Here is a 60948-nt window from a genome sequence, read left to right as displayed (position 1 = left end):
TATGAGGTTTAGTTTAGGGGTATACCCAATACATTAATAGATTTGGAGGGTTTTGAAGTTTTTAATTTTTGTGTTTTAAATGGGATACAGATAGCTTGTCATGTAATTTCGAATAAAGTGAGGAAAAATGCGATCACACTCATGATTTTTCGCTTCGCCTTCAAGTTCCACACATAACATATTTTTCGAAAGACTTTTTAAGTCTTTAAAAGATATTATTATTAACACAGATTTTGAAGAGAACGTTCCGTGTAAAAATTAGTCTTAATTGCTGGAAATTTATGAATAGTGTTCCAATGCTGTCATGTGGGAATGCGAAAATTTTATTTGCATTGCAGATAAATCATTGATTATTCATTTTTCGCCCGCACCTTCACTGTGGAGAAGGCGAAGGCGGCTGAAAGAGTTCAAAAACAAACGTGGCGGATAATTTCCCCCTAAGCATGTCTTTAACCGTGATTTACGCCAGTAGTATTGTGTAAAATGGCGAATATGGCCTACTGATTCAGTTTCCAGGCTGAAATAGCATCTCTGGTGGGGAAAATTGCTAACATGCGGCGAACGATTAATGCTGACAGTGTACAAGTGTCTTCTACAACACTCAGGTAAATGCCTAAGATTAATGGAGTTATGTTATATAGCTTTCCGTCGTTTATTTTCAACTGTAGCATTAACGTTTAAAGTCAACGAAATTGTACCAATTTTTGATGCGATTTTGGGGGTTAGTAGTTCTTACGTTTGGGGGTTAGTTTTCTTACGTTTGGAGGTTACGGATTCTTACGTTTGGGGTTCAGTTTTCTTACGTTTAAGGGTTAGTAATTCTTACGTTTGGGGGTTAATTTTCTTACGTTTGGGGGTTACGGATTCTTACGTTTGGGGGTTAGTTTTCTTACGTTTGGGGGTTAGTGATTCTTACGTTTGGGGGTTAGTAATTCTTACGTTTGGGGGTTAGTTTTCTTACGTTTGGAGGTTACGGATTCTTACGTTTGAGGCTTAGTTTTGTTACGTTTAAAAGATAGTAATTCTTACGTTTGGGGGTTAATTTTCTTACGTTTGGGGTTAGGGATTCTTACGTTTAAGGGTTAGTTTTCTTACGTTTAGGGGTTAGTTTTCTTACGTTTGGGGATTAGGGATTCTTACGTTTGGAGGTTAGTAATTCTTACGTTTGGAAGTTAATAATTCTTTCGTTTCGGGGTTAGTTTTCTTACGTTTGGGGGTTGATAATTCTTATGTTTGGGGGTTAGTTTTCTTACGTTTGGGGGTTAGGGATTCTCACATTTGGGGGTTAGTTTTCTTACGTTTGGGGGTTAATAATTCTTACGTTGGGGGTTAGTTTTCTTACGTTTGGGGGTTAGTAATTCTTACGTTTGGGGGTTAGTTTTCTTACGTTTGGAGGTTAGGGATTCTTACGTTTGGGGCTTAGTTTTCTTACGTTTGGGGGTTAGGGATTCTTACGTTTGGTGGTTAGTTTTCTTACGTTTGGGAGTTAGTAATTCTAACGTTTGGGGGTTAATTTTCTTACGTTTGGGGGTTAGTTTTCTTACGTTTGGGGGTTAATAATTCTTACGTTTGGGGGTTAGTTTTCTTACGTTTGGGGGTTAAAGATTCTTACGTTTGGGGGTTAGTTTTCTTTCGTTTAAAGGTTAGGGATTTTTACGTTTAAGGGATAGTTTTCTTACGTTTGGGGGTTAGGGATTCTTACGTTTGGGGGTTAATAATTCTTACGTTTGGGGGTTAGTTTTCTTTTGTTTGGGGGTTAATAATTCTTACGTTTGGCGGTTAGTTTAGGGGTTAGGGGTTGTTACGTTTGGGGGTTAGTTTTCTTACGTTTGGGGTTGAGGATTATTACGTTTGGGAGTTGCTTTTCTTACGTTTGGGGGTTAGGGATTCTTACGTTTGGTGGTTAGGGATTTTTACGTTTGGTGGTTAGTTTTCTTACGTTTGGAGTTTACGGATTTTTACGTTTGGGGCTTAGTTTTCTTACGTTTGGGGGTTAGAGATTCTTACGTTTGGTGGTTAGTTTTCTTACGTTTGGGGGTTAGTAATTCTTACGTTCAGGGGTTAGGGATTCTTACGTTTAAGGGTAAGTTTTCTTACGTTTGGGGGTTAATAATTCTTACGTTTGAAGGTTACGGATTCCTATGTTTGGGGGTTAGTTTTCTTACGTTTGGGGGTTAAGGATTCTTAAGTTTGGGGGTTAGTTTTCTTACGTTCAGGGGTTAGGGATTCTTTCGTTTAGGGGTTAGTTTTCTTACGTTCGGGGGTAAGTAATTCTTACGTTTGGAACTTTATATTTCTTCCGTTTCGGGGTCAGTTTTCTTACGTTTGGGGGTTAATAATTCTTGCGTTTGGGGGTTAGTTTTCTTACGTTTGGGGGTTAGGTGTTCTTAAGTTTGGGGGTTAGTCTTCTTTCTTTTGGGGGTTAAGGATTCGTACGTTTTAGGGTTAGTTTTTTTACGTTTTGCAGTTAGTAATTCTAACGTTTGGGGATTAGTTTTCTTACGTTTGGGCGTTAGGGATTCCTATGTTTGGGGGTTTGTTTTCTTACGTTTAAAGGTTAGTTTTCTTAGGTTTGTGGGTTAGGGATTGTTACGTTTGGGGGCTAATTTTCTTACATTTGGGTGTTGGAGATCCTTACGTTTCGGGTTAGATTTATTATGTTTGGGTTCTAATGACACTTACGTTTTGGGGGTTAAGGATTCTTACGTTTTGGGTTTAATTTTTTTACGTTAGGGGGTTAGTTTACTGACGTTTGGGGGTTAGGGATTCTTACGTTTGGTGGTTAGTTTCCTTACGTTTGGGGGTTAGTAATTCTTACCTTTCAGGATTATTTTTTTACGTTTGAAGGTTAAGGATTGTTACGTTTGGGGGTTGGTTATCTTACCTTTGGGGATTAGGGTCTCTTACGTTTGGGGGTTAGTTTTCTTACATTTGGGGGTTAGGGCTTCTTAAGTTTGGGGGTTAGTTTTCTGACCTGTGGGGGTTAGGGATTTTTACGTTTGGGGGTTAGTTTTTTTTACGTTTGGGGGTTAGTTATTTTAACGTTTGCGGGTTAGGGATTCTTAAGTTTGGGGGTTCGTTTTCTGACGTTTTCAGGTTAGGGATTTTTACGTTTGGGGTTTAGTTTTCTCACGTTTAGGGGTTAGTTATTCTTACGTTTGGGGGTTAGGCATTGTTACGTTTGGGGGCTAGGGATTCTTAGGTTTGGGGGTTAGTTTTCTTACGTTTGGGGGTTAGTTATTCTTACGTTTGGGGGTAAGGGATTGTTACGTTTGGGGGTTAGTTTTCTTACGTTTGGGGGTTACGGATTCTTACGTTTGAGGCTTAGTTTTGTTACGTTTAAAAGATAGTAATTCTTACGTTTGGGGGTTTACGTTTGGGGCTTAGTTTTCTTACGCGTGGGAGTTCAGGGGGATTCTTATGTTTGGGGGCTAGTTTTCTTACGTTTGGGGGTTAGGGATTCTTACGTTTGAGGGTTAGTTTTCTTATGTTTGGGGGTTAGGGATTCTTACGTTTGGGGGTTAATAATTCTTACGTTTGGGGGTTAGTTTTCTTACGTTTGGGGGTTAATAATTCTTACGTTTGGCGGTTAGTTTAGGGGTTAGGGGTTCTTACGTATGAGGGTTAGTTTTCTTACGTTTGGGGTTAGGGACTATTACGTTTGGGAGTTAGTTTTCTTACGTTTGGGGGTTTGTAATTCTCACGTTTGCGGGTTAGTAATTCTTACGTTTTGGGGTTAGGGATTCTTTCGTCTGGGTGTTGAGGAATCTTACGTTTGGTGGTTAGTTCTCTTAAGTTTGGTTGTTGGTAATTGTTACGTTTGGGGGTGAGGGATTCTTACGTTTGGGAACTAGTTTTCTTACGTTTTGGGGTTATTCCTTCTTACGTTTGGGGTTTAGTTTTCTTACGTTTGGGGGTTAGTTTTCTTATCTTTGGGGGTGGGGGATTCTTACGTTTGGCAATTAGTTTTCTTACCTTTTGGGGTTAGGCCTTCTTACGTTTGGATTCTTGCGTTTGGAAGTTAGTTTTCTTACGTTTGGAGGTTATTAATTCTTACGTTTGGAGATTAGTAGGGATTCTTACATTTTCGGGGTAAGTTTTCTTACGTCTGGGGTTAGGGATTCTTACGTTTTGGGGTTAGTTTTCTTACGTTTGGTGGTTATGAATTCTTACGTTTGGGGGTTAGTTTTTTTACGTATGGGGGTTAGAGATTCTTACGTTTGGGGGTTAGGGATATTTACGTTTCGAGGTTAGTTTTCTTATTTTAGGGGGTTAGGAATTTTTACGTTTGATGGTTAGATTTCTTAAGTTTGGGGGTTACGGATTCTTACGTTTGGGGGTTAGTTTTCTTACGTTTGGGAGTTAATTTTCTTCTTTTGGGGGGTTAGGGATTAATACGTTTGGGGGTTTGTAATTCTCACGTTTGCGGGTTAGTAATTTTTACGTTTAGGGGTTAGTTTTCTTACGTTTTGGGGTTAGGGATTCTTTCGTCTGGGTGTTGAGGAATCTTACGTTTGGGGGTTAGTTCTCTTAAGTTTGGTTGTTGGTAATTGTTACGTTTGGGGGTTAGTTTTCTTACGTTTGGGGGTGAGGGATTCTTACGTTTGGGAACTAGTTTTCTTCAGCTTTGGGGTTATTCCTTCTTAGGTTTGGGGGTTTGTAATTCTTACCTTTCGGGGTTAGTAATTCTTACGTTTGAAGGTTACGGATTCTTACGTTTTGGGGTTAGTGACACTTATGTTTTGGGATTAGTTTTTTGACGTTTGTGGGTTAGGGATTCTTACGTTTAGGGGTTAGCTTTCTTTTGTTTAAGGGTTAGTAATTCTTACCTTATGTGGTTAGTTTTTATACGTTTGAAGGTTAGGGATTCTTACGTTTGGGAGTTATATATCTTACGTTTTGGGGTTAGTAATTCCTACCTTTGGTGGTTAGTTTTTTTTTTTCGATTATTGGTTAGGGATTCTTACGTTTGGGGGTTCGGGATTCTTACGTTTAGAGGTTAGTTTTCTTACCTTTGGGGGTTAGGGATTCTCACGTTTAGGGCTCAGTTTTCTTACGTTTGAGGGTTAGTAACTTTTACGTTTGGGGTTAGTTTTCTTACATTTGGGGATTAGTTTTCTTACGTTTCGGCGTGAGAGATTGTTACGGTTGGGGAGTTAGTTTTCTCACGTTTTGGCGTTAGGGATTTTTACGTTTCGGTGATAGTTTTCTTACGTTTGGTGATTATTAATTGTTACGTTGTTGGGTTAGTAATTCTTTCGTTTCGGGGTTAGTTTTCTTACGTTTGGGGGTTAGGAATTCTTACGTTTGTCGGTTAGTTTTCTTACGTTTGTGGGTTAGGGATTCGTTACGTTTGGGGGTTACTTTTCTTACATTTGTTTGTTATGCATCCTTACGTTTCGATTTTAGTTTTCTTATGTTTTGGGTTAGGCATCCTTACATTAGTGTTAAGTTTCCTACGTTCTATGTTCAGTTTTCTTACGTGTGGGGATTAGGGATTCTTACATTTTGGAGTTAGTTTTCTTACGTTTAGGGGTTAGTAATTATTACGTTTGGGGGTTAAGGACACTTACGTTCGGGGGTTAGTTTTCTTATGTTTGGGGGTTAGGGATTCTTACGTTTCGATGTTAGTTTTCTGACCTTAGGGGAATAGGGATTCTTACGCTTTGGGGTTCGTTTTCCTACGTTTGGGGGTTAGTAATTCTTACATTTGGCGGTTAGTTTTCTTATGTTTGGGGGTTAGGGATTCTTACGTTTCTTTGGTTATTAATTCTTAAGTTTGGGGGTTAGTTTTTCTACGTTCTTTGGTTAGATATTCTTACGTTTGGGGGTTTGTCTTTTTACGTTTGGGGGTTAGGGATTCTTACGTTTTGGAGTTAATTTTTTTTACGTTTGGGGCTAGTTTTCTTAGTTGTATGCGTTAGGGATTCTTTCGCTTAGGTGTTAGTTTTCTTACGTTTTGGGGTTAAGGATTCTTAAGTTTTGGGGTTAGTTTTCTTACGTTTAGGGGTTAGTAATGCTTACGTTTGGGGGTTAGTTTTCTTACGTTTGGGTGCTAGCGATTCTTACGTTTGGGGTTAGTTTTCTTACGTTTTGGGTTTTGGGACACTTACATTTAGAGGTTAGTTTTTTGGGGGGTTACTTTTCTTACGTTTGGTTGTTAGGGATTCTTATGTTTTGTGGTTAGTTTTCTTACGTTTGGGGGCTAGGGATTCTTACATTTTGGGGTTAGTTTTCTTAGGTTTGGTGGTTTTTAATTCTAATGTTTGGGGATTAGGGATTCTTACCTTTCGCGATTAGTTTTCTGACGTTTTCAGGTTAGTAATTTTTACCTTTGGGGGTTTATTTTCTTACGTTTGGGGGTTAAGGATTCTTACGTTTGGGGGTTAGTTTTCTTACGTTTGGGGGTTTGGGTTTCTTACGTTTGGGGGTTAGTCTTCTTACGTTTTTATGTTAGGGATTCCTACGTTTTGAGGTTAGTGTTCTTATGTTTGGGGGTAAGTAATTTTACCGTTTGATGGTTAGTTTTCTTATGTTTGGGGTTAGCGATTTTTACGTTTGGAGGTCAGTTTTCTTACGTTTCGGGCCTAGTAATTCTTACCTTTGGGGGTTAATTTTCTTAACTCTACGTGTTAAGGATTCTTACGCTTGGGGGTTAGGGTTTCTTAAGTTTAGGGGTTAGTTTTCTTACCTTTCGGGGTTAGGGATTCTTACGTTTTGAGGTTAGTTATCTTACGTTTGCTGGTTAAGGATTCTTACGTTTCGGGGGTTAGTCTTCTTACGTTTGGGGGTTAGGGATTCTTACGTTTGGGGGCTAGTTTTCTTACGTTTGGGGGTTAGGGATTCTTACGTTTGGGAATTAGTTTTTTTACCATTGGGGGTTAGGGATTCTTACTTTTGAGGGTTCGTTTTCTTATGTTTGGGGGTTACTTTTCTTACAATTGGGGGTTAGAGATTCTTACGTTTAAAGGTCAGTTTTCTTAGTTGTGGGGTTGACGGATTCGTAAGTTTGCGGGTTAGTTTTCTCACGTTTTGGGGTTAGCGATTCTTACGTTTGGGGTTAGTTTTCTTACAATTGGGGAATAGGGATTTTTACGTTTGAAGGTCAGTTTTCTTAGTTGTGGGGGTCAGGGATTCTTACGTTTGCGGGTTAGTTTTCTTACGTTTTGGGCTTAAGGATTCTTAAGTTTTAAGGGTAGTTTTCCTACGTTTAGGGGTTAGTAATTCTTACGTTTGGGGGTTAGTTTTCTTACGTTTGGGGGTTAGCGATTCTTACGTTTGGGGTTAGTTTTCTTACGTTTGGGGGTTAGGGATTCTTACGTTTTGGGGTTAGTCTTCTTACGTTTGTGGGTTAGGGATTCTGACGTTTGGGGGTTAGGGATTCTTACGTTTGGGGGCTAGTTTTCTTACGTTTGGGGGTTAGGGATTCTTACGTTTTGGAATTAGTTTTCTTATCATTGGGGGTTAGGGATTCTTACTTTTGGGCGTTATTTTTCGTACGTTTGGGGGTTAGCGATTCTTACGTTTCGCGTTAGTTTTCTTACGTTTGGGGGTTAGGGATTCTTCCTTTTTGGAGTTAGTCTTCTTACGTTTGTGGGTTAGGGATTCTGACGTTTGGGGGTTTGGGATTCTTACTTTTGGGGTTAATAATTGTTACGTTTTTGGGTTATTTTTTTATGTTTTGAGGTTAGTGATTCTTACGTTTGGGGATTAGTTTTTTACGCTTGGGGGTTACGGATTCTTACGTTTTGGGGTTTCTTTTTTTTCGTTTGCGGGTTAGTAATTCTTATTTTTAGGGGTTACTTTTCTTACGTTTGGGGGTTAGTTTTCTTACATTTGAGGGTTAAGAATTCTTACGTTTTGGGGTTAGTTTTCTTACGTTTGGGGGTTAGTAATTCCTTCGTTTGGCCGTTAGTTTTCTTTTATTGTTTATTAGGGATTCATACGTTTGGGGGTGAGTTTTCTTACGTTTGGGGAATAGGGGTTCTGAGATTTTATGGTTTGTTTTCTTACGTTTGAGAGTTAATAATTCTTACGTTCGGGGGTTAGTTTTCTTACGTTTTGTGGTTAGGTATGCTTACGTTTTGGGGTTAGTTTTCTTTCGTTCGAGGGTTAGGGATTCTGACGTTTGGGGGTTAGGGATTCTTACGTTTAGGGTTAGGCATTCTTACGTTTGGGGGTTAGTTTTCTTACGTTCGGGGGTTAGGGATTCTTACGTTTGGGGTTAGGGATTCTTACGTTGAGGCGTTAGTTTTTTTACCTTTGGGGGTTAGTTTGCATACGTTTAGGGGAAAGGGCTCCTTAAGTTTTTGGGGTTTGTTTTCTTATGTTTGGGGGTAAGGGATCCTTACTTTTCGGGGTTAGTTTTCGTACGTTTGGGGTTTAGGGATGCTTACGTTTGGGGGTAAGGGATCCTTACTTTTTGGGGTTAGTTTACTTACGTTTGCGGGTTAGGGATTCTTACGTTTAGGCTTTAGTTTTCTTACGTTTGGGTGCTAGCGATTCTTACGTTTGGGGTTAGTTTTCTTACGTTTTGGATTTTGGGACACTTACGTTTAGAGGTTAGTTTGTTTGGGGGTTACTTCTTTTACGTTTGGTTGTTAGGGATTCTTACGTTTGGTGGTTAGTTTTCTTACGTTTAGTGGTTATTAATTCTAACGTTTGGGGATTAGGGATTCTTACGTTTGGGGGTTAATAATTCTTACGTTTGGGTGTCAGTTTTCTTATGTTTGGGGGTTAGGGATTCTTACGTTTGGAGGTTAGTTTTCTTAATTTTTGGGGTTACTGATTCTTACGTTTGGGGGTTAGTCTTCTCACGTTTTGGGGTTAGGGATTCTTACGTTTGGGCTTTTGTTTTCTTACGTTTTTGTGTTAGGGATTCTTACGTTTGGAGGTTAGTTTTCTTACTTTTGGGGGTTACTGATTCTTACGTTTGGGGGTTAGTCTTCTCACGTTTGGGGGTTAGGGATTCTTACGTTTTGAAGTTAGTTTTGTTACGTTTGGGGGTTAGGGATACTTCCGTTTGGGGGTTAGTTTTCTTACGTTTTGGGGTTAGTAATTCTTACGTTTGAGGGCTAGTTTTCTTAGTTGTGGGGGTTAATGATTCTAACGTTTAGGGGTTAGTTTTCTTTCGTTTCGGGGTTAAGGATTCTTAAGTTTTGGGGTTAGTATTTTTACGATTAGGGGTTTGTAATTCTTACGTTTGGGGGTTAGTTTTTCTACGTTTGGGAGTTAGCAATTCTTACGTTTGGGGTTAGTTTTTTTACGTTTGAGAGTTAGGGACACTTACGTTTAGGAATTAGTTTTCTTACGTTTGGGGGTTAGGGATTCTCACGTTTTGGGGTTAGTTTTCTTACGTTTGGGGGTTAGAGATTCTGACGTTTGGGGGTTAGGGAGTCTTAAGTTTGGGGGTTAGAGATTCCTACGTTTGGGGGTTTATATTTATTACGTTTGGGGGTTACTTTTCTTACTTTTGTGGGTTAGGTATTCTTACGTTTGGTCGTTAGTTTTCTTACCTTTGGGGATTAGGGATTCTTACGTTTTAGTGTTAGCTTTCTTACGTTTGGGGGTTAGTAATTCTTATGTTTGGGGGTTAGTTTTCCTATGTTTGTGGGTTAGGGATGCTTAAGTTTTGGGGATAGTTTTCTTACGTTCAGGGGTTAATACTTCTTACGTTTGGGGGTCAGGGATGCTTACGTTTGGGGCTTAATTTTCTTACGTTTGGGGGTTAGTAATTCTTACGTTTAGGGGTTAGTTTTCTTACGTTTGGGGGTTAAGGATTCTTACGTTTGGAGGTTAGGGATTGTTACGTTTGGGGGTTGGAAATTCTTACGTTTTGGGGTCAGTTTTCTTACGTTTGTTGGTTATTAATTCTTAAGTTTGGGGGTTAGTTTTTCTATGTTTGGGGGTTAGGGATTCTTACGTTTGGGGGTTAGTTTTCTTACCTTTGGGGTTAGGGATTCTTACGTTTGGGGTTTAGTTTTCTTACGTTTGGGGGTTAGTTTTCTTACGTTTAGGGGTTAGTAATTATTACGTTTGGGGTTAGTTTTCTTACAATTGGGGATTAGGGATTTTTACGTTTGAGGGTTAGTTTTCTTAGTTGTATGCGTTAGTGATTCTTACGCTTAGGGGTTAGTTTTCTTACGTTTCGGGGTTAAGGATTCTTATGCTTGGGGGTTAGTTTCTTATGTTTGGGTGCTAGCGATTCTTACGTTTGGGGTTAGTTTTCTTACGTTTTGGGTTTTGGGACACTTACGTTTAGAGGTTAGTTTGTTTGGGGGTTACTTCTTTTACGTTTGGTTGTTAGGGATTCTTACGTTTGGTGGTTAGTTTTCTTACGTTTGGGGGTTAGGGATTCTTACGTTTTGGGGTTAGTTTTCTTACGTTTAGTGGTTATTAATTCTAACGTTTGGGGATTAGGGATTCTTACGTTTGGGGGTTAATAATTCTTACGTTTGGGTGTCAGTTTTCTTATGTTTGGGGGTTAGGGATTCTTACCTTTCGGGATTAGTTTTCTGACGTTTTCAGGTTAGCAATTTTTGCCTTTGGGGGTAACTTTTTTTACGTTTGGGGGTTACGTATTCTTATGTTTGGGGGTTAGTTTTCTTACGTTTCGGGGTTAGGGTTTCTTACGTTTGGGGGTTAGTCTTCTTACGTTTTTCGGTTAGGGATTCCTACGTTTGGAGGTTAGTTTTCTTATGTTTGGGGGTTAGTAATTCTTACGTTTGATGGTTAGTTTTCTTATGTTTGGAGGTTAGCGATTTTTACTTTTGGGGGTTAGTAATTCTTACCATCGGGGGTTAATTTTCTTAACTTCACGTGTTAAGGATTCTTACGTTTGGGGGTTAGGGATTCTTAGGCTTGGGGGTTAGTTTTCTTACTTTTCGGGGTTAGGGATTCTTACGTTTTGAGGTTAGTTATCTTACTTTTGAGGGTTACGGTTTCTTAAGTTTAGGGGTTATTTTTCTTACGTTTGGGGGTTAGTAGTTCTTACGTTTGTTTTTCTTACGTTTGGAGTTTACGGACTCTTAGGTTTGGGGGTTAGTCTTCTTACGTTTGGGGATTAGGGATTCTTACGTTTTGGAATTAGTTTTCTTACGTTTGGGGGTTAGGGATTCTTACGTTTAGGGGTTAGTCTTCTTACGTTTGGGGAGTTAAGGATGTTTACGTTTGGGGGTTAGGGATTCTTACGTTTGGGAATTAGTTTTCTTACCATTGGGGGTTAAGGATTCTTACATTTGGGGGTTCGTTTTCTTACGTTTGGGGTTAGTTTTCTTACGTTTGGGTGTTAGTTTTCTTACAATTGCTTGTTAGGGATTCTTACGTTTGCGGGTTAGTTTTCTTACGTTTCGGGGTTAAGGATTCTTAAGTTTTAAGGTTAGTTTTTCTAGTTTAGGGGTTAGTAATTCTTACGTTTGGGGGTTAGTTTTCTTACGTTTGGGGGTTAAAGATTCTTACGTTTTGGGGTTAGTTTTCTTACGTTTGGGGGTTAGTAATTCCTTCGTATGGCCGTTAGTTTTCTTTTATTGTGTATTAGGGATTCTTACGTTTGGGGGTGAGTTTTCTTAGGTCTGGGGAATAGGGGTTCTGACATTTTGGGGTTAGTTTTCTTACGTTTGGGGGTTAATAATTCTTACGTTTGGAGGTTAGTTTTCTTTCGTTTTGTGGTTTACAATTCTAACGTTTGGGGGTTAGTTTTCCTACGTTTGGTGGTTAGGGATGCTTACGTTTTGGGGTTAGCTTTCTTTCGTTCGGGGTTAGGGAGTCTGACGTTTGCACCCGCTTCTGACATTCTAAGCGTTGTGACCTTCTGGGGTTTATAGTTTGACCTCACTGTTAACTCAGTCATAAGTTTTATAAAATATATGGCGTAATTGTTTTGGTATATATTCTCATAGATCGTGAGATCCGCGAAGTTTCGTTGAGACCAAGCTCTCAAAAAATACTAGCACAAAATCTACCACTGATGTAAATAGATCGATGCGAGAACAGTCGCTCTCGGCGAACACAGAAAACATTGTTAACCACAATGTAGATAAGGTAGATGAACTGCAGCAAGGATTCAACGAGCTCAAACAAATATTGTACACACATGTGTTGCAGAATTCTGCAAACAATAAAAATGTTGAAAAGTATAACAGCGTTATCTCTGAAAACCTAACCACCACAACGGGGGTTCAAAATAGAAAAAGGGCACAAAACAAATAACAAGCGCAAAGAGCGCAGAAAAAAATTGGCTAAAAAACGGATTGAGACACAAAGAGAAAAGCACGAGAAAATATGATTCATAAAGAATTTTTCAAACCAACAACTTAGCGACAGCCTTTTATCATTTAATATTTCTAAAGGGCTCAAATTTGTCCCGACACCGGTGACAGACGCGAATATAGTTAGGGGTTAGTTTTTCTACGTTTGGGGGTTAGGGATTCTTATGTTTTAGGGTTAGTTTTCTTACGTTTTTGGGTTAGGGATTCTAACGTTTAGGGGTTAGTTTTCTTACGTTGGGGGGTTAGGGATTCTTAAGTTCTGGGGTTAGTTTTGTTACGTTTAGGGGTTAGTACTTCTTACGTTTGGGGGTTAGTTTTTGTACGTTTGGGGTTAGGGATTCTTACGTTTGGAGGTTAGTTTTCTTACGTTCGGGGGTTAGGGATTCTTACGTTTGGGGGTCAGGGATTCTTATGTTTAGGCGTTAGTTTTTTTACGTTTGGCGGTTAGTTTGCTTACGTTTGGGGGAAAGGGATTCTTAAGTTTGGGGGTTAGTTTTCTTACGTTTGGGGGTTAGTAAATTTTACGTTTGGGGTTAGTTTTCTTACCTTTGGGGTTAAGGATTCTTACGTTTGGGGGTTAGTAATTCTTACGTTTGGGGGTTAGTTTTCTTAAGTTTGGGGGTTAGGGATTCTTACGTTTGGGGGTTAGTTTTCTCACGTTTGGGGTCTAGGGATTCTTACGTTTTACAATTGGTATCGATTGGTTGCAGATTGACGGAACCGGAATCGACGCCTAAAAAACACAACTTTTTACGCAGTAATTATAAACACATTTCATTTTAATGTTAACAAGAGAACAATACTCTCTTCTTTCTCTTTAACGTTAATGCCCCGTCCACAGGAATAGGGGTTTTTTTTTATCAAATTAAAAGTTTGTTCCATGGACTAGTCTATAGACTACAAAAAACGGAAAGTGTTTGCTGGTAACAGAAGTTGTAGTTTTGCAAACAATGAAATTGCCAACAACAGCAGCAACGTTAACAGTTTTTGTGTGGTTATCGATTGGTCGATACTAATCGATACCAATTAACTAATTTTATCGATTGATATTGATTGATCGATTGAATTTTCGATCATCGGTTTCCATCGATTGGATACCCCGGGACGATGGTGTAGTTTTTACTTTTGTTTTTGCTTTTCCTTTCTTTAAGTTTTGCGAAAAATGCAAGAATGTGAAGAAGTTGCCATTGCTTGCCTGTGCATTGGTAATGCAGTCGCTGTTGCTTGACGAAGAAGGAAGAGACGCAGATTAAGAACCGTATGGGTGAAACCGTGGCTGGCAAACCGAGAAACGGAGGGTGCTTTTCGTAGGCTTTTAAAAGAACTAGAAATGCACGACCAAGAACATTACAAGAATGATTTGAGAATGGATCTAGGGCTCTTCTGCTTGACAGCTCTCATTGATACAGCGTGTAACTTCCTGTACGGCCGCCTTCCTTTTGTGGTTTAGTTTATACTTTTGTGATGTTGTTTTATAAAGGCATTCATATTTTGGCCACAGCTCAATTAAAGTCTCTTCCTCTTTATAAGACCACTGATGGTTCTTTTTTTCGGGTGGTTTTAACCTTTTGTTTTCTTCCGAGGTCGCACTATGCATGGCCATGTTTGCTGGAACAAAATGGCGCGCAACAGGTACCAAGCAACCTGTGGGGACCCTGCTGACACGTCATTTTTGACGCATTTGGCTGAAAAATCGCCGCCAAATTGCATCAAGTTTCGAGCATGTTCGAAACTCTCGGCGACAAAGCGCGATAAATCGCACTGAAATCGCAGCTGGTTTACACGCGCGATTTGAAGTTGCAACTTGAAGGCGACAAAAATCGCACTGTAAATCACCTGGTAAGTTGAGCAGTATGAATGGATTTTTTTTAAGTATGGATTTTCTTTGGTAAATGTGGCCGTTGTGTAATTTTATTATATACATAATGGAGATTTACCCACTGAATCTCCAACTGGCGTGCCCCCTCTTCCCCACTCCCCACCCCCCCGTCCCCGCCAAAAAAAAAATTGCTGTCTTACCAGTTTCCCGAGAGCGCCGAAGAGCGCCTCGATTCGGAGAAAACGCTTGATTACCAAGATAGCATGTGTTGGCGCAATTTATGAATCAAATGCAGTATTTTTCGAGCTATGTCCGGGAAAGGTACGGGGAGAAACGACCAGAAAAGACAAAGGAATACTTCATCGTGAGTAATTTAACTTTTGAGTGAATTACATCAAATTTTATTCAGTGAAAATGCAGTTTTCACGAAGACACGTCGCCCGCGCTGTAGTAGTTTGTGCATGCTCTAAACAAAGAAAGTTGTCAGGGAGTTTTCGATATTTTGTGACGCCGTCGCAAAATTAACATATCATCAAGATCAATACTGTCGTCACGTTCAATGATAAGTTCATCAGCAAAGGCAAATTCTTGATTAACTATGTACATGTACCATGGCTGTCAACCTCACACGTCTTCAAAGTCTCCCATCTCCCCGCCCTTTTTGCATTGCTCCCATCCCAAGTAAATTGTTCATTTTTTATATTTAAGAATTGGTTCATGCTTAGCGTGCGTATATCGAGTTATGGATGCACGCGGGAAGTTTGGAGAGCACGAGAGAAGCGTAACGCCGAGAGCAACCCTAGCTTCTTGAGTGCTCTCCAAACTTCCCAAGTACATCCATAACTCGATATACTCACAGCTAAAAGCATGAACCAATTCTTTTATAACATAGTGAAAATAAAGTAAACGATTCCTGGAAAACAGGTTTTGTTCCTGATTAATAACAAAAAACTCTGAACAAAAAAAAAGGTGAAAGTGGTTTCCATATTGGTTTAATCTTAATGTTTCATTCACTTCGACAAGCTCTTATAAATATACATTTTTTATGGTGTTGTCTCTCTATAAAAAGTTCTTTTATAACATAGCGCGCGCATGCTTCCTTCATCTGACTTGCACACGTCATCGGATGGACGCATGGCCGTGCGTATGTTGAGAAATGTACCATGATGACGCCAATAGAAATTAGATTAGGATGCGCGCGCACTATGTTATAAAAGCTTATGTTTTGATTAACATATTTAACATTATTTTGTTAGGTTTGTACGTACTCTGAGTTAATGAAGTTTTGACTAAGATGTTCGTCTTGTTTGACAGTATATTGTTTCAGTCACTGTGACAACAGTCTTAGGCCTAGTTCAGACGCCGAACTTTTCATGAGCCGAACTTAATTCAAATTAAGGTCGGCCCAACTCACGGAAATCCCGCCTTTTGATTCAGACGCCGAACTTAATTAGCCAAACTTAATTTACTTGAAGCAAAACCAATCGAAATGTTAGCGTTTTTTTTTTTTTAATTTTTTTATTTGAAATACGTTATAATAATTTATGCATTAGGTTCGGCTCATGAAAAGTTCGATGTCTGAATCAAAGCCGTTCCAAAGCCGAAATTCCCTGCTGAGCCAGGCGGGAAGAACGGCTGAGCCGTTCCAAATTGAAACAGCCGTTCTCAACTGATTCAGACGCTGAACTTTTCATGTACTTAATTCGAGGTATTAGGTTCGGCTCATGAAAAGTTCGGCGTCTGAACCGGGCCTTAGGCCATCGTGCAGTGTAATAGTTGTTGCAGCTCTCAATTATTCATTTGTTGGGATCATGTAATTTAAATACGGAAGTAGGATTGGCTTGCAACCAAACGCCCCTGTTGTAGTCCAGTATGTCTGCCTAATTCTGGGCACTTTATTGTGGATCCATTGCATTTACTTTCTCGATATCCTTACTCTCTAGAACTGCATGAAAAAAATTGCTTTTAGCTCAGGAAAAGGTAAAATGAAACTTTAGGACCTACTTTCAATGCAAGGTTTAAATCTGTGGGTCACTGGTGGTGAATTTTTTCAGCTTGTTGCTTAACTGCTTTGAAGGAAGATATTGCCATATATGCAAAAAAGCGTCCAAAATTAAGCCGGACAAACTGTTCATCTAAAGCAAGTCTTCAGTGTGCCGAGGAGGCTGTAGTGTATCACACTTGCTTGTCGTGGTCAATTTCACTAAATTTGGTCATTGAAGACCATTTTTTCCACTGTATAACCAAACTGAAATTCATGTGCTTCATAAAACAAACTTAATAGTTTGTCAGGCATGTGATTGACTTGGTCATACAGCTATAAGTTATAAATATTTTGAAGGCCCTTGCTTGAATGTCTTTCTCATTTTTACTTTCTAGGTATTATCATGAACAAGAGAGAGACCATTTTCTGCCAGTTTATACCTCTGGGATTTGGAGTGCAATTGGAAGTGGCTACCTTCCCCTGGACAGTAAAAGATCCCTTAGACAGACAGGCAGTATTGGTGCTTGACTACATCTCCCTCTTGGATTGAAACACCTCTTCCCAAGGTGAAAAGTACAAACTAATTAGAGGGCCTAAGACCAGTAGGGAAAACATACTTATACCAAAACAGCTTAAAAACCTTTCTTTTTGTACAGCAAAGACCTAACTCAATCCAGTGCCTTCACATGACAAGCTGAAGTTTGTAAACCTGTACAAATTATACAAAGTGGTTCATGCAAAATTATGATGCAAAAACTGATGGCAACAAATAGACCTAGTCTTGAATTTTGCCAACCTACTGAAGGACTTTCTTGAAGTTGGCAAACTCTATTTGAGGTGTGCAGAGCATTTGCTGGGCTTAAGCTCTTAATATATCAGATGCCAAAGAGAAGGATGTAAAAAGAATTGCCAACAAACTCACTTTTAAGCACTGAGTTTCAAGCTTTTGGAAACTTACGTTTGTTGTGTGAAGGCACCTTTATATATCCTTGATGGGAAAAATTAATGAATATTAGTATCTTGTTTTACTGACATTTAGGAGGCTGGTAGGGGTTTTTCATTGTTGTACAGTTTGTGAAATGATGTAACCATATGTTTGTCACAAGTACTGTATCCCATTACTTGAGGAAAACATTCCAAACCTCTGTTTTCATAAGTTTTTACTCCAGTTACTGGCAATCTCTTGGAACACTGTCTGTCCAACCATGTTTTGCTCCCTCTTTAACTCGCAGATGTTGTTGGAAGTTTCTATCAAAAATTATGCAAATGTTAACGTATGAAGGCACACATTTGCAGCATTATATCCCACAATACAGATTTTTATCAAAATGTTTATAAAAGTGTATCGATGCCCAGAGTACTGTTCACCTCAGTCTGAGATTCTATGTCAAACATTGGACAAGTAGGGGAGAGAAGACAGTGTTCCGGCATCGCCTTTTGTCAGTAATAGAGAGATTAAGCACCACGTTTACGGCAAATGACAAACGTGAGATTCGCGTTTATGTTTTCTTGAAAAAAATTAGTGCATAGATGAAAACAGTAGAAGATAATTCTGGCCTTTGATGCTAACGCAAAACTACTCAATTTTTTGAGAAACTGAAAACAGTGAGTGGCAAATGTAGGGTAAACATGGTCACATGGTCATTTCTGCCATTTGCCGTTTGCTGGAAACATGTTGATCTTAATCTCTCTAATATTAATCTTAATTAATATTAATCTTAACTTAATCTCTTTAATATTTTATTGTAGCCCTCCACAAGGTTCTTTGTATAGTGTGGTTGTAAGATCAGACTGAGTAAACATGTGATTTTGCGGTACCACTGAACTTGTTTCCCCGTAAAGCTATGTCTGAGTAACAAGTGCAGAAATTCCGTAGTGATGAAGTACCTGATCTGACTAGAAATTCCCATGCAGTGCTCATGTATGACAGCCGTTTGTGTTTTTCAAGATCGCAGAAAGGAAACTACATTGTGTTGACATTTTCTTGTTGTGTCTCATCGAAACGTCTGTGAATTATTTTTAAGTGACCACTAGAAGAAATATAATTTGAAGATAATGGATTTATGAAATGTTTTCAAATTAAGTGAATTAAAGGTGTTGATCCTTCTGATGGTGTGTTGAAGTCTTGGCTTTGAATTAGAAGGCCTTTTTGTGTAAAACAAGGTAGTTCTAACTTTTGAGCCTGTGGATGAAATCCTAAAGTGTGACCATTCAAATGAAAGCTACTGAGCAGTATACTTCCTTGTGGTAATGTTTATTATGCTGTACAAGGTAATTCTAACTTTTGAGCCTGTGGATGAAATCCTAAAGTATGAGCATTCAAATGAAAGCTAATTCATACAGGCCTAGAGTGTTGAAATATTCTGACTAGTATATATGATGACCAAAAATACTATTTTCCAGTGATGCCGTGTATAATTACATGAAGCAATTTCAGATTTGTTGTTTGAAGGGTCATGTCCAGCATGCTTGAGACACAATTGACCATGCACTAAATACCTCAAAGATTCAGACAAAAGAGCAGCTATTTTGTTCTGTTAAAAGAGGTTGTCAATAGTTTGACTGTACCTTGATGTACGTGTACTTGCTGTGAAAAAATTATTCACCATCAAAACGTTTTGAAGTTTAAACTTTCAAATAAACATCATGCCAAGGGCAAATTCAGTCCTTTCAAAATATTGTTTAGCAAACCACCTTACAGGCTTGATTTCACTTCAGAACACCATCAACTAACTCAACTATTTGGTAAACAATAGGGTATTTTATTTGTTTTAATCTTTGGAGTGTATTTCTTGTTAGCAGTCATTTAATCCATTGAATTTTTGACGAGGCACAAAAGAAAGGTGTGGGCAATTTTGTTTCTGTAATCTTGAGAAAACAGTCATCATAGACATGCAGCACATGGGGAATTTGTTTCAACCAATCAGAATTTCTACTTACGTCTGGATAGAAATTACTTCATCAGTACAGAATTTCTACAGTCATTACTTGGATGACGCTTTTGTGCAGAGACGAGTTAGCACTTGTTTACTCTTGAAAGTCTCTTATTAATTATTCTTGAGGATTTCAGGGAAGAATAGCATGAGTGCAATTCATGACTATTTTAAATGTAGATTTAGTTGAAAAATGAGTTCAGAAATGAATTCACCATACTAAATTTAGCAAAACTGGGAAGTTTTGTACACATTTAATTTGACACAAGAACACGTCAAAATTACAATATTTACATAGAAACAATACGGCATACAGGCAGTGCATATGTGAGCCTCCAATTCATTTATTTCTGTAGTAAAAGAAAGAGTACAAAAAAAAGAGACTGATAACTTAACTTGTGGCCCGAAGTCTTATCTCTCGGCCTATCATGACCAAAAAAATAAAAAAAGAATTTGATAACGCTACCGAAAACTTAACTCATGCCGCCTTACGGCCCGAGTAATAAATTTAGGAACAAAGCAGAATGTATAGCATTAGGATAAAAATTAGGCCAAAAACCAAAGTGTACAGTATTAGGATCAACATTAGCCCCAAAACAAGTATGTATAGTATTAGGATGTAAATTTGGCCAAAAACCAGGGTGTATAGTATTAGGAACAACATTGGCCCAAAACTGGTAGGGATTATAGTATTAGGTTGTAAATTGGTGAAAAACCAGGGTGTATAGTATAAGGATGAAAATAAGGCAGAAAACTAGAGTGCATAGTATAAGGATGAAAATTAGGCCAAACAGCGGAGTGTATAGTATTAGGATGAAAATTAGGCTGAAAACTAGAGTTTGTAGTATTAAGATAAATTTAGGCACAAACCAGAACTGCAAGGCCAAAAACCAGAGTGTATAGTATTAGCATCAAAATAAGCCCACGACCCGGAGTGTATGGTATTAGGATGAAAATTAGGCCAAGAACCAGAGTGTATAGCATTACGATGAAAATTAGGCCAAAACCCACAGTGTATACGTATTGTATTAGGATCAACATTAACCCAAAACCCGGTTGATAGTATACATTATTAGGACAAAAATGAGGCTGAAAACTAGAGTGTATAGTATTAGGATCAAAATAGCCAAAAAACACAGTGTATAGTAACAGAATGAATATTAGGCCGAAAACCAGTCGAGAGTGTATAGTATAAGACTGAAAATTAGACCAAAAACTGCAGTTTATAGTATAAGGATGAAAATTAGGCCAGAACCCAGAGTGTAAAGTATTAGTTATAGGATCAAAATAAACCCAAAAACCAGAGTGTATAGCATTAGACTGAAAATTAGGCCCAAAACTAGAGTGTATTAATAGTATTTATAAGACAAGAAGCTGTTTTCAGCTTATACTCGGGCCATATGTGACTGTGTGGTGCGTAAGCTTACAATCTTTTGGCAGTGATAACATCCATCATCGTTAATTCCCCCAAATCCATAGATACAGAGATATAGTGAGGCAATAAGTAACCACCAGATAGAATTGCATTCTTGCAGTCAGAATGAAATACAGGGAAAAACGACATTGTCATGCACAAAAGACACTATAAAAATAGCCACATAAACAGATTAAGTTTCTTTGCGTCTCAGTTCATGTGACCCCGGGTCAAATGACTAAAAATATTAAGACTTAATTAGCATTCAAGAGAGAAGTATCTCGGAAATTCTTAATGACTACTTTAAATCATTTCTGTCCAAACCTGTAAATATCCGGACTTGAAAAATGATGACAGTGATCACCACAAGACTTGGTAGAAAGCGTAGAACACTTTTAATTGAATGTGGCCTTCACATGCACACAACGATCATACCGGAAATGGGTGTCTAGAAACCTAAGACCTAAGACCTAAGACCTAAGACCTGGAAACCTAAGACCCGGAAACCTAAGACCTGGAAAGCTAAGACCCGGAAAGCTAAGACCCTTGTTTTAAAACGTTGTTTTTTTTTTATTAAAGAAATAATGAATATTATACTTCAACTTCCCACACAAGGATTACTGCTTTGCTGAACGCCGGGTCCTAAAATTTCAACAGTCCCATTTTGTTTCGGGTTTCCTCCAAAGTTACAGTCAATTAACGTCACGCGTGACCAGTATTTCCGAGAATGAAATGAACATTCGAATTGCTCTTAGTAATGTCCGGCATTTGCATAAATCTTGAACATGCTCATTTCATTCTCGGAAATACTGGTCCTCCTGTTATGCTTCATTCAGCGTTAGGGATTTGCAAAGCAAGTTAGTAGTGAAACGCATAAACCGTTAAACGTTATGTCGTTGTAAGTTAATTACCGCTCTAACTGAGTTGCGATATATCCCATTCTGCAGGAATTTTTATTCCAAGTGTAGAGCATGTAATGATTTTTCATTCGATAGAGATGTCAACCGTACTTTGATGCTTTATTTTACAAAGACCAAAGGCAATTTTAATCAGTCGTTGTAACTGTTAACTTGTTTCTTTGGATACAGAGATTGTACAATCGTAAAAGTGAGTACTGTGATTAGAATGAAAGAAGGCGACAATAAGGAGCCGGCTTGAAGGGAAATAATTTTTTTAAAATAGTTTTAATCATTATTAATAATAGCTTGACTCGGTTATTTTCCCACGTATATTACTCTCTGATAAACAACCCATTAACTAAGAGGGCAGTTATCACTCCCAGCCCACCCGGAATCCTGCTTAATAACTCCTTCTTATCTTCCTGAAACAAAATTACAGTGAATCCACGTCACGCGTGACCGGTGTTTTAAAAAATTTGAACGAAGTTTTGAAAATCGCCAACAAGGTTTCAGGGTTCCCGTAGAAATTTTGCAAGTTTATTGACAGTATAAGGCTATGAACGTTTCTTTACATGACATTAAGTGTTTTAAGAATAACAATTGTTTCCCAAGCCGGTTCCCAAGTATCTTGATAATATTTTTTTCTGTTACAGTCAATCCACGTCACGCGTGACCAGTATTCCCGAGAAAATGAAATTGTAATGTCCGGCATTTGCATATAATCTTGAACATGTTGATTTCATTCTCGGAAATACAGGTCACGCGTGACGTTAATTGACTGTAACTATGGAGGAAACCCGAAAGAAAATGGGGCTGTTGAAATTTTAGGACCCGGCGTTCAGAAAAGCAGTGAATCCATGTGTGGGAAGTTGAAGTATAATTATCATTATTTCTTAAATTAAAAAAAATAATAATAACATTTTAAAACAAGGGTCTTAGCTTTCCGGGTCTTAGGTTTCCAGGTCTTAGGTTTCCGAGTCTTAGGTTTCCAGGTCTTAGGTTTCCAGGTCTTAGGTTTCCGGGTCTTAGGTTTCCAGGTCTTAGGTCTTAGGTTGTTGGTTTCTAGACACCCTACCGGAAATTGTTGTTAGTGTCCTCAATTCTCGGGGTCATACAGATATTTATATGACTCTCGGTTCGTATTGAAACAATGGTTTCTGTCTCCAAATCAAAGGTGAAAACGTAAGGATTGAAGCCCGGGAATTAAAAAGCATACCGGTATGAAGCACTAGGTATTCTACTTAACAAATGTTTTCCCTCGTATTTAACTCGTACTGCAAATTATGCAGTTTTATCTGGTGGTTACTTATTGCTTCACTATATCTCTGTATCTATCGATAAACGCATAAGACTTCATGTCATGAGTTACGTTGTCGGTGGCGTTCTTTGTAGTCCGGCCGTGAGGTGCCGAGTTATAATTATGTGGGATTCCTTAAGGGGCATACTGTGTCTAAAAATGGGTTACGGACCATTGCGATCTCCAAAAAAATTAAAAGAATTTGATAACGCGACCCAAAACTTAACTCGTGCCGCCCGAGTACAAAAAAAGAGACTGATAACTGAACTTGTGGCCCGAAGTCTTATCTCTCTGCCCATCGCAACCAAAAAAATTTTAAAAAAAAGAATTTGATAACGCTACCGAAAACTTAACTCATGCCGCCTTACAGCCCGAGTAATAAATTTAGGAACAAAGCAGAATATATAGCATTAGGATAAAAATTAGGCCAAAAACCAAAGTGTACAGTATTAGGATCAACATTAGCCCCAAAACAAGTGTGTATAGTATTAGGATGTAAATTTGGCCAAAAACCAGGGTGTATAGTATTATATTAGGAACAACATTGGCCCAAAACCGGCAGGGTGAATAGTATTAGGTTGTAAATTGGTGAAAAACCAGGGTGTATAGTATAAGGATGAAAATAAGGAAGAAAACCAGAGTGTATAGCATTAGGCCGAAAATTAGAGTGTATTAAGTATATTGATGAACATTAGGCCAAAATCCATAATGTATATCATAGGAAGAAAATTAGGTCAAAAGCCATAGTGTATAGTATTAGGATGAAAATTAGGCCAAAATCCATGATGTATATTATAGGAAGAAAATTAGGTCAAAAGCCATAGTGTATAGTATTAGGATGAACATTAGGCCAAAATCCATGATGTATATTATAGGAAGAAAATTAGGTCAAAAGCCATAGTGTATAGTATTAGGATGAAAATTAGGCCAAAAGCCATGGTGTTAGGTGATACGAAGAAAACTAGGCCAAAATCCATAGTCTAAGCTGTTAAGTTTAAAATTAGGCCCAAATCCATAGTCTATTAATAGTATTAGGATGAAAGTCAGGCCAAAATCCATAGTGTACAGGATTAGGACGAAAATTAGGCCAAAATTTATAGTCTACAGTATCAAGATGAAAATTAGGCCCAAATCCATAGTGTACAGGATTAGGACGAAAATTAGGCCAAAATTTATAGTCTACAGTATCAAGATGAAAATTAGGCCCAAATCCATAGTCTATAGTATTAGGATGAAAATTAGGTGAAAATCCATAGTCTATAGTATAAGGATGAACATTAGGCTAAAATCCATAGCATATATAGTTAAGAAGAAAATTAGACCAAGACCCAGTGTTAAGTGATAGGATGAATATTGGGTTAAAATCGATAGTCTAAGTATTAGGATGAAAATTAGGCCAAATCCATAGTCTATAGCACTAAGATGAAAATAAGACCATTAGCATACATGAATATTCATCGGCATTAGACTCAGATTCAGGTTTAAACTTGATTCTGATACCGAATCCGATTCTGAGTCTAGGACATCAGATTTTCGGTAAATCTGAATCTGAGTCTAATGCTAATGAATATTTATGTATGTTAATGCTTATGATGTCATCATGCATGCATAATTGATGATACTACGCCATCTCAACTCAATTTCTTAAAATATTCCATCTTTCTTTGAGTAGCCATATGGGAAAGCAAAGTCAAAGACTCAATGAAGAAGTCACAAATTGAACTTATTTTTTTTATTAATTAACAGCACAAATATTACAGTTAAACCTGATATTAAAAGTGAAAAATTTCCCCTTGTGTAAGGAGCTTAATTCCAGGCAAATTTTCTATGAATTGTGGATATTTTGCTAGAATAATTTAATTAATTTAATCAAATTATGTTCGGCAACGCTTTACGAGACATTTTTTGGAAAAATTTATTTTTTTTGACCAAGCCTAAGCTGATGTCAAATTTTATGGTAAAACAAATTTACTGATGCAAGGAGTTTAAAACATTTTGTTGCGACAAAATTTGAATTTGTTAGCTGTTGCCGAACAGAATTTTACAACATAAAATTTATTCTAATATTACATTCAAAATTCCAAAATTGATGGCAACTACTCTGAAGTTGAGAACAACTTACTTTTTAAAATGATCACAATTTTAAGCTTGTAAATATTAACAATTTAAGGGTTTGATGGAAGAGGCATAAGTAACTATTTGAATCTGAATTGTTTCAAAATAGCTGTTTTCAGCAGAGAAGAATTTATAAATAATTTCTTTTTTCAAGTTGAAGAAGTAACTAGCCAATTCCTCCAATTTAGGAGTGCAAGCCAAAACTGAGATCATTTGAAGCAATTTGGATTAATAGGCAAAGTCACATATCCCTCTTTCTCCAGGCCCTTCATCCTAAGGCACAAGTTACAGCAATATTGCATGTGACTCTATTTGGGAAAATTTGAGCTTAATGAAAATTTTAAATGCGTTGACAATGTATTGCACTACGTTCTCAACACATTCATGAAATACAGGCAATGTTCTAAAATGTTCACAAATGCTTTTGTAATGTTTTTCAATGTATTGGCAACTTTTTCACAACGCTTGGGTAAAACGTTTTAAAAATGAATGCTTTTAAGCTCAATTAAACAATCTATATGTGTTAAATAATCTTCTAGATCATTCCCTGGTCATATCTTCATGTTTACTTTCTACCGGCAACTTAAAATGGGCATTGAATAATCGTTATAGATCGCTTATAGGGATCCAGGAGCCAAATGTTCATTGGATAAATGCTAGACGTCATTCATCTTTCACGTGAGAATTTGACACATTTCCTGATTTGCATAATGTCTCTTAACGGTCATCTACTATTTATCATTTTCCGCTCATTTTCTCTTGACATCCGGTACAGTAAAAACCCGCATATAAGAACCTAGTGATAAGAACCTACAGGCTGAAATTTGGCATTTAAATACCCAAAAATATAAGAACCTGTTCAGGCTGGCAAAGAAAAATACGTTCTTATACAAAAACAATCATAATTTTGATGGACAAAATTCTGGATTTTAATTGTGTGAGAAACTTCTGACAAAAAGTTATTGTGTATGTTTTCTTTGATTTACATTTGTTTGGATTTTCACTGGAAATATGTTTTCCATAAACTTACAGTGCAATATAGACGATTTTGTATTAGTAGTACAATATTTCTGCGAATGGTTACACTACGACAACCTCTGAAAAATAAGAACCTATTAAGAACCTAATCAGCCAGAATTGTGAAAAACTACCCTAAAATATAAGAACCTGTTCAGCCTGACCTCGAAAATTCTAGGTTCTTATATGCGGGTTTACTGTATAACATGAACAGTGATGTTTAGAGTTGTGTAAAGGTTCAAAAGAGCTAGTTACACTGAGAAAAGGGGAAAAAGAAATTTAAAAACTGGTTACTGCCGGTTGTGCAAACTAGGAAGACTGTCAAAAATAAGTTGAAAAAACTCTTAAGGTAGCAGCAACATGCATGGCATGTAGCATAACTCATCGCAATCTACTATTAACAGTAAATAAGCAATTCCCCACTCCACAGACTATAGACAGTTTGGTGCAACTGAGGGATTGTGTGATCATTTGAGGGGAATGGAAGGACACTTGAAGGGGTGCCTGCTAAAAAGCTTTAAGTCACTAAGCATTTGTTTTGGCATTTTTCTCAGAACAGTGTGTAAAAATTATGATAACATACTGATACACGACTTCATGCCTTTAAATTTTTTTATACCAGCTGTGGCTGATAAATTAAACATTTATGGTACACATGGATGAGATGAAGAAGTAAAGCACCTGCCTTAAATTTAAGTATTTACTGGTCCATTCAGTTTTCAGTAACCCTTTGGCTTTTAATCTACTGATGTGGATTTCACTTTTGAGTCTGTGGATGAAATCAAAATACTACAGTCATAGGCAGCCCAAGCTCAAGATAAGAGAACCGTTGTATTGCTATGGTTTGAATAATAAGGATTTATACGGGAATGCAACGGATTTGTATAAAATGGTAAAAAATTAACGCACTGTTTGTCAATAAAGTCAACTTACCCTTTTCAAGCCAATTTGAAGCCTAATCGCTTCAAATCGGCTTGAAATATTGGTAAATGACAAAGGATACAAGAAGCAACAGGGTAAGTTGACTTTAATGACAAAACAATGCAAATTTTCCCAATTTTATACAAATCCATTGCATTCTCATACAAATCCTTATACAGTAGAACCCCGGTAACTCGAACTCTGAAGGGAAACGAAAAACTGTTCGAGTTAGCAGGGTTTCGAGTTATCGGGGTCGATTAGAAGATTCAATTTTCCAGGTTAATAATTAATAGTTTACTGATTTTCAGCACTTCGGCATACAATACGGTGCAAATTAAACTTATTTCACGAGAAACTAACACATTTTGTATCTGTTTGTTGCACTAATTAAAATCAAATTGTTCCAGTCTTTGATCTAGTGTTAGAATTCGAATACACAATAAGAAAAGCTAATGGGATATCTCAATGGGCATCCATGGCGAGTTATAAGAACCAGAAATTCCAGTTATCGGGGTAAATTTTGATGAAGGGAAACGAAATTTAGTTCGAGGTAGCGGGATTTTCAAGTTATCCGAGTTCGAGTTAACCGAGTAAAAATGACTGAAAAATTGGGCCAAATCCAAGGGAATTAAGACTCAGTTCAAGTTAGCGGGGGAGTTCGAGTTATCCGAGTTTGAGTTACTGGGGTTCTACTGTAATTCAAACCATTGCAATACAACGGTTCTCTTATCTTGAGCTTGCCCTGCCTCTGCCACACTACGTGTGACATTCAAATGAACGCTATTGAGCAGTAATTTCCTGTGATGCTGTTTCTTCTGCTGCATAAGGTGGTTATGTCGATAAAATTTGTATTTCTCATTTCCATTAAAGTTGCCAGCAATGAATTAATAGTGTGCCTTCCCAAGTAGTATTCATCATTTAATTAGTTCACAACTATTCAGTAGAAATCCTAAACTGAGCTGTATTTTGTAATTTGTATAATTGATGGAATGTAACTGAATGCTGAAAAATGTGAGTAAAATGTTAAACATATCTCTGTAATTGAAATCTAAAAAATACCAATCTACTGAGACGGAAAAATCCTTGTCGCTTTTTATTCCCTCAAGACTCAGCATGGACGCCGAGTGATAAGGGTCTATTGAGCATAGTTTCTGTCCTTTTTTTTGTTTCCTCTACGGCTTAATGATATTGTTACCCTTGATTATTGTTTTCAAGAAAACAACTTTTAACAAAATAAGGTGGGCCATGCCTTAACCCAGGTTTTGCATACATACCCATACAAGCTTGTTTGAACTTTTCAGTCTTAGGATGGAATTCTTGAGTAGTGGCCATTCAAATAAAAGGTGATAATTGAGAACTAGTACTTCTCTCCGGTCCTTGTTATCATGCAATATGCTGTATAAGATGGTTCTAGTTTTAAGTCTGTGCATGAAATCCTTATAAGTTTGATAATTGAAATAAAAGCTATCAAGCATTACTTTTTATGTAATGCTGTTTCATTTGTTGTTTAATCATAGTGTTCTACTAGTAAGTGCATGAAATCTAAAATGTGGCTGTTTAAGTGAATCCTACTGAGCAGTACTTTTCCCTTGATGCTGTTTATTTGGCTTCATGCACAGACGCAGTTCTAAAATGTTGAGTCTGTGGACAAAATCCCAAAGTGTGACCATTAAATTAAAAGCTGCTAAGCTGAGTAATTTCCTGTGGTGCTGTTTGTTATGTTGTAAAAGATGGTTCTAACTTTTGAGTCTGTGGATAATAACCTAAAGTGTTCAAATAAATGCAACTGAGTAGTACTTTCCTCTGTTCCTCTGGTACTGTTTTAATTGCACCACACAAGTATGATTCTAAATCTTAAGTCTGTGGACCAAATCCCAAAGTGTGGCTATTCAGAAAAATACTGATCCGTACTCTTCTCTGGAGATGTTTGTTTAATTAATACTGCACAAATGTGGTTCTAACTTTAGAGTTTGTGGATAAAATCCTAAAGTGTGACCATTCAAATGAAAGTTATAGAGTAGTCCTTTCCTGTGGTGCTGTTTATTGCGCTGTACAAATTAAAATGCTTAATTCTAGCATAAAATTTAAAGTCTGGAGTTTGTGGATGAAATCTCAAAGTGTGACGATTGCAATGAATGCTAAAAAAATTACCTTCTACACAGGCTTCATTAATACAAGGTGGTAATTGCACACAGTACACTGTAATTGTGCTATTAATGTAATATTGTAACTGTGGATGAAACTTTAAGGTGTGACCTATAACAAGCTGATACCTTTCCTGAAGTGCATTAATTTTAAGTTTTAAATAGGAAACATGTATGTTGCACCACAACCATATTCCATACCATTTCTCAGGCTACACCAATTCCAAAACTTCCTAATGTAAACTGATGCTTGTTGTATGCTGACATTCAACTTGCATTAAATTTTTCTGTTTATATATATGTGATGTCTTTGTACCTCCAAAATTTAAGTTGTGAAAATCAAACCTTGGCTGGCAAAATTCAAAGGCATGTCAGTTTCCTTAGTTTGTAGCTGTTATCTGGCAGCGTTCACATTGTGTCACCCTCATGTTTAGCATGCGGTCACTGCAACAGTTCATTTAAGAAACTCAGGCTCATTTCTTCCCTTAGATTTGGTCATATTTTCAATAAAAACCAAAAATAATGAACAGAGGCCCCATATGTCCCCCAGCTCCTCAATTGCACCTCTTTATATTTGTTTTAAATGTCTGGTTAGTTGAGTGCAGACACTATTAACCTTACTTTATTAACCAGGGCCTGGTTGTTGAAATAGTGGATGATGCTATCGACTTGAATAAATCAATCGCTAACCACCATATAAAAATATGTTCTCCAACCAATACATTTTATCAGTAGGATAGCAATTTATCTGCTAAATAAAGTTATCTGCTCTTTGAACAACTGAGCCTAATGTGATCAATTACGTTTCTGACACTTAATAGAAAACCAATCTTACTATTTTCTTAAATAATAAATAACAATATTAACCTGAATCCCAAAATCGTATTGGCTACAGTTTGACCGATGATGATTAGCTTGTTGCCAAGAGATTCAAACAAGTGATCCTTTAACAAGTCCTCCTTGTGGCATCCCTCCTGTGTGGTGCTTTTGTGAAGTACTGACAACCTGAAATGTTAAAGAAAAAATAATACATAGTTGAATACAACAAAACTCACAATAATTTTTACTTTTTTAATTAAAAAATTGTGAAAATAAACGATAGAATCAAACAATGTTTCGGAATCGTCATCACGCCATTATCAAGTTCGAAGTAATAGAAATAAATAAAGTCAGAAATAGTACACCAAAAATTAACATAATGTCTGAATATGTAATGTAATTTTTTTTGGTTTTCACTTGCCTATGTATATCTAAACCTTTACTTATAAGAATTAAAAAATCGATAGAAAAATTGATAATGCTGCAGAAAATTTTACATGTAGGATGTTTTCCCTTCAACTCGCTTTGTGCATTTTTCATGTTTTTTTCATTTTTCACGTTAATTAAGTTAATTACAGCATAATACTGTAAAATGCAGTTAATGGAACGTGAAGCTTTTGAGCTCTCATGTGCTACTGTGTCAACAACTATATTACGTAATGCAAACGGGGTGAACTTTCACTCCCCTTGTACAATACCTATTCTTTTAGTATGTTGCAATACGGTCTGCTACTTTTAAATCCTTTGTTTTGTATGGCTAAAAGACATAATACCTCTATTCATGTCTCGTTGAATGATACGTGAATCTCTTGCATTCGATAGTACTTTACTTGCCATTGGCTTGATCCAAGACATGTCTAACTATAAAAGGTCTAGTAAAAGTCTGAGTATCACTCGCTCGCTGTAAGGTCTACCTTAAGTGTCTCTATTTTGTAATTCCCACCCTTCCCCCACTTTGGACGTTTCGTTGTTTTTTCCAATATTAATTTGGGTTTACCCTCAGGTTCACATTGGGTTAACTCTCAAAGCTACTTCCCCAATCTAATGCATTTTTAGGCTGTTTTAGCTCTATAACCTTGAAGCTGGTTGTGTGCTTTTATCCATCGTGTGCTGGCAGAGTCAGCTCGTAGCACTGCAGAATAATTAAGCTTAAGCTGGTTTTAAAAATGTCAAATACTCATTGCACTACGTGGCCGGAGGTTTCAGCACAGAGTGCCGTGGAGAGTTACATGTAGGCTATTAGATTGTGTAAGTTTTGGACCTGCCTCCAACTTGTCTGATCCAGTGCTGGTCATTAATACAGTTATTATAGCACTGGGGAGATAAATTAGGCTTTATGGTCACGCTATGGGAATGGTATGTTATACTAATCGCAGAGCAGTGTTCCCCCCTTTCTGCCAAACATCAAGTTGTTATTATTCGCCTGTTGAGATCACTACCTAACTTAATGGTCATAGGAACTGCAACATTAGCCCAGGAAATCTTGCTTAGTCTGGCTTTGAACAACTGGGCCCAGATGATAACGTCAAGGAGTAAAATGCAAGACAAGATGGTGGACAACAGAACATCTCTTTGCAAGAAAAGGCCTGTGCAACAGAAACTTTGCTGAGGTAAAAAATGTGCCATGAGCATCCTGAAAGTCCCTAAAACATGGATGGTTCAGTCAAAAGTTCCCACCCATAATTGAACGATGAATTATTGTTTGTGAAAATAAGCATAACCTTTGTCAGTAATTATCGTATATTTCCAGTGGTTGTTAGAAAAACTGATAAACTTGGTTGGACCTCGAACAACCTGTTATTTATTTAAGCTATTTTATACCCAGTCCGCACTTTATTGCCTAGTCCATGTTTTATATGCAATCCGCAGTCCGCACTTTATACCTCAGTTGTGTTTTATACTCAGTTCCCAGTCCGCAATCCATAGTCCGTAATCCGTTGTCTGCAGTCCGTGTTTACACTTAAAAATTATTCCACAAGCGTGCGCTGGATATGAGATGATAGCCAATGAGGCATGTTAGAGGGGAAGTATCATGGGTTTTTTTACCTCTTTTGTTAAAAATGGTGAAATTAGACCTTCACTTTACTACAAAATAACTCTAGAACAATGAGAGGAGAGAAATCAACTCAATTCTTGAAAGGAACAACTGGTACTCTGTTCTAGCGCACACTAAAAACAAAAATGCGACAACTTGAAAAACATTAGCCTAACATTTTTCAAGTTTCAATCCATTCCGACCTACTCTGTCTCTGGCCAGAGGCACTAATCGACAGTTTTATTGCACTGGGGTGATAATTTATAACAAAACTAGACAATTATTTTTTGTATCTGTTGTCAGACAAACATTTTTGGGTTTTGAAATGACATCAAATTTTCGTGATACTTCCCCTTTAAGGTTACCTTATACCTTCAGAGGTGTCTTCAGAGGTGACTCACGTCCAAGCGATGTAGCGCGTCCGGTTTAAACTGTAGATATCTACACCCTTATATCAAATTAAAGCTTATAGAGCTGGCTATCAAACTAAACCAAGAGTTTTGAAATAAAATGAACTGCTGAATTTTTAGCGCTCTTTTCACGAATCAATTTTTTCACTTGGAGGAGCGACTTCAAAGAGCAAAAACTCAAAGGGAATTTGTTCGTTTGCCTTCAAATTTGGACAGTAGCTAGTTTAACATATAAACAACAAAAGAGTGTCCGCAAATTTGTTCTTTCAACATATATTTTCTCCGAGAGCAATTTTTGTACGATCACTCCACATTTTTTTCATCCTATTTAACAAAAATGTTCTATAACTTTTCATTGCGATTGAGTATGGCAAAACGCAGACACGTTTGTTTAGCGCTTTGGGTCCGGAAACTGAGGAGCAAATTAAATTAGCGAAAAACAAAATTTGCTTTGACTTGTACTCTTTAAAAAGGTGATTCGGACGCTCGCATTTAGAGGTCGTGAAAAATTCGACAATTCATTTTATTTCAAAATTCTTGGTATAATTTGATAGCCAGCTCTATAAGCTTTCCCTGAATTTGATATAGGGGTTTAGGTATCTACAGTTTAAACTGGGCGCACTACATCGCTTGGACGCGAGACACCTCTGAAGGTATAGGGTAACCTTAAGTGCCAAGTTGGCTATAAATGATCTAACATCCAACAAGCGTTCATGAGTGGGATAATTGTTTTATTAAAAACAATCAAGAAATATTGCAAGATATTGCGGAAAATTTATTGGTGGCTATTTTTTGGGCATGGTATAATAGCTCATATACCATGGCTGCTAAGCCAATCAAATCCCTGGAATTGCATTATACAATGATCCTTTTTTAATTTAATAACCCTAAACCGATGTCATTCACATAAGATCTTATAGCCCTTTTCTACTTTAATAAAACTACAGTGAAACGCGAAGCTTATTTATAAAGCTCGTTGGATTTTCAACGTGAAAATTAGATATGAATATCAGACGGGATGGCATACCTTCGTTGTCCAAGTCAGCCCAAGTCAAATAGCTCTCCAAGATTTTATCCAAATTTTCAATCTTACTGCCTCGAAACCGCCAAAATAAAAGATCAGCTGCTGGTTGGTTTATCACAGGCAACGCAATATTACCAAAACTTCAGTACTTAATTCAAATTCGACGGTGATTTCAAACAAAATACGCTCAAACTCAGTTATTCGCCAGGCGTTCCAAAGCTCAAGGAGAGGAGACTGGGTTCCTTCAATTTCTCAAAAGACGGTACGCGATGGTGTTCATGTGTCACTTTGGCCCGGCCCAGTGGGGTATCGCTCGCACTGTACTTTAGTCTCGTAGCTCGGTACTGTAGATGTACCACTGTATTATTTTTCTCAGCTTTTATCAATAGTTCTGTCATAATATGTTGCAATTCTGTCTAGATACTAGTTATTTTGTCCTTCCTGAATGGTTAAATCCACTAAACACCCCATTCATGTTTCGTTGTTATGACAAAGTACAAACCTGGATTAAAGTGAACTTTGATTCAAGTTTAATCAGTAGTAAATAAAGATTCTTTCAAAAGATCTTTCTCCCTTACTTTAGACTTGGAGTTTTCTCTACCATTAGCTGATCATTAGCTTATAGCTATCCTTAAAACATTTTCAACGAGCGAGATGAAAAACCTCGGATAATCAACCGGGCCCTGGCCATTGGCTCAGGCATTGAACACTGCCGGGGGTATAAAATGCGGTGTAAAAGGTTCAAGTCACATTTCTCGTTCAATCGCTTAAAGCTCCAAAATCGAAAAGACCGGCAGGTCACATTACAACGTCACAAAGCTGACAAAGGGTAGGAAATGGTTGAGGTTTTTCACGTTTGCGGCCACTTTCACTCTCTACTTATTTCTCGCGAAACGTAAAATATATCTCAGTGGTAAAACACAAAAAACACACACAAAAACTGACCTGTGATTGAAGAAGCATTTAGTGCAACTGTCTGTCTGTCCACGCTGATAACAATGATTTCGCTTGCAGGGCATCCATTCCTGTCTGATCACGCAAAACAAAAAATTAAAAAAGCATTAGTGCGGTAAAGTGGACACGTGTATATTGATTCATGTTTAAACAGCTCAGTATGTCGGAGTCTATTAAACTCGATCATGTAGTTTGTAGGTGGTCCGAACAATTTTTTACCTCTAAGATGTACCAAATCTTAAGTAATCAATGAGTTAAAATTATTGTTCTCTTATTGATGAGTCACAAATGAAACAATTAAAAAAATTTAAATCAGTGGACTGACATTTACTTCTCATATTTTTTGGATTTTAGCATCCTAAAAAGCCTAGTTCATGTTATTCAAGTCGATGGAATTTAATTCGTCGTCTAAATCTAATCTCTATTATCGTCGTCTTACAGGCGAAGTCAATTCGAATTAAATTCGTCCGAATGATATTTGACGTTTGAACGAGGCCTAAAGGGTACCGAACCATGAATTTTAACCCCTAAAAGGTACGACGATCACCCCAGTCACTTTTATATGCCCCCCCCCCCCCCCCCCCCCCCGATGCTTGGATGGGAAATTTCGTTCACAGTTCACTGGAAAGGTTCCATAGTCCTCTGATACCGTTAAATAAATAAGGAGAAATAAATATCGAATTTTGGTACAAATTGGTTTATCATTCTGCATCATTGTCATACTGTATATTCAATCAATGTAAATTAAGGTTTAAATGCCCCTGCAAAAACCGTGAACGATCAATCTTGCTCTACGTTGGATCAAACAGGATCGTGATCAGTCAAAATCGATAAAAATAAAAACGAAAGCCAAAGGACCTCTGCAAGGACTGATCAAACAACGTGAAAAGGCTTGAGTATACGATATTTCGACTGGCCCGCCAGTCTTCATCAGTTTTATTAGGACAACTCACACTCACAAATTCACAGAATATATATGTTGTAAAATAATAAGCGGAAGTACGTATGATATGACGTGGTATGGTGTAGCTAGATAAGCAAACAGAAAAACAAAAATTGTATAGTGACAGATTATAGTCCGTCACTTTAATTGATGCCCAGAGGCTCAAGCGTTTTGGCTTTCTGAATGATGTGCCCTTCGCGCGCTTTCCTGAAAGAATCGCGTTCATGAATAAGTTTCAGTCAATAGGAATAAGTAACATATCAGTGTCTGAATGGTCGTTGCCAAGAAAGTGTTCAGAACGCGGTTTCAGTTCAATGAATTTGTGAGTTGTCCTAATAAACCTGATGAAGGCTGATATTGGCCAGTCAAAATATCGTACACTCAAGCCTTTTCACGTTGTTTGACCAGTCCTTGCAGTAGTCCTTTTGACTTTAATTTCTAGTCATACCAAAATTTATCCTAACATCTTTCTCAACTTTGCAACCCCGTTCTTCAGTCTGCCTTGTTAAGACGCCTTTATATAAACCGTATGCCTGAATGAACTACGTAACACACAACTCTTTAGACACCTCTAATTTCGTTGGACCTGTTTTACGCTGCTCTATTGTTTCAGGTCTAGGATCGATTGTTGATGTTATTTGTTCATTTCTCCGCTATTTATTTTTTTGCCAATCCTGTGAACCGTTCTAAGAGTTGCGAAGTGACCCAAACACAGTCGAATCTTCATGTGCGACCACCTCTCATAAGCGACCACCTATCCAAAACATCAAATATTTCCCAGACAAAGCCATATAGTTGGAACCTCTCGTAAGCGACCGCGACCACTTTTTGAGGTGAACGCATTATAATTTGTCAGTTTTAACCTCTTGTAAGTGACCACTCTTTGTTCGTTGTTTGTACTACACTACTCAGAGTTTGCGAGGAACTTTTAACGACAACCTAGCACTGCTCGTATTGTTACTAGGAAAATGTATGCAATAAATTCTCTTCAAATAAGTAGATGTGTCGGACCTGTTTCTGGAAGAGACCCCCTCTGGTTCGACGCTCGCAAGCGACCACCTACCGTAAGCGGCCACTAATTCTTGGAATATTGGGTGGTGCAAATTGAAACACTATTTTCAGCGGTACTTCTTATTCCGAAGCACAACTTTAACATTGAGAATGATGTATTTTTCTAGAAAGTGACGCAGGCATACTCGGAAAAAAGAAATCCGAGTGCTCCTATCAGGAATCGAACCTAAGACCTTCCGATTACTAGTTCGGATGCTCTACCAATGAGCTACAGGAGACTCGTGGGAGCTAAGGCCATTAAACTAGGTTTATGGGACAAACATCTTGCATACTGCTAGGATTTGAATGTCGAACGTGTGGTATATGAAAGAAATGTGATGGTATATTTCCAGCCTGGTGAATGAATGAGAATGATGTATTATTCTAGAAAGTGACGGAGGCATACTCGGAAAAAAGAAATCCATTATAAGCCTACCTCCCGCCATTGTTTAGAACTGTCATCTTTTCCAGGTAGTGTTCCAGCCCTGTCGAGTTGGGTGAACTGCGGGATACATGCAGAGCTACTGATAAACAACGCAAAGGCGACTTCGACTTCAGTAGCCTGTAGAGCATCAAAGCATAAATTTTGTCAGCTTTCGAATTAAGGGCAATAAATCATCGTCATCATCATACTCATCATCATCATACCATCATTTAAGGTAAAGCAACTGCTCGCTGAATTCGGACGCACAAATATTGACCCTAACGTCCTGATCTTGCATGAGAGCATTGAGTTCGAATGTAATTTTATATAGTAGCAGTTCCTCGGCATCACCATATTAACGTATGTACGACTTTGCGCGTGGCGTTGCCATGCGCCAGCATTTATAAAACTAATCATTAATCAACCTCCAGAAAATGGGAAGAGGGGGGATCCTGGGAACGAGGTTGAACGCTAATGTGTAAGAACCATCTTGATCTGATGCAGTGGCCTACCAGAGGCAAGGCGCCTAACACAGATCTTGTTGAAACAAGGCCAGGCATTCAAGCCTAGTGTTTACATTTGATCCGTCCAACACACGTTTAGAACTTGACGCAACATACGTGTATCGCATCAATCCAGGGATTAATAAACTAACAGCAACAGATAAAAGGTTCCTCTTCAGTGGTATCGACATGTTGACACACAACTGAACTTTATCAACAGACACAAAGGCTAGAACCCTTTTGACATTATAATTAACAGCACCATAGGAAAGCACTACTCAATAGCATTCCTTTACAATACAACATATGGGCCCAGTTGTTCAAAGCCCTGGGTTAACGTGAACTTTGATTCTAGTTTAATTACTAATCAATAAGCATTTTTCCAAGAGATTTTTTCCCCTTCAGTTTTGACTGATTTAGACTTTTCTTTACCATTAACTTAAAAGCAGCTGTTAAAAACATTTTAAAAGAGCAAGATGAAAACCTCAGTTAACTTTTTATCGCGGATTAGCGTTAATCGGCTTTCAGGGTACAACCGGACCCAAGGCTAGATTCGGTTAGAGCAATGACATGACTAGAGATGTGACTTCAAGAGGGCAACGCAACATAGCTATATACCTTGGCAACTTTACGGTTGTTTCGTTCCATGGTCGTTTCGTTCCAAGTCACTTCGTTCCATAAAAAAGTCGTTTCGTTCCACGCAATAATTACTTCGTTCCATGAAAAAAGTCGTTTCGTTCCACGCATTAAATTATTCAAATTGTTCCGCAGCAAAAATAGTCTTACACAAATTACATACAGCTTACCTCAGGTCGCGCAACGGCAGCAGATCGACAAATTTGTCTGAAACATATCCGTCTCCCCAATCTTCTTGCAACGAAACGCGAGACTAGGTACTAATATATCCTCCAAGGCTCCGATTCCATGCCGAACATCTTTTAATTTCTATGAAACTTCTACATTTAATTTTTTTAAGTCAAGTCAATTGGCGATCAGTCTATAAAATGAAAGGAGAACTTACAAAGCCTGGAACACGATGGAACATCTTAAGCTGGACTATCATTTTGAAAACAAAAACAAAAACAAAATCGAACAGCAACCTTACAATTAACTTCTTAATTTCGAATACTCACTTTAAAACTTTGTTTCAACCATTAACGTTTTGTGGAACGAATAGACTATTGCGTGGAAAAAAACGACTTTTTTTAATGGAACGAAACGACCGGATACGATAGAATATCCTTGAGAGAAAATACCTAAATACAATAGGAAACCTACCCTGTAAGAATATCTGAGAGCTGATTACTGCAGCAACAGCTTTAAGACAGGCCATGCCATCAAATGTTTGCGCGTGTTTGTAAAATTGCGCGGTTTATCTTGACTAGTTCTGGCAGTGATGAACGTCGAAGGTGGGGTTTTTCTGACGATGCCCAGCGACGAAAACGTTTAGTTTTATGAACTCGTTTGCCCGAAATTACTGTAGAAAAGCAATGTCATGATAAGTTAAACTCCCGTTTGCAGTTCAAGTTGCACGTGTGAAAGCTGAGAGAAAAAGTAGCATAAATTAATATATTGGTGTAAAGGCTTATTAGCAATTCACATGAATTTTGCATTCCCTTGATTTGTATTGGAATAAAAAAAATCATTTTCTTCGGCTCCAACGAATGCCTTGCCATTGTAACGCGCCAAAATACTGTGGTAATACGCAGTGATAATTAATTATTACTTACAATTTAAATCTGTCAAACAGTATTCATTCCTGTAACCATGTTAAAGAGAAAACACTAAATTCTGCGATCTTTGAAAAGAACAAGATTATTTTACCATTAGAGCACTGATAATACATCTCTTCTTAATTGACAATTTTCTAACTATTTGAAGTCAAAAAAGATTCTAAAAGCTATAAATCTACTGTAAAAGTGGGCCCGTCGCAAGGCTAAAACAACTGAGGGGGCTTAGCAAAATGGTTAAGCAAAAAGAGTCCTCAGGTTCTTTGGCCAGCAGTTGGTCCCCAGGGGAGACCCTGGAAAATTAAAATAAGAATTACATTTTTTGATTGGCTGCCCCGTAACGGCTTGCCTTGTTAGCCGCAGAAATCCCACCATTATAAAATTCCAGTTCCCCAGAGTCTCTCCTGTTGACCAACCATTGGCCAAAAAACCTGAGGACTCTAGGTATGAGATTGCCCCCTCGGGTGTGCTCACCCCTGACCCTGGGGCTTACATTGACAAGCACATAATAAATCAATCAAATTTATTAAGACATGTAACATAAGTGAGCCTGAAGAGGCTCCTTACAAAACTGTACGTGTATGTACAAAATTAATAAATCTACAGCAAAAAATAATCCAATAAAATCTAACACCTAAAAAGTCTGCAACAATAACAAATGTATAAAATCTACAGTTAAACAAGGTAGAAGGCCTGTGATTAAAGATCCAATCAATACATCAAATCTCCTTCATAAATTACCTACTGATTGTCAAAGCGGCATGCTGAATAGGCCTTATCACGGTTTTCGACGCCATTTTGACGAGGAGGCAAACAGGCTTGAAATAACAGTGTTTGTATGGAAATCTGATGTCAGATAATTTTCATAAAACATCGCTTCTGACAAATTCATGAATTGGAAACTTTTGGCGCTAGGAAAAGGATTTTAAGAAAAAAATTGGAGGGATGTAGCTGTGCAAGAAAGCGTCCAGTCGTGTTTTGAACTTTCCATACATTTCTCTGTATTTTTTTCCCGCGAACTATTTTTAGAAGCAGTTCACGGCTGGTTCGGTATAGAGAAATGTATGGAAAATTCAAAACGCGACTGGACGCTTTCTGGCACAGCTACATCCTTCCAATTTTTTTTAAAAAAAATCTTTTTTATAGTGCCGAAAGTTTCCAATTCATGAATTTTCCAGAAGCGATGTTTTATGAAAATTATTTGACATCGGATTTCCATACAAACACTGTTATTTCGAGCCTGTTGGCCTACTGGTCAAAATGGCGTCGAGAACCGTGATAAAGCCTACAGAAAAACGTTATTTAGAACACCCTAGAGCGCTTAGCTGATCGTGTGCCTTGGGCTTTTTGCAAGATTCGGTCCACCAGATAACTCTTGCTGCCTACATTTTGCTGATCCTCCAAATAAGCGATTCTCTTTTCCATTAAGTTCAGAACAGTCTCAGGCTTCAGCCCAGCAAATAGTGGGTTCTGCTTAATTTCTTGCCACGCTTTATCCACTCGAGTCGCAATAATGTACTTGCAACGTCTAACCGTCTTCTCGTCTAATGAGTACGCCTGGCTGTATACTATTACTGCAAGAGCCTCGCCTCCACTCATCCCTTCCTTGCACCAATCACTTACAAAATTCTGGCATTCTGCCATCAGCCGCTCGATTTGGTACTCATTTGCTAGCTTAAATAAGGAGAACCAGTTCTCCCTCGAAAGAATGAAATCCTTATCTGGATATATGAAATCGAGGAGCTGCTCAATATCGCTTGCCTTCTTCCCCGGGAGCTCTATTTCAGGAGCAGACTTCTCTTTGAAGTTAGACGTAAACATGACCATCCTCTCGAAGACCGGTGACGCCACTGTTAACAGCGTTCGGTGAACATGGAACTTCCTGTCTTCGACAGAGAGAACAAGATCGCTGCTTTTCCAAGGCTGAGAGTATGGCTTCTGATTGCTTGCTTTCAATAGATTTGAACCTCTCAAAGAACTCATGGTAATCATGGCGGATGGGAGGGCGGATTGCAGCAAAGAGAATTTTCTGAACCCACTCGGTTACTTCATATGGTGGAAAAACCACTGCGCATGCTCGCTGAAAATAGTGCCCGTTACAATTTCAAAATGGTGGACGACGAATCAAATTTTTCCACGTAACTCCCACGTAACTGGGGACCAGTTTCTGACTGCTCGCACACGTATGCGTTGTCATCACTAATTGAACAGTCAGTTCATATATGTATGTAATGTTTCCCCCAGTTGCGGATCCCAGGCCGCGTCTCGGAATTTTCGATTGTTTGTAGAAACACATTCCCCGCAGTTGTTGACATATTTTTCTCTTGGCATTTCCACGGGGATACAATAATTCTCAAATAGCCCTTTCCTCTTCATTGTATCTCTATAAAAAGGAAGAAACTACTGTTCCTTTCGAATTATTGGATTCTGCAATATATTTGTATCTCTCAAAAAAAAAAACGAGCGTTGCTTTTTCATCGTTTTTGCCTGGGTCATTGTAACATGTACCTCAAACTTAAACTAAATTTTTCTTCGACTTAAAACGCCAACCCATCCGTAAATAAGGGTCTGAATAGGCCTTATCACGGTTTTCGACGCCATTTTGACAAGTAGGCGAATAGGCTTGAAATAACAGTGTTTGTATGGAAATCCGATGTCAAATAATTTCCATAAAACATCTCTTCTGAAAAATTCATGAATTGGAAACTTTTGGTACTAGGAAAAGGATTTTAAGAAAAAGATTGGAGGGATGTAGCTATGACAGAAAGCGTCCAGTCGTGTTTTGAACTTTCCATACATTTGTCTGTATAGCGAACCAGCCGTGAACTGCTACTAAAAATAGTTCGCGGGAAAAAATACAGGGAAATGTATGGAAAGTTCAAAACACGACTGGACGTTTTCTTGGACAGCTACATCTCTCCAATTTTGTGGACAATTTTTTTCCTAAAATTGTTTTCCTAGTGCCAAAAGTTTCCAATTCATGAATTTTTATTTGACATCGGATTTCCATACAAACACTGTTATTTCAAGCCTGCCTGTTTGCCTATTCGTCAAAGTGGCGTCGAAAACCGTGATCATAAGGCCTATGGGGGCACCTCGATAACACTAGAAACTTAAAATTTGTTGGCTCTGTAACATGAAACAGTCAGATATTAGGCATTTTAACACTAACAGAAAAAATTCACTGGAACAGTAAATTTTAGCCAGAAAGAAACAAAAACGGCTCCAAAAAGGCCAAAATTATTTTGTTTGGTATACCAAGAAATTTTAAGCCATTTTCCGACGATTCCCGATCAGCTCAGAAGATTTCCGAAGACAACCGAAGATTCCCAAAGACTGCCGAAGATTTCCGAGGAGAAATCCGAAAATAATAATAATAATAATAATAATAATAGTGATAATTATTATTATTATTATTATTATTATTATTATTATTATTATTATTAACAGTAGTAGTAGTAGTAATAGTAGTAGTAGTAGTAGTAGTAGTAGTAGTAGTAGTAGTAGTAGTAGTAGTAGTAGTAGTAGTAGTAGTAGTAGTAGTAGTAGTAAGTAGTAGAAGTAGCAATCAATGTAGCAATATATTCCTTTTTGCAGTTTTGATCTACGGTAAGTTCTGTCCCCGCCGTCTCTGTGATCTCCATCGACCTTTACATTTATTTCATATTCCTTAAAGCAGATCTGTCGTACTGCAAGTTCTGTCCCCACTGTATCCGCTATCCCCATTATACTTGAGATCTTTTGACTACTGAGTTCTGACTGGAAATCCAATTATTTCTTAAGTGTGACGGATACAGCGGAAACAGCGGGCCAGTACTTGGAGCTTGTTTAACTAGCTCTGCTAAATTGGATGCCCCTGGATAAATATTGAATTAAATAAATAAATAAATTCCGTTTTTCTGTATTTCATTAATCGTGAGTTCTTTCCTTTTTGTGTTTCTGATATGTGTCTTACTTAAATAGACCTGATCTGCCCAATTTCATAACTTAAACGGGTACACGGACATACCGGAGACAGCCCTCAATTTTGTATCATGGAACAAGATCGCTTTGGGTTAACCCTTTTTTTACTGATAAAAATTTTAAGGACGACATCTCTTAATACTTTTATAGGAACAAGTGGGCCTTTTCATAGCTGTTCCTTTTAAGAGGAACGCTTTTGATCATAAACCATCTAGTTTAAGCCGGTTGTTTCGTATAAAAAAGGGAAAATGTAATTTTTTGCATTGCCCTTCATAACACTACATGGAGACATAGTTGTGGAAAGATTTGCGCGATGGTTCAAATTATTTTCGAGTTTTTGAAATCGGGAACTGAAATTTTGGAAAACGATCATCATCATCATCATCATCATCATCATCATCATCATCATCATCATTATCATCAATATCATCATCATCACCCTCATCATCATTATTAAGTGCGGTTACACTGGACCTCTTCCCCAAAGCTCCCCTTAGGAAAATAGCTTGGGTTGGGTTCACTCTGGGTTTTGATCGATTTCATGCTTGCGGTTACACGTTGAAAAATTGCACTAGGGGAACGATAAACCTTTACCCTATTTGACGAGAAACACTGATAAACGTAATATGAATGAAACGAATCGGGAAATGTTTTCGGTAATTCTGCTGCTTTTATTACAACCTCCACCTCAAACAGGTTCCAGAGCTTGTAGTTTTTCGTTTTATATTTAAGAACACACCGACTCGTTGTTCGCCATCGTGGACGAACTTGGGTATTTACGCGACCACAAAATTGGTTTCAGCGAACCGTGAACGATAGGGTTCTGGACCACTGGTGGAAAGAGTGAGCCATGTTTTGATTGTTGTCGAGCTTGAAATGCAGTGGTGGGTACGATTTGACCTTACGATGGACACAGCACGTAAGCAACACGTGACCTTTAGTGTTTGGTACATTTCACTTTCTCATGATTGGTTGAGCCGCTTTGGGTTCTTATTAACCCATAGAAGTTACCTCGGGAACTGCCATGGGAAATTCTTTTGTTCTTTTTGACGTATCCATGGAAATTTCCCGAAGGCAATTTCACTCTGGGAAAATCGGTTGCACACAAAAAGTTGCTTCCCCGTGGGCAACAGCCATTTACCCAAGGGTAAATGGCTAGTGTAACCGCACCTATTACAATCATTATCATAATCATCATACCACCATTATATTCAATGCAGAGCAACTGCTCACTGAATTCGGACGGAAAAATATAGACCCTAAAGTCCTGATCTTGCATGACAGCATTCAGTTTGAATGTAATTCCATATAGTAACAGTTCCTCATCACCATGTCAACGTATGAACGACTTTGTTCGTGGCGGTGCCATGCGTCAGCATTCATAAAACCAATTATTAATCAACCTCGTTCAAAGGGTCTCCAGAAAACGGGAGACCCTGGGAACGAGTTTGAACGCTAATGTGTAAGAACAATCTTGGACTGACGTAGGGCAAGAGGAAAGTGCCTAACACAGATCTTGCTTGAAACTTGGGAAGGTCCAGGCATACAGGTCTAGCGTTTACATATGATACGTCCAACACACGTTTAGAACTTGACGCAACATACGTGTATCGCATCCATCCAAGGATTAATAAACTAACAGCAACAGAGAAAAGGTTTCCTCTTGACATCGACATGGTGACACACAAATGAACGTCATCAACAGACACAAATGCCAGAACCCTTTTGACAATATAATAAACAGCACCACAGGAAAGCGCTGCTCAAAAGCATTCGGATTTCCTTTACAATACAACAAGGCCCAGTTGTTTAAAGCCCGATTATGCAAATCCTGGGTTAACGTGAAGTTTAATTCGATTTTAATTACTAATCAAGAAGCATTTTTCCAAGAGATTTTCCCTCTTCGGTTTTGATTTAGGCTTTTTCTTAACCTTTAGCTTAAAAGCAGGTGTTAAAAACATGTCTTTTAACGAGTAAGATGAAAACCTCGATTAACTTTTAATCGGGGATTAGCGTTAATTAGCCTCCCCTGCAGTCGTTTTTAGGGGACTCGTATTACCTCCTCCCCGGGAGGAGGTAATACGAGTACCCTAAAAACGACTGCGTGGGAGGCTAAGCGTTAATCGGCTTCCGAACAATCAAGGCTAGATTCGGTTAGAGCAACCAGTTACATGACTAGAGATGTGACTTAGAGGGCAACGTAGTTATATAACTCGGCAATAGAATATTCTTGAGAGAAAATACTCAAATACAATAGGAAATCTACCTTGTAAGAAGACTTGAGAGCTGATTACTGCAGCAACAGCTTTAAGACAGGCCATGCCACTTCGATGTTTGCACGTGTTTATAAATTGCGCGGTTTATCTAATTCCCTGTTGTTCTGGCAGTGATGAACGTCGAAGGTAGGGTTTTTGACGATGCCCAGCGACGAAAACATTTAGTTTTATGAACTCGTTTGCCCGAAATTACTGTAGAAATGCAATGTCATGATACGTAACCGCCGGAGGCAAACACTTCTATTCACGCAATTTATTCTAAACTCTTTTCACTTTGTCGGCTGCCCGGGAGGGCTGAACATTGTAGCTTAACAGTGTTACTGACGAGGCGAAGAAGGTTTAAACTGAAACATGCAAACAAAGTCAACTTACAAAATGTACCAACTATAAGGTAAATAAACCCATAAAACCGATCGAAAATACGGCACACTTACATTGTTGTGGCGCGTTTAGACGAAACTTCCAGAGGAAATTGCTAGCAGACTGCAGTAACTGCAGATAGCTACGCGAAGCGCGTCTTGTTGAAAGTTCAACGTAAAATGAACAGAAAATGTCATTTCAACAAAGTGTCACTTGCAAAATGCAAATTATTAACCTAAATTCCCGCGCAAAAACAGGCCTAGGGGAATACTAATTGAGGCCATTATAACAATCGGGTGTTAGATCCAACATGATAAGTTTAACTCTCGTTTGCAGTTCACTTGCTCGTGTGAAAGCTGAGAGAAAAAACAGCATAAATTAAAATTGGTGTAAGGAGTTATTAGCAATTCAAATGAATTTTGAATTCCCTCGATCTGAATTCGAATATAAAAATTCATTTTCTTCAGCTCCAACGAATACCTTGCCATTGTAACGGGCCAAAATACTGTGGTAATACGGAGTGATAATTCATCATTAATTACAATGTAAATTTTTCAAACTGTTTACTTTCCTGTAACCATATGAAAGACAAAAACACTAAATTCTGCGATTTTTTAAAATGGACAAAATTATTTTACTATTAGAGCACTGATAATACGTCTTTCCTTGATTTTAAAATTTTCACCTGTTTCTAACTATTTGAAGTGAAAAAATATTCTAAAACGCCTATAAACGTACTGTAAAAGTGGTCATGGCCAGTGGTAAAGGCGGATTTATCCTTCAACAGCACTGTATGTCAGTAGGATCCAATGGGCCATCTTCTCCTACCGTATAAGTTACTCTTGACATGATTTCAAGTTGACGCAACAAGCTAACAGCGACGCATATTTCCCATTTTTTGGACACACTGGGCCAGTTATTTAAACAGTCTAACTTAGGCCGCGGCCTAAGACAATCAGTGGGCCTCCAAATCTGTTTATAAGTGGTTTATTTTACGTAGATAAATAGTTTTCTAGTCTGGGATGCAAGCCTTCTCGTTACCGTCGGCAGTAGACAATGTTTAGATATGATTGTTGGCAAAATTGAAAATGACTTAGAACGCGGTTTTGTTAAACACCGCCTAAACTGTCTTTTAATAACTGACCCATTAATCTTCTGATCCCTTATCCCAAAGGAGATCACTGATCACACAAATTTAAGGACCAACTGGGGCTAGATTCACGAAGATGGGTGATCCCAAGTATCGTTTCTTTATAATAGCCCATTGTTATGCCTACATTGGAAATTGTCAAGAAACAGCTGTTGGTCATTAGGGGAGACCCTGGAGAATTAAAAAAATTAAATCTTTTGATTGGCTGCCGCATGACAGCTTGCATTGGTCTGCCGCAGAAATCCTGCCATAATAAAATTCCAGTACCCCAGAGTCTCTCCTGGCGACCAACTACTGGCCAAAGAGCCTGAGAACTCTGGGTATGAGATTGCCCCCTCGGGTGTGCCCACCACTTGACCCTGGGGCTTACATTGACAAGCACATAATAAATCAATCAAATTTATTAAGACATGTAACATAAGTGAGCCTGAAGAGGCTCCTTACAAAAATGTACGTGTATCTACAAAATTAATAATTCTACAGCAAAAATGAACCAATAAAATCTAACACCTAAAAAGTCTGCAACAATAACAAATTATAAATCTACAGCTAAACTAGGTAGAAGGCCTGTGATAAAGATCTAATCAATACATTAAATTCCCTTCATAAATTACCTACTGGCTGAAGGGGCCGTGCATGCTGAATGGAAAAACTTTTTTTACAACACCCTGGAGCGCTTAGCTGATCGTGTGCCTTTTCTGTACATTCGGTCCACCAGATAACTCTCGCTGCCTACATTTTGCTGATCCTCAAAATAAGCAATTCTCTTTTCCATCAAGCACTGAACAGTCTCAGGCTTCAGCCGGGCAAATAGTCGGTTCTGCTTAATTTCTTGCCACGCTTTATCCACTCGAGTCGCAATAATGTTCTTGCAACGTGTAACAATCTTCTCGTCCAATGGGTACACCTGGCTGAATATTATTAGTGTAATAGCCCCTTCTCCACTCATCCCTTCCTTGCACCAATCACTTACAAAATTCTGGCATTCTCCCATCAGCCGCTCGATTTGGTACTCATTTGCTAGCTTTAATAAGGGGAAGCAGTTCGCCCTCGAAAGAATGAAATCCTTATCTGGATATATGAAATCGAGGAGCTGTTCGATATCGCCTGCCTTCTTCGCCGGGAGCTCTATTTCAAGAGCAGACTTCTCTTTGAAATTAGACGTAAACATCGTCTCGAAGACCTGTGACGCCACTGTTAACAGCGTTCGGTGAACATGGAATTTCCTGCCTTCGACAGAGAGAACAAGATCGCTACTTTTCCAAGGCTGAGAGTATGGCTTCTGATCGCTTGCTTCCAATAGATTTGAACCTCTCAAAGAACTCATGGTAATCATAGAGGATGGGCTAGCGGATTGCGGCACAGGGCGCAGAGGAGCCAAATTTGTTGTAAACGAGCGGCTAAATTCCCCGACGCAAACCGATTTTGGGATCTTATTACGCAAACAGACGCGTAAACAGACGCGTAATAAGATCCCATGACGCTTTGTTAGATCACGTTCTTGTATTCAAATCCGGTTTAAGCCGGAGAATTTAGCCGCTCATTTACAACAAATTTGACTCCTCTGCGCCCTGTGCCCATTTGTGGACATATTTTTCTCTCGGCATTTCCATGGGGATACAATAATTCTCAAATAGCCCTTTCTACCTTTCCTCATCATTGTGTCTGTATTTAAAGGAAGAAACCGACTGTTCCTTTCGAATTATTGGATTCTGCAATATATCTGTACCTCTAAAAAAAAAACTAGCGTTGCTTTTTCATCGTTTTTGCCTGAGTCATAGTAAAATGTACCTCAAACTTAAACTAAATTTTTCTTGGACTTTAAAGTTTTAAAAAACGCACAACGCATCCGTAAATGAGGGTTAGGTAAGTTAGATTTTAGGCATTTTAACACTAAAAAAAATTCAGAAAGAAACAAAAACGGCTCCCAAAAGGCTAAAATTATTTTGTTTGGTATACCAAGAAGTTTTCAGCCATTTTCCGACGATTCCCGATCATTTCGGAAGATTTCCGAAGATTACCGAAGATTACCGAAGATGTCCGAAGACTACTGAAGATGTCCGAGGAGAAATCCGAAAATTTCGACTATATTTTGTTGTTATGTTCACATGTGAAAGATATATTTTTAAGTGTAAAGATACGATTTTTTTTCAGTGAGAGAAATCCTTGTAATTCACTCAAATTTGTATAATAACAGAATATTATTTATCATTAAAATAGGATACAATGCCCAACAAAAATGACAGATTAATGTCATTCCTTCCTTGTCAAAAGCTCATGGATATGTGCCATACCTGATCGCCCAGATGTTCCTACAAATCAAGGCGAAAATGAGCGCAGATGGCACGACCAGATCTGCTGACCGTTATGTCAGATGGCCGATGGGCTCTTGGTATAAGATTAGTCCCCAGTACTCCCCAGGTTTCCCAGAATCATTTGCGCATGGGTCGAAAAAAGGGCCTACAATCGACACCCCTTTGAGCACAGGCTCAAAGTTCATGAACCGATTTTCGAAGAGCAGATAAGAATTTGCAATGCTAAAAAACTATGGGTTTTCACGAAACGCCCTCCAAACACTTAACAGTATTTTCTCCGGAAACAGTAAACATTAAAAAATTGGCATTCAAACACCATATTGGTTCGCTACGTTTTCTTTTTGGGTTTTGTTTTTGTTTGTTTGTTTTCCGAGCTTCTTGATCTGTATCTTAAATTTGCAATTTGCACTAAATTTTTGTATTTCAAGACTTCGAATCAAATTAGCTAATAACACTATACTAGATCCCACAAAACTTGAAGCAAATAATAAAATGTTTAAGGCCTTAGATTTTATTCGCATTTAAATAGTGAAATGACTAAATGCAGGGTCACTCAACGATTCATGGTTAAAGTCAATATCCTATTTTAGATCAGAATCGCTAAAAAAATCCATAACCTATACAGTTACTAGCGGCGCCAAAGGGGGGAGTAAGGAGACCCCCCACCCCACCCCTCGGAGTAAACAGCACTACAGGAAAATACTTTCAACTGAAGCAGTTTTCAGTTGAATGGTCACATCTTCATCACAGTAGGGTTTCATCCACAGTCAAAGTTAGAATCACCCTCCAGTGCATAATAAACAGTACCACAGAAAAGCTGTCCATTATAGCTTTTATTTCAATGATAACATTTGGTTTGCCCACAGACTCAAAAGCTTAAGCCACAGGTGTGACTCTAAGAGGGAAAGAATTAGATGCAATTGCCATCTGGACGCCTCTCCAAATTAAGCGATTTTGGCTCAGATTAACAGTTCGTTTAGTGCTCAGTTGTCCTGCGCAGATCATCCTCTGACTGAAGGGTTTCTCGTTGACTGAATACACCTGAATTTTTCTCGTCCATGACGCTGAAGAAGTGAAAAAATTGCACAACCATCATTGTAAAAACGACTTGAAGCGAGATTGCCTCTTGACACATCTTTGACGCGCGTCAAAACCTTTACTAAATGCATGCGCATCAGAGGATATATTGTACAAGTCTAGGTGTGCTACATTTCACAACACTTTTTTCTACCTTCGTCAACATCAAAGGTGCAATTAACTTGGTTTGTATCAAAGTTATTGCGTTTTTGATGCCTTGAGGAAGTGGCCTCACATCCCTATGATCGATTTACCACTTGCCAATGTTTTCTATGTAGTTACAAATTAAAGAGAAGGTACATCCTGTTATCAGATATCAGGCACAGGAACTTTGATTTTTAATATTTTTTCTCCGCCGGGACGAAGCGGGCGGCTTTCGGACGGGCTAGTTTATTGACACGGGAGTGTCTTAATATAAAAGGTGCAATTCACAAACGGCCATATTAACTTCCTTTATATTTAATCACAATACTGAATAGGATAATTTTGTTCTCGTGAATTTTTGTTTTTGGTGAAAGGCAGTTGGTCCCCGTTACTGTAAAAGCAATAAAAATGAACAACCAGGCTCTATTTGTTTAAAGAGCAGATAACTTTATCCAACGGATAAGTCGCTATCCAGCGGATAAAACGTATTGGTTAGAGTGCATTTTATCCCCTGAATAAGGATTTATCCAGTGGATAGAGTTATGACAATGATCCGCTCTATGAACAAACGGCGACAGAAAAGAAACAGAAAAAAGTACGAGAAATAAATGGTATCACTCATGTTTAGGCTAACTTAACCACTTTCTTTTCTATTCAAACTCCTCAATTTGCCCTGTGAGAACCTAATTATGAGAATTAACTTACTGTATATATTTGTTAAACACGGAATGGGGACAGGTGGAACGCCTGGCTTTCAATGGACTTAGTTTTTTTGCCGAGAACGTAAATATAACGGGCAGTGGACAATTAGCCAGCGTTGTGTATTTTCTTGTAAATTAAATTTCGCTTTTTCATTTCCAGAGTCCTTTGAAAGATACAACTATTAATAAAAGGCGATAAATTGTACAAAAACGGACCGACGTCGAATTATAAAACAGGAGAAATAGCAACGGAAATCGAAAATCAAAACGAGTCCAATAGACTTGCAGGTCTAAAAAAACGGGAGGATCAGTCCTTTTGTCTGTCTAAACTTCTTCATTGGAATATCCAAAATCCCTACTTAATTTTTTGTCTGTGGTAAAAGACCTCAAATATACAAACAGATCTTAGTTTTAAGGGATACTATATACATTTTCAGAAATACCGCTGGTTGTGTACTCATCAGACTGCAGGCACTGATAACGGCTCCGGTCTTATTGTTTGCGTAAGCCAAACTTAAGTAGCATATAAGCGATATTTCACAGTAACTCCTAACGCAAGCGACGCGCTGAGTCGTTCAGAAGACTAGTTCATTGATTCCCTGGCAGGTAGGAAGTGGAGACACCATTAAAGGTAAGAAAACTGTTTTATTTTTTCTTTCCTTTTCGGTGCGTCTGTTTTTCGATAAAAATTACAATAAAAATTAAAATAAATTTTCGATAAAAATTACCCTCGTTCGACTAAATCACCCTTCGCCCATACTTTGGCAAGCTGAAAAGTAAAGCATAATTTTTGTGCGGTCGGATCATTGAAAACTGAACATGAAGTGTGATGATTTCGTAGAGCTGTAGTTAAACATACAAGAGCTACTAGCCAAAGGCGCTTATGGCAAACGATAGCAAATTTGGTAAGAAAAATGGCCAAACTTGGCCACGCTTGGCTATTTTTAGAAAGGGTATATTGCGTCCATTGCCAACATGACGGTGCAACCACGATCGAGAATGGAAATAAACTTCACTTGCGTTTTGAAAGAAAACGTGACGCAAACAACACCACGTATAAGCGTTGAAGTACGACTCAAGAGCTTTCATTTGACTGGCCGGATGATATGGCCGGATTTCATCTTTAGGCAAAATTGAAATATACGTTTGCGCGAACTCGTTACTTAAAACCATGTTTGGTACTAGTTTGCTAGTGGGAGTAAACTAACAGACCTGATTACGCTTTATAAACGAAATAACAAAGCGTTTTTCGTGTCTCCATAGAGTTCTTCAATTGGGTGTCACGATTGTCAAAGCCAAGTCTCAAAGCTAAAAATTTGAGAAGCTGAAAGCTGTGGAAACACGAGTCTCACAGCTGTTTTTTTAAGTTCTTTGTAAACAGGTCACGGAGATTTTCCTTAATTCATCGGCTGTTTCCCTACCACACCATACTGTCACAAGACTTGGTGAATCCCAGCCTAGTAGGTTATTTTTTTCTCCTTCCTGGGTCCTGGTAGATTCTTAAAAAAATATATGGTCAATTTTATTCCTGCCTAGTACAGAATTTAATCTCCCTGGTGAGGTTTTGCCGCCCACGGTAAAATCCCCCACACCCGCAAAGTTCCGTAATGCGTGTAAATACGGCTTGGGTGGGCAATGTCAACGACAAGAATTTGTTGAAAAACTCCTATATCTGACCTAATTAAACTGGCCTCATTTTTTAACATAAAACGGACTGAATTTAATTTCGACAAACTCCTTTTGCCTTCGTCAGAGTAAATTGTAAAGTTTCAATAAAACATTAAAAAAAAACTAATCAGAACCGTTTTTGCCCCTTAGGGATGTCAGATATCGTTTGAAAAAAGGCATGTAAGCCCTAGAAAACGGCTGCCGTTCAATTCGCCATTTTTTTCATTAGGGTAGAATGTAAATACTCCAATAACATGCGTTTGTATAGACTTTTCACTCCACGCTTCAGGATTTCTACGTAATTGGGGTGTACATCGCGTGTCCAGTCGTCTCGGTGTCTTGTTTTGTTGGCTATAGTTCACTTTAGTTATCTCTGCCAAGCGGGAGTTCCATATCCTTTTCTATCATCAGTAAAGACAAAATCGATTCTATTTGGTCAGATATAGAGGTTTTTCAACAAAATTGTAAGTATCCCTTTCTTCTGTTCTATCACATTGCAACTGAGTGTTACCTGAAATGGCATCGTGATTTGGAGCTGTGTAAAATAGGACTTTTTGGGAAGGTTAATAAAGAAACACGTGTAATCTGCATGTATGTTGAACGCCTCCCTCCCCCGAGCCAACCTGTAAAACACAGGAAATGGCATTTCCAGTGAGGAAACATACATCCAGACTTCCTAAACTCGGTAAGCCGTCAATGCACGAATTTTTTTTAAAGCGTAGCTTTAAAACGCGATAGGAAAGTTTACACATTAACAGTACAACAATTTTACCTCCATACCGTTTTTTAGGTCGGAAAAGGTATTTTGTCAGAGATCATGAGTTTTCCTTCCAGAAATTTTCTGCCTATGTTTTTTTTAAGCAACCAGTTTACCATAGAAAATTAGTTTCAGAGTTTCTTTCGTGTAAGAAATATATTATAGGAAATGTTGTTTGGTTACACTTCAGATAGCTGAGGGAACCCTTAAAAATGTTTCCGCTCATATTTCTTAGCATCTGTCTTTAAGACACCTGAACTTCTGTTCATTTTAAAATAATTCCTAGTCCTTGGAAACACAGAAAACTTTTCTATTTCTTTAACTTGATCTCATGAACAAAAGCAATGCAATCCTTTATTCAAAAACGATCACCTCTGCTTAAAATCGTTTGAAAACGTGACCTTTCGGCTTCCAACCTGAAACCATTAAAATCTGACTGGAAGCCAAAAACTTACTTTTTAAATTATTATAACCATAGATCGTTTTAAAATTAAATTTGTTTTAAAAACCTGATTAATCGTTCGTTATTAATTGTTGGAATCCTGTTTGATAATCAGTAGCATTTTGTCTAAAATCTACACCTGGTTTTAGACCCATCAAATATTACGATCTGAAAAAGCAATAGCAACATTGAAGTAATCTTTATATAGCCTTTTAAACGATTTGAGGGCTTGAAAAATATTATGAAACAAGAAAAAGGCAGTCAAAGCACTTTTAACTGATAATATTTCCCCTGGTTTTTGACGCTAGTTTCTTCTTTGTCTTACGTAATCGATGTAAAACGTAATTCTGCATTACGCAGCACACTCTTGCGTTCTAAACGCTGAATAACTATTTGTTTTAATACTGTGACACCAAAAAAGAAGTACGTGACTAAAAGGGGAAAAATGCCTTTTGTAATTTGAAAGAAAAGTGTTTCTATAATTCTGCTAAGTGGAAAAGCAATCGTGCGTTACACCGCGCTTGCTTCCTAAACGCTCAACTATTTAGTTTTCTTGGATAAGTAAACGTGGCGTAATTAAACAAGAAGCTTGTATAAGGAGAGAAGAAATATTTTTTTCCTTTATATCGATCATGCAATGATTGTTAAGAAATTGCTGGTTTTGTAAAATGAATATTGAAGTTTGTGGATGAAAAAATTTCATGTAGTTATATTAGATTTTTATACATTTAACTGAAATAACATTTGGCAAAGGGAATTTCGCCCGCGAGAGCAAACACCTTTCTTTAGCGTCTCTTGCGTCACCGCAAGAGGCGTCTGGTGACGCTGGTTAAAGCGGGGGACTCCACATTCAAATAAATCTGTTGATTGTTCTCAATAAGCTCTGTTTTTTCTTCCTAATTGTGCCTAATATAGTCCTTCCTGTGAATACAAAGGAAACTGATGACAGAACACAAAAGATTTAATTGCATCATTGAAAACGTATCCACTATATGGCTGATGAATGACGTGTATGTATGTATGGGCGGAGGACACGTCATTCCACAGGTCTACTTATACTGAAAACTAGCGCTACTGGTTCACATAATCTTAAGTCATAACGACAGAAAGTTTATAGTTTGTCTCTTCTTGTTTCAGCTAGTTATATTTAAAATGAATGTCAAGCTTCAAGGATTACTTCTAGCTCTGGTTCTCCTGGCAAGTATAGTAGGTCATAGCGAATGTTTCATGAGAGGCAGAATTGGAAAAAAACGGCAGGTGAGCTTATACCGAAACCCGGGGCGGAACTCCCCTATACAAGCTATTTGGGTATGTGCGTCGCCAAAGGGTATGGTTTTTGAGCCGTTTTTGGTCTGAATTGGGTATAGATAAATCAGGTCTGAAAATATGAAAATAGGTACGAATTTTAAAGGCCAGGTCTGAAAAAGGGTGCTGGAATATTACATATTTTGGTCTGAAATAGGGTCAGGGTTTGGGGAACGAAACCGCACACCCCCACAAAAAAAATTCAAGAAACGTTGCCATACCAATTTTGCAATTTCATGTGTGAATTATAAATTAACTGAAATCAGATTTCGCGCAAAAATTAAGGAGTTATTTGTCGCCCATGACATTAGATCGTCTACTACAGGAGCTGGTGGTTTTATTTTGTTGCGGTCCTTGCAAACACAGCTCCTGGTTTAGGAAAAAATCTGTTAGCTGCTTCCGATCGACGAGTACCAAAAACTTACCAAATTTGAAACTACCAGTGTCAAAATCTAATGAAGTCCATGGTAAAAACGAATAACAAGAAGACAAATTTTGAAACATCACGCCAATTTACGCTAGGAGTCCATTAACCAGAGAGTACAGCTGCCATAAATGTGCCACGGTGTTCCAAGCACAGATCTGTAGCTATTTTTAGATTGAATTTCCCGCGAATTCGGACATAAATAGGGACATAACAAACAGCTGCCATTTTTTCATACATCATATTATAATATGTAGATACAAGCACACTAGGATTGAAACTTGCATTTTCGCGGGAAAAAGTAATCTAAAATCTGTCTAAAATGTCTGTCTATTAAAAAATTAGACTATGTGAATGCGCATCGACATAAGCTTAGTATGGAAGTTGTATTATCCGAGGTTATGGTCTCCTGGTCAAGCACAGTAAAACAGCAACGACTTCTACTACATTATATTTGTCACAACCATTTTAACTACGATAAAAAACCTTAAGATTTTGTGTGTTTTTCCCTTTGTACCTTGTTGCAGATTTCTGATAGGAATAGAGACATGGCACGAGAAAGAACAAGAAATGTCCCAAATGCTCAAGAGGTACGTTAGGGGAAACTGATATATCCTTTTATTAAAAACTGGATCGTTGTATAATGCCATTCCATAGATTTGATTGGCTTAGCGGCCATGGTATATCAGCCATTATTAAAAACTGGATCATTGTGTAATGCAATTCGAGCGATTTGATTGGCTTAGCGGCCATAGTATATGAGTCATCATACCATGCCCGAGAAATAAATGTGAATGCGCATTGACGTAAGACCATTAAATTTGTCCATTAAATTAAAAAGACCATTAAATTGCCTTCTAATTGTTCTTGCAAAGCGAAATCCGCAAAATATAACAATATTTCTTGATTGTTTTTAATAAAACAATTATTCTACTCACGCTTGTTGGATATGAGATGATTATAGTCAACTCGGCGCTACGCGCCTCGTTGGCTATAATCATCTCATATCCAACAAGGGTGAGTAGAATAATTGTTAATTATACCATGCCCGAGAGATAGCGACCATTATACTGTCTTCTGGTTGTTCTTGCAAGGCGAAAGCAGCAAGATTTAGCAATATTTCTTAATTGTTTTTATTAAAACAATTATCCCACTCACGTTTGTTGGATATGGGATGATTATAGCTACGCTACGCGCCTCGTTGGCTATCTATCATCTCATATCCAACGGGTGCTCGTTGAGTAATTGTTGAGACTAAACGGCAAAATTAAGCTCGGTTCCTTTGATATGCGCTATAAGGCTTTGGAGCGACGCTGTAACGAAGCGAATCTTGGCCTGTGTATGTTTGTAATTTGTAGACGGAACTTTTGCGGAGTTTAATTAAGTTTTTCTGGTTCTTTGCACTGGCTGTCGTTGGCCTGCCATATAAGCTTTTCCACACTGATGTATGGATTTTTGATAGTTTGTTTCTATGGTTACAGGGCTCTGATGAAATGCGCCTCGAGAGGATGAACTCTGCAAGTTCGCAAAAAGACGATAAACGATGGATGTACTTCTGAATGATAAATGCTGTTAGCAGAATGACTTTCAAGAAGATAGCTTATATAACTTATTGAAATTAAAATTATTTCTCTGACCACAATCATTATTGAAGAAACTTAAAAGACGCAGTCAGTAACAACAAGATAAGTAACAAGAAAATGTAATTTTGTTTAAAAACTATCTAAAAAAGCTCAAAGTAACATTGACCTTTCAGAAAAGGTTTCCTGTTTTCTCTTCATAAGGACTAACGAAAAGATGTTTGAGCTATAAAAAATGAATTAAAAACAAGAAGACCCTGTTCTCTTTCAGTTAATATTGACTACTGAGCGGTCTGTGACACTGCAAGACTTCAGCCTCAGGTGTCTCTCTTAAATCAAACTTGGTGCACACGGTGTTGTGGGGCCATCAACCCCGCGCATGCGCCCTGTTCTTCTCTTGCCACGAAATGCATTGCACCTGGAGGCGAGGCGGGCCTCGCAATAAGTGTAGGCCATTTCAGATTTGCTTTGAACCAGGAGCCCATTACAAACCTCATTTTGAAAGCGAGGCTTAGTGCAAATTGGAATTATAATTAATTTTCATATGCGAACTAAAGTAGTTTTCACAGGCTTTAGAACTTAGCCTCGCTTTCATGACGAGGTTCACAGCAACTCGGAAATGAACATTTTCTTCAGCATCTACATGCCCTACCAAGAATCCTACTATCAGGGAAACCAGGGCAATGTGCATCTTTGCATATCGAAATAAAGTAGAATCGTGTGATCAAGGGAGTGACAAGAGAAAATAGTCTGGTTGAAATTTGCGTTAGTACAGCTGAAGGATTTTATAATCATCCTCTATTGCAACAGCAAAACGCTCTCCCTAAAAGTTTTCATCTTCAGTATCCTTCATCGTGTTGAAGAGACCAAGTTTAAAAAATGTGTAGAGATCATTTTGGCCGGCAATACCAGTTTTCTCGTTACTGTAAACCAACCGCACACAAGGAAAATATTTGGCAGCCTCGTTCCCAAGGTTTTCGAGGAAGAGAGGAAAAAAGAGGATAAATATTTGATAGATTAGAAGCTCTATTACGACACAGCATTTCAATGGCGGACAACACAACAGAAGAAATGCAAACACGGGAAGATTTTTCACTCGTTTTACGTCTTATCCGCATGGCTCAAAACGCAAACGTTTCTTTGCGTTCCGTGCCGTCCACACCAATACGCGTGGGAAACCTGAATAACGTGTCTATGGTATTGAGCACTCGTATCGATTTCCTGTTTGTGTAGTTCTGGTGTAGGCGGGTTAAACGAGCTGAAAACGGTGCTGTACACGCAGAAACGTTCTTGGTTTTCGGTTTTCGATGAAAACATTACCTTTAGAAAACTAACCCGTGTGGTCGAGACAGATTAGGCCTATGTTCCCGATCGCCTATTAATAACCTTGACTTGGCGAATAATAAGCAATTTAATTACCAAAAGGTCGATTGCTTCACTCGCCAGTTTTTATTTTTCTTGAGTTAGAAAAAAAGGTTGACTTAATTCCACAATATCCGAGCAAAACAAATTCTTGTTTAGGAAGGAAAAGAAAACGGAGAGGAAAAAACAAAAAAAATGAACGAATACCACATAGCCGTGACAAAATGCAATACATGATTTTATATTTATTAATCAAATGTTTACAGTTTCAAAAGATAGCGAATAAAATCAATTCTGTTTTATAGCAAAGTGGAACCCCACCCCCAAAGATTAGAGACCGCGAGCACAAGTGATTACGCGAGAAAAATTAAATTAAATACGGATAGAATATTTACATGTTTCTATTCTCCTTCCAAACGAATTTTCACTCGCGCAAACCTTTCATTTTTCCACATCTCTTTGAAATGTATCACTCTCGATTCTTCTTTACAAGGAACTGCTTATCTTAATGAACAATCGACGCAAAATCTTAAAAATTTAAAAGTGTGAAATTATTGATTGCAACCGACTTCCGGTCGAGAACACACGCGCGATAAGGGGATTACGCGCGCGTAACACGAGCAAATTCTTGTCGTCAACAAAGTCGTTGGCCACGGACAAAGAGTAAAGCCAGCGACCGAAAATTTTCTATTCAACTGTCCGTGCGTTTACATTTAGAGAAGCAATTCCTTGTCGATCAACCGAACAAAACGATAAAATTACATTCTCACACATTCCTACAAACTCTACGGTTTACAACAAAAAATTTTGCAATCATCAACGATTAATACAAAAAAGTACATTAATAACAATTGTGTTGGTTTCGGTGAATGTCCTTGGTCTGTAATGTGAAGTCACATCCTCATCGTAAACTTTGTCCATGAAGTTAAATGTGGTCGAAGTGACGAAGCGATTTTCCTTTTTTTTGTTAAAAAATACGTTCTCTGTGCAACACCCCATCCCTGGAATGAGGCGTCCAATGCTTGCGTCGCCGTACGTACGCGTTTTTCGTTCTCGTCAAACGTCAGCGACAATGCGTCGCCATTTCATAGCGTTCCTCTGTATTGTCCGCACGTTTAATACCGTCGTCGGGACAGATCGGAGTAGCGTCGTACGTTCATTAACCCGTCGCGTATGATCGGGTAGAGACGAAAAAGTCTCGTAACGTTTCGTTTGTACTCTGTTAGTGTACAACAGTCCAGTCACGTAACCCAGGTTGTAAGTTGGGCGTGTTCGCTAACGGGGCTTGCTGCGTCTCACAGCCTTTTTAAACTTCCTCACGGCTATATTGGCATCTCCACCAGTACCCGCAGTAAACATGGCATTTCCCGTGGGGGTGCCACTTCCGCCTGCGAAGTTGAACATTCCCGGGCCGCCAGTGGTGGTGGTATTCGCGGATGCACCGAAGTTAAATCCACCTGGAGCGGGAGCTAAGGATTGAGATAAGAACAAAACAAGTCAGTATCTCAAGTAAAGTAAAGTTAACGTGAAGTAAAACCTTTAATAAAGTGTCGATGTATTTAGCCTAGGTAGACTAATTGGGGACACTAATAAAATATCGTACTAGTAAAAGTTAGATATTTACAAGAAAGTGATTAAAATTAACGAACATGGGAGATCCTGTGTAGCAATCCAGATAAAAGTAAATTTCCATTGTCGCGTAATTTAACGTGTGTTTCCCACCTTGAGGGGCGAAAACATTGTCTGAAGTAATATATCAAACACGAGGAAGAGTGTTTCCTCCAATTTCCAAACGCCGAGAAGTAGGTTGGAAAAACGAGGCGCAGCCGAGTGTTTTTTTAACCAACTTCGAGGTGTTTGGAAATAGGAGGAAACAGTCACTCGAGTGTTTGATATAGCTTCTCAACTATTGATAATTCTTGGAGAAATTCGAAGCAAAAGTTCACAAAATTTTATGATAATTAAGATCACATTTCTAAACCTCCTTCACGGTAATGATTTGCTTTGATTTGGCTTGATGAATTATTAATGAGTTTGAGAATTGTCGTGCGAAAGTAGTTTACCAGTCAGCATTACGACTATCAAGAATCGAAGAGAACAAGAAACTCACCATTGGCCACAGGACCACCACTCGCACCAAAAGCAGGGGGACCTCCTCCACTGGGTGCAAAAGCAAAGTTATTTGTTCCAGTGGTAGCCTGTGCAGCACCAAAGTTGAAGCCTCCAGTGGACGGAGCACTTGGGGCTCCAAAGTTAAAACCTGCGTTAGGTGTGGCAGATCCAAATCCTGCTTGATTGACTGAGGGAATATGAAAGAAAATTGGTTAATTTGTGGAAAAGAAAATGACAGCTTGCTGTTACTAGGTACCAGACAATTTTTATTGCAACTTGTCTCGCAATTTTGATGTGACAAAAAATGAATCAAAATGTCTTGCAACAGTTTCGTTGCAGTCACCATTGCAAGAAGTAGAACCGACTTCTTGTTCTCGCAACGATTGCGGCAACTTGAGACATGTTACACGAGGCGACGATTCGTGCAACTTGTGCCGCAACGAAATTGCGAGACAAGTTGCAAGAAAAATTGCCTAGTGTAACAGCGCCTTAAAAGAACTGCCAAGGATATTGACTTGAGAACATTGGTATTTTCTTCTGAGGGCAGTATCAGTGATAGAAAGGCTTGTTCAACCTCACAAAACAAACTTGATATCAAGCAGATATGCATT

The 60948-nt window shown here is 38.2% G+C and overlaps 3 protein-coding genes and 2 long non-coding RNA genes across 8 annotated transcripts in view; 2 read left to right on the top strand and 3 right to left on the bottom strand.

Annotated features, from left to right (window-relative positions):
* The first annotated feature begins 14343 nt into the window (after nucleotides 1–14343).
* Nucleotides 14344–17327, top strand: LOC146452587 (uncharacterized). The gene is made up of 2 exons (XR_014859707.1): nucleotides 14344–14449; nucleotides 16465–17327. It is a non-coding gene; the product is annotated as an uncharacterized LOC146452587 (long non-coding RNA).
* Nucleotides 17328–40003: 22676 nt separating this feature from the next.
* On the bottom strand, nucleotides 40004–40684 carry LOC146452586 (kelch-like protein 7). The gene has a single exon (XM_085097742.1). It carries the CDS (start codon nucleotides 40682–40684, stop codon nucleotides 40004–40006), a length of 681 nt encoding a protein of 226 aa, XP_084953868.1.
* Nucleotides 40685–47108: 6424 nt separating this feature from the next.
* On the bottom strand, nucleotides 47109–47777 carry LOC146452585 (BTB and MATH domain-containing protein 36-like). Its single transcript, XM_085097741.1, has one exon. It carries the CDS (start codon nucleotides 47775–47777, stop codon nucleotides 47109–47111), a length of 669 nt encoding a protein of 222 aa, XP_084953867.1.
* Nucleotides 47778–51180: 3403 nt separating this feature from the next.
* LOC146452584 (uncharacterized) lies at nucleotides 51181–57335 on the top strand. 4 transcript variants are annotated; one of them, XR_014859703.1, is made up of 5 exons: nucleotides 51181–51318; nucleotides 52055–52147; nucleotides 54692–54811; nucleotides 55811–55873; nucleotides 56765–57335. It is a non-coding gene; the product is annotated as an uncharacterized LOC146452584 (long non-coding RNA). The 4 variants fall into 4 exon arrangements; XR_014859704.1 differs by having other exon boundaries at nucleotides 51261–51318; nucleotides 51951–52147; XR_014859705.1 differs by lacking the exon at nucleotides 52055–52147 and having other exon boundaries at nucleotides 51217–51318.
* A 1859-nt stretch (nucleotides 57336–59194) lies between these two features.
* Nucleotides 59195–60948, bottom strand: part of LOC146452583 (uncharacterized) — a 22020-nt gene continuing 20266 nt past the window's right edge. Inside the window, exons 21-22 of the mRNA XM_085097324.1 lie at nucleotides 60336–60524; nucleotides 59195–59694 (exon numbers count right to left, since the gene is read on the bottom strand). Coding sequence (XP_084953450.1) covers nucleotides 59501–59694; nucleotides 60336–60524 — 383 coding nt within the window. The 3' untranslated portion in view covers nucleotides 59195–59500. The remainder of the gene's footprint in view (nucleotides 59695–60335; nucleotides 60525–60948) is intronic.

This window comes from Pavona decussata, unplaced genomic scaffold, assembly GCF_977016875.1.
Source record: "Pavona decussata unplaced genomic scaffold, jaPavDecu1.1 SCAFFOLD_366, whole genome shotgun sequence".
Taxonomy (NCBI): Eukaryota; Metazoa; Cnidaria; class Anthozoa; order Scleractinia; family Agariciidae; genus Pavona; species Pavona decussata.
The sequence above is the reverse complement of the archived record's forward strand: the minus strand, read 5'-3'. Positions and strand labels throughout refer to the sequence as shown.

What these genes read in the sequence shown, in the direction of transcription:
- LOC146452585 (XM_085097741.1), bottom strand. Translation starts at nt 47,777, where the DNA reads ATGAGTTCTTTGAGAGGTTCAAATCTATTGGAAGCAAGCGATCAGAAG.
- LOC146452586 (XM_085097742.1), bottom strand. Translation starts at nt 40,684, where the DNA reads ATGAGTTCTTTGAGAGGTTCAAATCTATTGAAAGCAAGCAATCAGAAG.